This window comes from Urocampus carinirostris, chromosome 6 (genome assembly GCF_059441175.1).
Source record: "Urocampus carinirostris isolate Australia breed hairy pipefish chromosome 6, RoL_Ucar_1.0, whole genome shotgun sequence".
NCBI classification, from domain to species: Eukaryota; Metazoa; Chordata; class Actinopteri; order Syngnathiformes; family Syngnathidae; genus Urocampus; species Urocampus carinirostris.
In genome coordinates, this window is record NC_142354.1 from 6887595 (window position 1) to 6948542 (window position 60948).

The 60948-nt window shown below is 41.7% G+C and overlaps 2 protein-coding genes and 1 long non-coding RNA gene across 9 annotated transcripts in view; 2 read left to right on the top strand and 1 right to left on the bottom strand.

Annotated features, from left to right (window-relative positions):
* ccdc51 (coiled-coil domain containing 51) overlaps positions 1-4177 on the top strand; it is a 10597-nt gene extending 6420 nt beyond the window's left edge. For both annotated transcript variants that reach the window (XM_088337642.1, XM_088337643.1), the window contains exons 5-6: positions 346-717; positions 2417-4177. In XM_088337642.1, coding sequence (XP_088193768.1) covers positions 346-717; positions 2417-2866 — 822 coding nt within the window. In that variant the 3' untranslated portion in view covers positions 2867-4177. The remainder of the gene's footprint in view (positions 1-345; positions 718-2416) is intronic.
* Positions 4178-25126: 20949 nt separating this feature from the next.
* LOC148363675 (uncharacterized) lies at positions 25127-41286 on the bottom strand. 2 transcript variants are annotated; one of them, XR_015850682.1, is made up of 4 exons: positions 41056-41286; positions 30490-30609; positions 30328-30405; positions 25127-25991 (listed from the first exon to the last, which is right to left on the bottom strand). It is a non-coding gene; the product is annotated as an uncharacterized LOC148363675 (long non-coding RNA). The 2 variants fall into 2 exon arrangements; XR_015850681.1 differs by lacking the exon at positions 25127-25991 and having other exon boundaries at positions 30260-30405.
* osgn1 (oxidative stress induced growth inhibitor 1) lies at positions 41063-59497 on the top strand. Of its 5 annotated transcripts, none has more exons than XM_088337645.1 (7): positions 41063-41266; positions 48190-48258; positions 52579-52907; positions 52989-53080; positions 53442-53641; positions 54126-54466; positions 56833-59497. In XM_088337645.1, exons 1-7 carry the CDS (start codon positions 41110-41112, stop codon positions 57385-57387), a joined length of 1743 nt encoding a protein of 580 aa, XP_088193771.1. In that variant the 5' UTR covers positions 41063-41109; the 3' UTR covers positions 57388-59497. The 5 variants fall into 5 exon arrangements, with proteins under 5 accessions (XP_088193771.1, XP_088193773.1, XP_088193775.1 ...); XM_088337647.1 differs by having other exon boundaries at positions 41077-41235; XM_088337649.1 differs by lacking the exon at positions 41063-41266 and adding an exon at positions 41355-41371.
* Positions 59498-60948: the final 1451 nt, after the last annotated feature.

Below are 60948 nucleotides of genomic sequence, written 5' to 3' on the forward strand. Positions count from 1 at the left end.
ACCCACAGAAAAAACATTATGAAGAGGTAACTCCAAGATGCTGGCCTTCAAGGCAGAGTAGCAAAAAGATAAGCCATATCTGGGACTCGCCAACAAAAGAAAATGATTAATGTGGGCAAAACACAGACATTGGACAACAAAAGAGTGTTACTTTATTATAGAAAACACAAATTTGTCTGGGTGACCCCCAAACTCCTGAACCATGTTGCTGGAAAATAAATACTCATTGTATGTAAGTCCTTTCTGGTCCCGTATACTGAAGTGGACAGGCTGATTGTTATGTTGAAAGTTGGACCGACTGGGGGAGACATTTTCCAAAACAAGCTGTTGTGGATGATGTTGCAGGCAGAGGCGGCGTTCATGACATCGAGAGGCCTGGTACGCGAGGCCCATGGCAGCCTGGAGGCGGTCCAGGGTCGGCTGAAAGAAGCCCGGGCGCGCCTGGAGCGTGTGTCACGGGAAGAGCCCGCCTACCTAGAGTTGGCCACCCTGGAGCACCGCCTTCTGCTGGACGAGCGCCGCCTTCGTGTTGCTCACGGGCAAGCCGAGGCGGGCGAGCGTGAAAACTTTGCTGCTTTTTCAGCCGCTGTGCGCGAGAGCCATGAAAAAGAGCGCACGCGTGCCGAGCGCACCAAGAACTGGTCACTCATCGGGTCCGTGCTGGGGGCACTCATCGGGGTTATGGGCTCCACCTATGTCAACCGTGTGCGCCTGCAGGTGAGGATGCCGCGAGAAATGTTTGCTCTGTTGTTGCAATTTTTACTGCAATGCGTGCCGTGCACATTTTTCAAATGTTGGAGGAAATTTGAGTTCCCGGAGGGAAGAACAACACTCAGGCACAGGGAAAACATGCAAACTCCACACAGGGAGGTTAACTGCAATTGAACCCAGGACATCTGAACTGTGAAGCCGGCATGATATCCAGTCATCCTCTGCCCCATCAAATCAGCTCTTGTGCGTCACTGTTCTGAGGTCATGGGATCGACCTTTCTGTGTGGAGTTTGCATGTTCTCCCCGTGCTTGAGTGGGTTTCCTCCCACATTCTAAAAACATGCATTTTAGGTTCATTGGCCGGTCAAAATTGTCCCTAAGGTGTGAATGAGCAAGTGAGTTGGCTGTCTCTTTATGCCCTGCAACCGGCTGGAAACCAGTTCAGGGTGTCCCCTGCCCACTGCCTGAAGATGGCTGGGTTGGGCTCCAGGACGCCCACGACCCTGCTGAGGATAAGCCGTGCAGATAATAGATGTTAACAAATACTGGATGCCCTGTGATTAGCCTAACACTACTAATATGAATTATTTTAGTAAAATGATTGGATTAAATTAATGTAGAATACTCCCTTGGGTTGCGTTCTAAATAGGTCCTGCCATTTTCAAAACCTGCGAAGTAGAAACCTTTATTTATTTATCAAATACATTACATTGAAACCAAAAAACAAAACCAATTTTAAGACTCAAGCACTCTTAACAGAGACAAAATACTGTAATTTATAAAGGATATTTTTTATTTCACAAATCATTTCGGCCCTGTCAAATTATAATTTTTACAATAGTCTTTCCACTTGCACGACTGTATTAAGGACACCATCCACGTCACATGATACTTTGTAGTTATCAGGCGGACGTAATAGGAAACCGCATTTACTTACCGGTTGGCAACCCAACATTTTATAAGAGCCGTTTTTGACCCCCCAAAAAAGTCTGCAACTACAAAAAATTAAAAGCTTTTTATAAGCCTCAATAAGGTCCGGTCACACAGCCTTTTACGGGCGTATCACGGCCAGAAATTTCTGCCCGTGAAGCAGACGCTGTTGGACCCTTTGAGATTGCGATACAGACGCGATACAGCCGTGCTTTACACGCGGTAAGAAATTCACACGCAGTTGGCTGCGCGAAAAAGTTTTGCGCTGCTCAAAAATTTAGACCACGGGTAACCGCGGGCAGCACAGCGATGCAGCCGCGGTTACCCGCGATAAGAACGCGGAACAGTCGCCGGCCAATTTTGCACATTTTCCACCGCGGGCAACCACGGGCAAAAAAAAAAAAACGCTAAATTTTACCCGCGATACAGACGCGAAAGGCGAAGGAAACTGCATGCGGCAAGTCATTGTATGTTAAGGTGGAACTCTTGAGATGGAGTAAGAGAAAAATATTTTGTTTCCGTTTTCTGCAAAAGCAATGTTTTATAGATATTTTCTTTTTCTGTTAGTGTATTTTCTGTTAGCGATGTGACAGTTTTGTTTGATTTTTGGTGAGCTTTTTGTTTGGACAATGATGTCTGACGGGAGATGATTCTGGCGTTACAATATATTTTTCTTCCTTATCATTTCCCTCTTTTGTTTTTTGATGTGAAATGAAAAATCCTAAAAAAGAAGGTTATGCTCATAAACACTTGGTATGTGTGTGGTATTTTGTAGGAGCTCAAAAGTCTGTTGCTTGAGGCTCAGAAAGGTCCAGAAAACCTGCAGGAAGCCCTCCGAATCCAAGCCGGGAACCACCGATCACAGCAGGAGGAACTTGGGGCACTCATTGACAGCCTCAGGGTCTCCCTCCCAGGGGGCGCCATCACTGAGCGTAGCGGTCCTCCCTCTGTCGACCGTTCGACCGTCCTGGAGTCTATTTTACCTCAAGTATCGAAACTACAGCAAAGCCTGGGAGGGGTTCACAATGAGCTGTCCCACGTGAGGAACCTACTGGAAAGTGGCCCCCGGCGGGGCTCCGAGTGGGCGGCGGGATCCGCAGTGGAGACACAGGAGACCCTAGGCCTACAGCTTGGTCGCAGCACACTGTACAATGCCGCTTTCACATACACTGCTGCAGCCTTCACCGTCATAGCCTTGTATACGCTACTCAGAGGAGGAACTTAAAGGGTGTCAGCATTTCGATACGGCTACATCAGCTTCCATTTTGTATGAGTCGGGCAACGATTACCGTATGTTCCACACTATAGGGCGCACTGGATTTTAAGGCGCAGCCCCAAACATGAGTCTTTAGTGGTATTCTTTTTATATATAAGGCGCTCCACATTATAAGGCCCATACAATTAAAACCACAGTAAGGGTTAGGGTTGCAATAAAAATAAATAAGTACCATATTTTTGCATTAATTGATTAATTGGATTATACCGTGGATGCTGATCACAATTGTAAAAATTGGATGAAACAGAATCAAACCCGGATCCCCAGCAGAACATGTGCCGGATACTGACTAGACTATTAGCGATGCAGACAAAACATGCAAGCCTCGTTCTATGTCATCATCACACTATTTTTAGCACGGTGCTATGTTTGTTACTATTGAGCCGGGCTACCAGAATGTTGTCAGACATTACAACGGCCCTTGCTTCAGAAAAGGTTGGGTACCATTATAATACTGTACTGTATCGCCAACTCACAATGTCTTTACGAAGGGCTCATAAAATTTTGAACTGAATGAAGATAAGACACTGGGAAGTAATTCAGTCGACCTGAAATATAAATAAACTTGTTTGCAGCAATGTTTTTCATTTACAATGATTAGTTCGAGGTCAGATAAAGTGATTTTTAATCACTCTGTTTTCTTATTTCTGTAACATTTATGCCGCGATTAAAAATAGTGTGATGATGACATAAGCCCCATTGAATTTTCTCATGTCATTTCACTAGTGGCCTGGTGGTTAGGAATCGGTGGTTATACTGCAGTTGTCCGCCTCCACCATTGGCATGCAGATGTGGTCAGCGATAAATTTTAAGATATCAATGACTGCACAAAGATGATAATACTCCGGTATGTATTTCTATACATACAGGATTATAATGCCCACATTCAAATTTTGGACGTCAGTCTTGCCTGATAACATTATAAATGTGCAATTTAAGTTGATGTTTTTGAAAACACAACTTTGACCGTGGGAGACTAATATAAGGAGAAAATGTTAAATATAAGCATTTTCCCCTTTTTTATCTATATAGTTTGTCTTGATTTTTTTTCCTTTTCAAATGTATCCACTGATGGTTGGAACTGCTGATTTGCAATGATGTTGCACTGGGACCAATCCCCGACTAAATGAACACCGCGTGCTGCTTTACTTTTTGGTGAGCAGCAGAGGGCGCTAAAGATTATTAAAAAGTTTAAATCATGTCACAATGAAACCACAAATGATTAAAATTGTCCTGTAAAAGGGAAAATCCTGAAAATGATTCAGTTTTCCTTTTTTTTTTTGCTTGCAAATAAGCCACTTGTACAACTATCTGCCCCCCTCCAGAAAAGTTTAAAAGGGATGTTGTGTATTATTGACTCAGCTTTAATTTCTTAATAGAATATTGATTTTAAAAACACAAGTAAAAATACACGAACCATCATATAGACCTGCCTTTTTTAAATATCCGTAGGTCGAGAAATGTGTCTTAATTCTACATAACATGAGGCTCACCTAGAAGACGCTGACATGATTGTCCGTTCTCTTGTTGCTATAGGTACCCCCACAAACCAAAATCCTGGGCTAAAATTGTTGCAGTATGGTCACTTTAACTCCGTAGTTTTTATCCTTGTTATGTAGCACAACAAAGTGATCTATGGTGGTCAATTATTACCAGGGTTGGGTAGGGTTACTTTAACTTGATTACTTCCAATTACTTTTGGATTACTCCAATACCAAATATGCTAATAAAAGACAAAATAAACTAAGTATGAATAAAATTACTAAATTTTGTGCAGGCTTGGGGAGTACCGGAATACATGGAACGGCAAAAATAATGTTGGCAAGCTGTTTGGATTTATTTTCATTTTGTTTCTGTCCCTTTTTATATTAGTTTTGCCGGAGATCAAAGAGATCAAAGCCAGGAGAGAAAGCTTACCACGTGTTGTGAGTCATAATTTTATTTATATTTAGTTTCTTTTGTCTTTTATTAGCATATTTGGTATTGAAGTAATCCAAAAGTAATTGAAAGTAATCAAGTTAAAAAACCCTACCCAACCCTGATTATTACACAGTGTCCCTTTAAATCAGTTATGTGTCAAACAGTGGTGGGCTGGGTAAATTACACCTCGGACTTCAGTAGACTGGAGCAATCCAACCCTCAATAACTATTTTATGGCTATAAAACATTTACTGGAGCTACAGTTGCAACACATATTAAACAGCATCAATAATAACCTCATTAAATTGCAATGTTTTTGGGGCCACATTTTACTCACCTAAAATTTGTATTTGCACAAAATTCAGCCTCCTTTCTTTCTTCAAGATTTTAACTATTCTGTCGTAGAGATTATGTGCATTTCACTTCAATCAAGAAGTTGTTTTCTAACACCATCAAAGCTAATGCTGAAATCAAGCCTGTCCTTTCTTATTTCTGGCATAAATCTCTTTTCAATTTAGGGCTAAAAATGTCAGTTGGACAGAAGCAGTGGATACATAGTTTGTGGAACTGCTGACTTTTCAATACGCCTTCTACAAGGCCTCCGGTTAGATATCGAACCCTGGCAACAAGTAATAGCAGAAATGGGATTAGTTGAATGCTTCAATATGAAAGTGCACATCTGGAGGCAACACAACAAAGAGAAAAAGCAATGAAAGGATGCAGACAATTTGAAATTATTTAATAAGCATTCATGGAAGGTGACAAGGCAGGTGAGTGGTCAGCGCCACAGCTCTGAGGTCATGGGTTAAAATACAAATCCCTGCCTTTCTGTGTGGAGTTTGCATGTTCTCTACGTGCTTGCGTTGGTTTTTCTTCCGGACACTGCAGTTCCCTCCCACATTCCAAAAACATGCATGTCAGGCAAATTTTCCAAAGTGTGAATGAGTGAGTGGTTGTATGTCTCTGTGTGCATTGCAACTAGCTGGCAACCAGTTCAGGCTGTCCCCTGCCCACTGCCCGAAGATAACTGGGGTGGGTTTCAGTACCCCCGCAACTCTACTGAGGATAAGCGGTGCAAATGATGGATGAAGTATTCAAGCACAAAATATAATTACCATCACATGGGGAAAGGTGTCAAAGTTTAGTAAAAGCTAATGGGAGCAAAGTCCAAAATGAAACACGAGACTCCACAATTACATTGAAGACCCGGCTTTGGAACTTAACTATTATTTAAACCAGAGCTAAAAAAACGTCTCTGACACAGCCAACTTTGCCACCCGTAGTTAGAAGACAACGGCGAGTGTGTGTCTTTTTTCTTAGTATTTCCTAGTTTATTTAATAAAGTACTTTTTTCACCAGAGCATTTCAGGGTCTTTACAAGACCTTTTACATTTTTTTCTACTACGATATTGAACACTTCCATCATGTTTTAGTAAGCTGAGGCACATTCTTTCGTATTTGTTTCATCGTAGGTGGGAATAGCATAAAAACAAATTTGAAACGTCAAGAAACAATTTACCACTATAAATTATTTGCAGTGAGATTCAAGTTTCAATTCTGTTCACATGAAGCTGAAATTTAAAAAAACAAAAGCTCAACATTTGTATTGCTTTGTTTCTTTTCGGTAATTTTGAAGTATTATTTTAGTATGTCTCATCTCATCTCATCTCATTAGCTGCACCGCTTATCCTCAGTAGGGTGGCGGGGGTGCTGGAGCCCATCCCAGCAATCATCGGGCAGTGGGCAGAGGACACCCTGAACTGGTTGCCAGCCAATGGCAGGGCATATTTTAGTATGTGTCTGTGCATATGAGCACTGGTAAATCCTCTGCAGCAGCTGCGGAGTCTTTTCATAGCCCTAACATCATCCTGAGGCCTGAGCTGGATCGCTTACAGAAAGACTGACGAACCATACACATACCAGGGATCCACACCAGTTACTACTGGTTGATGTAGTTTCTAACAATTTGCTTTGTCCAACAAGATAGTTACTTATTAATTCATGTTAGCGTAACTCATGTGCAACACCAAACCAGGATCCCAGTAACAAAATACAAACGTCATAACGCAAGTAGATGCCATTTCCACTTTTGACATTATGACAGTGCTTCTGAATTTTTTGGGGGGTCACACTCTCCCCCTCGGAAGAAGAAAACCTCACGCGCTCTAAAAAACAAACTGAAGCGTCTTATTTGCATGATTTCTGTGTAATGTCCTTGACGCTTGACAGATACATCTATTTGGCTTCATGCTGTGTGCTGCCAACATTTTTAAACATAGAAAGTGCACCTGTATTTCCTCGTCCAATACAGTGGTCAACCACCACATGTTGGGGTTATTTAGCGAGTTTAAGTAAATAATTAGTTTCTGCTCAGTGACTCTTATGAGGACAAGCGGCTAGGAGATTAAAGTACCGTATTTTCCGCACTACAAAGCGCACCTAAAATCTGTTTTTTTTTTAAAGCTGACTATGCGCCTTATAATCCGGTGCGCCTTATATATGGATCAATATTGAGCCGCGACAGGTCTCGCAACTTACGGTAAGCAGCCACTGACTCAATTTTTTGCGTAGAAGAAGAAGTGCGCTGTGCATACTGGGAAATATTAAACAACGATTCTCTTTTATTTGTGCGTTTGTATAAAAACCCTGAAATGGCTCCTTTTAAGAGACACGCTTACAACGCAGAGTTTAAACTAAAGGCGATCAGTCACGCAGTAGAACACGGAAATAGAGCAGCAGCAAGAGAGTTTAACATTAATGAATCGATGGTGCGGAAGTGGAGGAAGCATGAGGATGAGCTGCGCCAAGTAAAGAAGATTAAACAAAGATTCCGTGGCAATAAAGCGAGATGGCCACAGTTAGAGGACACACATGAACAGTGGGTTGTTGAACAAAGAGCAGCAAGTAGAAGTGTCAGTACAATCACTATTCGAATGAAGGCAACAGCGCTGGCACGGGAACTTAACATAAAGAATTCAGAGGTGGTCCTTCTTGGTGCTTTCGGTTTATGAAAAAATGTAATCTCTCCATCCATACACGAACTACTGTTATCAGTCTCAACTGTGGTCCGAGCTTTCAAGAAGACGGGAATTGTCCCCGACCTGCCACATAACAACAGCGACACTGACTCGATTAATGACGACCTTGATGAGACGGAGCCGGACGTGTTGGATGGCACATTCACTGAGATGGTCAATTCGAACACTGCAGAAGAAGAATTCGAAGGATTCGTAGATGAGGAGCTGATAGAGTGAGCTTTATGTTTTTCTTTTGTGTGTTTACGTTTTACATTTTACAGTTATTATGTTATTGCTTTATTGTTATTGTTTTGCACTTGTTATTGTTTTTGCACATTACGAGTGTCACTACATTGCGATTGCACTAACGTTTACCATAACAGTATCAGACGTTTTTTTGCGTGTTGACTAAATGGAGGAAAAGTAAAATGTTATGCTTTGCTGTTGTTAAAAAGATGGTAAAGATGTGTCACGAAAATGCTCTACCTCATAGAAAATAATAAAACAGCTGTTTATTCATTTTGGGATGAATGGAGTTGTAGAAAGCTTGTTTGTTATCTATTAATAAATTTGACTGACCTATCTGACTGTTTTGTTGACATTCCCTTTAGCGCGGCACCATCTAATGGTTGCATAACGTAACTACAGCCTCTACTGTAGCGCCTTATAATGCGCCTTATGTATGGAAAAAGTTTTAAAATAGACCATTCATTGAAGGTGCGCCTTATAACACGGTGCGCCTTATAGTGCGGAAAATACGGTGCATCAAGCATAAAGTTCTTTAAAATGACGGTGTGTATAATTTAGCCACTAGATGTCGCTGTTTTGTGTCAACCAAAAACAAGTGTTAAAAAGAGCAAGGAAAAATACAAACGAAGACTCAAACGGACCAAACCGTTCTGTTATTCGTGTTTTTGCTCAACATTTTTTTGCTTTTTGTTTTCCATGTAGTCGTTGCAGAAATATGGCATACAACTATGTCAGCCCCCTCTAGGTGAGCCTCATGTTATGTAATTACCTAAAAAAAGAAGCATGTTCATGTAATAATTTATGTATTTTTACTCACATTTTCTTTAAATGAATAGTTTTGTTTCTAGTAGCAGGCACTAACTAATACACTCTGTCTCCTTGAGGCAACAACAAAGAGAAAAAGGAGACCAACAAGAATAAACATGCACAGGCATTGGATGCCCTGAATGGGTTTACATGGACAGGTATTTCTACTACAAAGGGACAAACCCAACCCTCTGAGTCGAATAATTAGCAGTTAAGATTAGAACATAATTGGATTAGTTGACTGGTTTCCTTAAAAACTACGGTTGTAGGGGCACCATTCACTGTGGTGTGTATTGGGCAATTACAGCTTGGTGGCATCCATCCCTCTCTCAGCCCCAAAAAATATTTCCGGCCGGTCTTGAACCAGGTAGCTCTGACATATTAGGTGATTGTGCAAATCACTGCACAACACACTCATGTTACAAAACCTGAAAATTGCCAATGATCTGGACTTTTTTGCTTATTATCACTTAAAACAATTTTGTAAGATCATTGAGTTTGTTTTTGTCTTATTATTTATTATTTCATATATCTTCTAACCGCTTACTCTCAAGGTCACAGGGGTCCTGGTGCCCATCCCTGTTGACGTCAGGCAGCAGACAGGGAACATCCTGGACTGATTGCCAGCCAAACACAGGGCACACACTGAAAGGCAACCGTTCACACATGCATTCACACCTAAATAAATTTTGATTCGTCAAAAGCCTGCCATGCATTTTTTTTTCAAATAGGGCTGGTAACCAGAGTGCACAAAAAAAAAACTACTCTGGCATAGCGGGCGAAAAGCCTTTGTCTAATGCGAGAGGCGGTTGTGTTACTAGGTATGGAACATCAAGCTAAATGTGTTTACTATTCTTCTACAGTCTAATTTAAAACCATGGACACAGATACAAAACCATGATCAAAAGCTAGGATTGTTGAGGGTAACATATTACAAAGGAACAGGTTCCTAGAACTTACTTTTCTCTGTAACGAGTACTACAATATACAGTACTGTATCGACCAGAACGGAATTAGGACCCAGATGCGTAACGTTAACCACAAGTTTATTGAGATAAAGAGGAAAGGCAGCGCCCGCGATCCGGTGCTCGCTGGACGCGCGAAGCAAACCGCTCACAGAATCGGAACGTGTGCCGAATGCGGAAGTGGATCTTCCGGAGCGGGAGATCGTGGTGTCAAATGGAAAAAACAGGTTGATAGCTGGGACAGGAGAGCAAAATGGGGTCGGGGTCAAAAAACAGGTCGTAGCCGGAGACAAACAGGGAAATCAGGAACGGACGGGTGAAAAACGTGTGCAAAAGGCGGGACCGACGGGAGTCAGAGTCAAAGTGCTTGCCTTGTAGAAACAGAGGTTCGCTGACGGACTGACAACAGGCGATTGAAAGGATTGAGCTTAAGTAGGAAGGGGATCCAGTCAGGAAGCCCGCAAAGGCTGGCCCCAAACAAGCGGGCACAGATGAAATTAATCCGTCATCATGACAAGTACTATATATATTATTAAAAAAATGTTGTTTCCCTAATATAGTTACTACATAGTGCATTCATGAGTTATTCTGCTGCTTGTTAAAATGCAACACATAAATTACAGTGTTCTTGTTGTCACATAAAACATTTAATTTGCAACACCTAAAGGACGGGCAGGTTTATATTTACCCACAAAGTAAAACCAAATACAGTTATGGTGGCGTCATGTACGAGAGCACAAAATTTCTCTTCATGGAGATGTTCTCCATACCATATTTAGTTGCATTTAGGCCAAACTACAAAATAAGATACGTAAATCAAGGGGTCAGCTTACATGCGCATATTTGGTTGTGTGTCACCAGTAGCAAAGGGTAAGCAGCACGTGTGGAGGGGGCATGACTTATTGAGGAACAACAAAACAAGTGAAAATCAATGGAGCAAACTGGGCACAAAATTTACGTTAAAGGCGTGCTGATTTTTGTTTTTTTTATATGTAAAATATTTTTTTGCAATATACCAATCCTGAAAAAAGAATACATCTTGGAGAGTACTTAGAAATAAAAAAGTAATCTTGGAGAGGTTTGAAGCCCAGAGACAAAATTAATTTGTAGTGGCTCTGCTAATTCTTCATTTGCAAGCTCTGAAGAATTGCACAAACCCAAAAATATGTTTTCACAATTCGGGGTACATGTTTCCTTCTATTTCTTATAGTGTGAGTCTATTTTAAAGCAGTGTTTAAAGCAATCAGATAAAAGACAGAAAGTGGTGCCAAAGGGTTAAAGCAGGGGTCGGGAACCTATGGCTCGCGAGCCATATATGGCTCTTTCTATGAGTACCTATGGCTCGGAGACCAATTTGATTGCATGCATAATTTCTCCATCTTGTTCAAAACCGAAATTGTCTATCCTATTCAAGTACACGTAAAGCCAAACCAAAGCTAATTGAGAAGGAAACACTTCGCAGTATATATAGGGCACGTTTTTCACTACAATTTACAGTCAAGGTGTCACACAAAAAAGGGGGAAAAAAACTCGTTTTGGCTGTACAACGCTAAAGAATCCTTTATTTAAAAGTTCACTATATAATCTGTGTTCAGTGTTCAAATACTTTATGATGAATCCACAGAACTGTAAATACGCCAAAACACCGGAAGAGAACTTAGTCATTTGATTGGGTGAGTGGGAGGGATGGGTGGAGCTATGCAAAAAGTACAAGCATTCCCTCCCATCTCTCGCCAAGTAAGCACATAAGGCTCCCTATTCTCAGAATGTTGTGACGTTTTTACAAAATAAATGCTTGCATCTGGTTTTGAAACCAATATGTATGAAAAAAGGGTCAAAAGGAGTTTAACCGATCTTGAGTAATTGCAAGAAAGAGACAAGTTTAAAGTGGTCTGTTTGTTGAATTTGGGACAGGGGTTCTGGCATTATTCTCTTTTCATAATTTTTATCAAATCATCAAAAATAAATGTGCTGAAGACTAAGCTTTTGTCTGGGGCGCGGGTTTAGCAATTTAGTAAATTTGTCTCATAATATATGGTGTGGCTCTTTCCCAAAATAAAATTAATATTTTTTGCTTTTATGGCTCTTTGAGTCAAAAAGGTTCCCGACCCCTGGGTTAAAGGATTCTTGAACCGTCAAGTCAAATCAACTCATGTTTATTTGAATAGCCCTTAATCACTAAGAGTCTCAAAGGGCTGCACAGACCACAGATTATTGTAAATCACAGACTATTATTATACCATCCCCTGATCTAAAACCTACATGAGGGCAAGGAAAAACTCCAAAACCTCAACATGAGGAAAATGAAGAAACCTTGAGAAGGGACTGCACATGAGGTAATCCCTCTTCTAGGATGACCAGGCTGCAATAGATGTTGCAATAACCGTAAATCCATTAAGTCAAGTCAAGTCAAGTCAAGTCATTTTTATTTGTATAGCCCTTAATCACAATAAGTCTCTAAGGGCTTCACAGATTAGTACACTATGTTACACAGACTATTTTTCAGCCGACAAGAAGAGTAGGTTATTATTCATATGCAATGGAGTAGAAGTGAGTTTTAAGTTTAGATTTAAACATTTCCACTGAGGTTGCAGATCGGATCTCAGGGGGAAGAGCATTCCACAGCACCGGTGCCCGGATGGAGAACGCTCTCGATCCAGCAGAACACTTCTTTGCTCTCGGGATCACCAGAAGACCAGCACTCTCAGATCGTAGGCTTCGGACCGGGACATAGGGGCAGATCAGATCTGAAAGATAAGAGGGAGCAAGTCCATGTATGATTTTGTACAATACTAAGAGAACCTTGAAGTCACATCTTTGGCTCACTGGGAGCCAGTGCAAGTTAGCCAAAATCGGTGTTATGTGATCGTACTTTTTTGTCCTAGTTAAAAGCCTCGCTGCGGCATTTTGTACTAGCTGAAGAGACTTGATTCTGGACTTCGGGAGACCGGAGAGTAGTGCATTACAGTAATCGAGACGGGATGTAACAACTGCATGAATTATAGTTTCCGCATCAGACTGAGACAGTATTGAACGGATTTTGGCAATGTTACGAAGATGGAAGAAAGCGGTTCTAGTAATTTTCTTTACATGCATCTCAAAGGTTAGATCAGGGTCAAATATGACACCTAAATTTTTAACTGAGTCACTCTGTGTGATGTGACATTTGTCAATGTTCACAGCAGTTTTTGAGAATAAGTCACGGCATTTAGATGGACCAATGACTAACATTTCGGTCTTTTCAGAGTTAAGACGCAAGAAATTGAGTGACATCCACTCTTTTATCTCAGTGAGGCAGGCCTCCAAATTCCACAGTTTAGTGTGGAAGATTCCTCCAACGGAAGATAGAGTTGAGTGTCGTCTGCGTAGCAGTGGAAGCTGATATTGTACTTGCGAATAATGTCACCTAATGGAAGCATGTAAATGTTGAAAAGAAGGGGGCCAAGCACTGAACCCTGCGGAACACCGCAGGTAACATTAAAGGGCTCAGATGTCATTTCACCATATTTAACACAGTGCGTCCTATCTGAGAGGTAGGATCTGAACCACGAGAGGACGGTTCCTGAGAGACCAATCCATTTTTCCAACCGTTCTAGTAGGATATTGTGGTGCACTGTGTCAAAAGCAGCACTAAGATCCAGCAGCAGCAAAAGTGATGAAGCGCCAGAATCCATTGACATTAGGAGATCATTTGTTACCTTGATCAGAACTGTCTCAGTAGAGTGGTTAGCCCTGAATCCTGATTGCATGGATTCAAAAAGGTTATTCTCGGATATGAAAGCATTCAGCTGCTGTGCCACTACTTTTTCGAGTACTTTAGAGAGGAAAGGTAGGTTTGACACAGGTCTGTAATTACTTAATATTTCTGGATCAAGGTTGGGTCGTTTCAGTGTGGGTTTAATAACGGCGGACTTAAAAGCTGCTGGAACTACACCTGAGGAGAGTGATATGTTTATAATATTAAGAACTGAAGGTCCAAGGACGCCAAAAAGACTTTTAATAAGTGAACCTGGGAGCGGGTCGAACTGGCAAGTTGTCGGTTTGGCCGCATTTACCACCTGTTTGAGATCATCAAGTGACAGTTCACTAAAACCGGCCATTTTCCCAAGGCAGCCACCCTGTCGTGCATCTGTAAATTTCAGTCCTTTAATATGTGTGGTATTAATAATTTCTTTAGCAATTTCTTCCTGTATGCATTGAATCTTCTTAGTAAAGAAGACCATTAAGTCCTGAGCAGAGTGTGTCGAACTATCTGCGATAGTCTGTTGCCTTGTAAGCGATGCTACAGTGTCAAAAAGGGCTTTGGGGTTGTTCTTTTGAGACGCAATCACCTTCGAAAGGTAGGCCGATTTTGCAGAGGCAAGGGCCGCTTTATACTTTAACAAGCTGTCACACCAGGTTTGATGGAAAACCTCAAGCTTGGTAGCGCGCCATTTTCTTTCCAATTTCCTGCATTCTTGTTTAAGGGTTCTAGTTTCATCAGTAAACCAAGGCGTGCGTCTTTTAGGACGTGATTTTAGTTTTATGGGCGCTATTGAATCCAGCACACTAGTCAGGGTGGTATTGAACTCATTCATGAGTGAGTCAATCGAGCCATTGTATGTAGGAAAGGACGCTACTGCTCCAGGAAGGAGTTCAAAGAGCTCAGAAACTGTGCCAGTGCTTATATTGCGTCCGCTAAATACTTCAGCTTTTTTAACACTACACTTAGCTAGCACCTCAAATGTAACTAAATAATGATCCGAGATAACGGTAGTACACGGTAACACCATAATGTTTGAGGTTAAAACTCCTCGAGTCAGAATCAAGTCTAGCGTGTTCCCATTTTTATGGGTTGGCAAATCAACCAGTTGATTAAAGCCAAATGCATCAATTAGAGACCTAAACGCAATAGTAAGTGAATTGAGTGGGGAGTTCATATGAATGTTAAAGTCTCCCATAATTATAATTTTGTCTGCATAGGTTACAAGTTCAGACAAAAGTTCAGCAAATTCGTCTAAGAAAGTTGTGTATGGCCCAGGTGCACGATAGATAGTTATTACATAAATTGACAATAGAGAGGACCGCATCACAAGAGCCTCAAACGCCTTGTAATTATTAGAGGTACGTGGATTAAATTTGAGCGATTTTTCAGAAATTAGCGCAACACCACCACCCCTTTTCAACGTGTGTGCTATATGGCTACTCTCGTAGTCTGGGGGAGAAGCATAATTTAGCGCTAAGTACTCATCCGGGCGTAACCAAGTTTCACACAGACCCATACAGTTAAGTTTATAATCACGAATAATGTTATCAACAAGTAAAGCTTTTGGAGCAAGCGATCTAATATTTAACAGACCAAATTTCAGCTTTGCTGAATCATTTGACTTAGCTGAACTCTTTGTAGTCTTTGTCGAAATCTTCAAAAGCTGCCGCTCTTGTGGCTTTTCGTGTGGGTTGTCCGGCGAGGGATGAATGGTGGAATTAGTTACATCCTCGCATCCTTCCTCGCGTCCATCTTGCTGCTTAGACTTCGCATGCTTCACACATCTGCCTGCACGGCAACCACGCTTCTGTTTTCTGTCCTTACAGCGCCGTTGTTGTCGTTTAAGCGGAATAGCCGTCCACAAGGATGCCGGGTCTCTTTGAAGTTCGCTCGGTATATCATAGGCGGTATAAAAAGTGCCCGAAAAGTCGAAATTTAGACGCCCACCCAACCGAACAAGTTCGTCCCTACTGTAAGTATTTTTGGCCACACATGTGTCCAAAAGTGAAAGCAAAAAAGACAAGAGAACGGCAATAAATAGAAGATTAGCTGAACAACGAGCCGCAAGCATGTATCCATGCGCCGCCATAACACACAATATTACAAGTAAATGTCTGCATGTATATTTATTCTTTAATACATATAGGAAAAGTCAGATTTAATTTTTTACTTACGTATCGCTTCGGTATTGGATCAAGACTTTGCATCCGCAGATAAAGAAACATCCAGTCATTCAGTCTTTTTTTCTTGTCCTAGCCCCGCCCCTTTTTGCAAATGGTAAAACCACATGGTTACACTTCCGGTCTAACTGCGTTAAAAAAGTACATTTTCTCACCGAGTCAACAAATTGAAAATGATGCATGATTAGGACCTACATTAAATGTTCACTTGTAGCGAGCAGAGACGGGAGTCGTAGGCGGAGTGTCAAACAAAGGTGCCAAAGGACGCTGCTTTAATAACATGTAAACTTGCGATAACCAAAACAAACACACCAGAGTGGCTAGAACCGGTCGAATTAAGAGTCCCCCTAGGAACTCGCTAACTAAACAATAGTTCCGTGGGTGAATTATGTACAACCCACTACACAAGCCCCCCCAGAATTCACCCATAGTCAAAGTCTCTGTGCCTGGTTGGGACGCTGACCCGGCCACTGCGGGTACAAGGAGTTGGAATAGCAGGGGGGTGAGAGCTTGTGGACTCAGTTGGAAAGCCCACAGTTGCTGGGGGCGGAGGGTCAGAGTGGGTACCCACGGGACCGAAGGGTCGTGCCGCAGGAGGACGGCCGCGCCGTGGGGCTTGGGCCAGTTCCAATGGCTTGGACATATCCATGTGGGCAGGCTTAACCCTGTCCACGGAGACAGTCTCTGGCCTACCACCGATGTCCACGACCATGGTCTTGTCGCCATGCTGCAGGACCTTAAACGGTCCATCATAAGGAGGGCGCAATGGTCCGCGGTGGGCATCGTGGCGAATGAAAACAAAACCAGCCGAGCGCAGGTTGGAGGGAACCCGTGAAACTGGCCTGCCGTGTCGCGATGTGGGGATAGGCACAAACGCTCCCGCAGTGCCCTGCAAGATGGACTTCTCCCTGGATGCAGCCCAGGGTGTCGTTGGGTCTGGGATGAAATCACCTGGCACCCGCAGCACTTGACCGTAAACCAACTCAGCTGAAGAGCACTGAAGGTCCTCTTTGGGAGCGGTCCTCAGTCCCAGCATGACCCAGGGTAGCTTATCGACCCAGTCCCCATCGGTCAGGCTGGCGCGCAAGGCCGCTTTCATCGAGCGGTGGAACCGCTCGCACAACCCGTTAGCCTGGGGGTGGTAGGCAGTGGTGCGGTGAAGTTTGACTCCAAGGCTCTCGGCAACCGTGTTCCACATCTCGGAGGTGAACTGTGCGCCCCTGTCAGATGAGAGATCTGCAGGGGGTCCAAAACGGGCGACCCAGGTTCCGATGAACGCCCGGGCCACATCGACAGCTGAGGAGGAAGTCAGCGGAACTGCTTCAGGCCAACGGGTCGTCCTGTCCACCATCGTCAGGAGGTAAGTGAAACCGTGTGAAGGGGGCAGTGGGCCCACCAGGTCAATGTTAACGTGGTCAAACTTCCGTTCGGGGATGGCAAATGGTACCAATGGGGCCTTGATGTGACGGTGCACTTTGGCGCGTTGACATGCCACGCATGAGTCGACCCAGTCCCGGACGTCCTTTCTCATCCCTTTCCACACAAACTTCTGGGCCACTAGCTTAATGGATGCTTTCCTGCCAGGATGAGACAGGCCATGTATTGCCTCAAAAACAGCCCGACGCCAGCCAGCAGGGACAAGCGGCCTAGGCCAACCCATGGAGACGTCACAACAAAGCTTGGCCCCTGAGTTTCCGACCGCAACCTCCTCCAGCCGCAAACCAGTGTCTGAGCTCTTGAGCGTTTGGATGCCGTTATCAGAAGCCTGGTCCACACTCATACTGGAATAATCAAGCCCCAATTGCACAGCGCTGATGGTTGCTCTGGACAGGCAATCCGCAACCACGTTGGACTTCCCAGCAATGTGCCTGATGTCAGTCGTGTATTCCGATATGAATGACAGCTGGCGCTGCTGGCGGGCAGACCATGGTTCGGACGTCTTGGACATGGAGAACGTAAGAGGCTTATGATCAACAAAGACGATGAACTCACGGCCCTCCAAGATGAAACGGAAGTGGCGAATCGCCAACCAGATGGCAAGTAGTTCTCTGTCGAATGCACTGTATTTACGTTCTCTGGGGACCAGCTGGCGACTAAAAAAGGCGAGTGGCTGCCAAGCATTGTCAACCCACTGCTCGAACACAGCACCCACTGCAAGGTCTGATGCGTCTGTAGTCAGTGCGACTGGGGCTCCGGGGGCTGGGTGAGCCAGCATGGCTGCCTGGCACAGCGCGGTTTTTGTGTCCTTGAATGCCTTGATCCTCTCAGCGGTCCATTCAACAGCTTGATTGGGTGACCTACCCTTGAGGGCTTCGTAGAGTGGGCGCATGACATCAGCGGCTCGGCGAATAAACCTATGGTAGAATGTCACCATGCCGAGAAACTCCCTGAGGCCCCGTGCTGTTGGCGGCTGAGGAAAGGTGGAGACGGCCTCTACCTTAGACGGCAGGGGGGAAGCCCCATCCTTGGTGATGAGATGCCCAAGGAAGTGGATGGAGGGTACGCCAAAAACACATTTCGCGGGATTTATAATCAGGCCATGCTGACTGAGCTTGGTGAAGAGGTCTCTGAGGTGCTCCAAGTGTTCCTCTTCTGAGGAGCTGGCAACCAGGACGTCGTCCAGGTAGACGAACACAAAAGGCATGTCCCTGAGCACTGAATCCATCAGCCTTTGGAAGGACTGAGCGGCATTTTTCAGTCCGAACGGCATCCTGAGAAATTCGAACAACCCAAATGGAGTTATCACGGCCGTCTTCGGTATATCTGAGGGATGCACTGGCAGTTGGTGGTATCCGCGCACGAGGTCCACCTTGGAAAAGAGAAGTTTGCCCGCCAGGTGTGCAGAGAAGTCTTGAATGTGCGGGACCGGGTAACGGTCGGGCGTGGTAGCCTCGTTAAGGCGGAGATAGTCCCCGCATGGGCGCCAGCCACCGCCTGGTTTCGGGACCATGTGTAATGGAGAGGCCCAGGGGCTGTCTGATCGGCGAATGATGCCGAGACGTTCCATGTTAGCAAATTCGGATTTAGCAACTGCCAGTCTGTCTGGATTGAGTCGTCGGGCCCTGGCATGAACCGGGGGCCCCTTGGTTTCAATGTGGTGCTCAACCCCATGTCTGGTCGTGGAGGCTGAGAAGGTGGGCTTCGCCAGACTGGGGAACTCGGCGAGGAGCCGGTGGTAAATATCACCGTCCAAGAGAGAGCTGGACAGACCCTCAAAAATCCCCTTGTCGCGGACACACGCGAGAGAGGAGAAATTCAATGCGTCAACGAGGCGGCCATTTTTCACATCGACGAGTAATCCATTGGCACACAGAAAATCTGCACCAAGAAGAGGAAAAGCAATATCTGCAGTGACAAAGTCCCATGTAAACTGCTGACCCCCAAAACACACGTCCACTGTCCGTGTCCCGTATGTGCGGATGGGGGTGTCATTGGCAGAAGTTAATGGAGGTCCATGTGTTCCCCCCCCCACATCGTCCACAGTGGCAGGGAGGACGCTCCTCTGGGCGCCGGTGTCACACAAGAACTTTTGGCCGGAGATGGCGTCCCGGATGAACAGTAGCCGGTTTCTTGCGCCTGCACTCACGGCCGCTACAGAGTGCAGGCCTCGAAGTTTCCCGTCGCGTTGGAGGTGCAAGGGGGACGGCACTTCTTGGCCCTGGGCCCAAAACGTGCATGGTAGTAACACAGACCTGACACATTCTGATCGTCGGTGGCCGCGCGTGCCTTGCTGGCTGGGGGCGTCGCACTTGATGGTGTGTAGGCGCGTGTAGGGGCCAGCACCTCATGTGTGTATCTATGCGTGGCCAGGAAAAACCGGTCCGCTTCCTCTGCCAGTGCACGCGGATCTGTAATGGTTGTATTTGCAAGCGCCGTCTGGACATGCGGCGGCATGTGACGCAGAAAAAGTTCAATGAAAAGAAAATTTGGCTCTTCGGTGCCAAGCAAGTTTAACATCATTTCCATGTGATCCGATGGCTTACTGTCTCCTAAGCCCTGAATAGCAAGGAGGCGTCGAGCACGCTCAGAACGCGACAGTTCAAAGATTCTGAGGAGATATGCCTTCAGTCCCTTATATTTATCCAGTTCAGGAGGGGATGTGATGAAACTCACCGCTCTGGCTGCAGTTGAGCTCCCCAGAGCAGACACCACGTGGTAATAGCGAGAGTCATCGTTAGTGATTCCGTGCAGGGCGAATCGAGCTTCTGCTTGTGCGAACCACGTTAGCGCTGATGACTCCCAGAACTCGGGGAGCTTGAGAACGGGCGCGTATGCCATGACGGTATGCTCAGTAGTATGCACAGCCTCGGAAACTTCCACGAGACTAATGTCGGGGTCACCAATGTAGCGAGCAGAGACGGGAGTCGTAGGCGGAGTGTCAAACAAAGGTGCCAAAGGACGCTGCTTTAATAACATGTAAACTTGCGATAACCAAAACAAACACACCAGAGTGGCTAGAACCGGCCGAATTAAGAGTCCCCCTAGGAACTCGCTAACTAAACAATAGTTCCGTGGGTGAATTATGTACAACCCACTACACACTCTCCATTTCGGGGGTATTACTAGTGATTTTGTTTATTCTTCCCGAAATCACTCATGGTGATTTAATGGATAGAGTAACAATTTATATCATACATTTCATAGATTTTTGCACAATCTTGAAGGAGCCATATGGAACTAAAGAGTTTTTCCTAAGTGATTTGGAATCTAGTATTAGTATTTTAAGACACATGCCGCTTCAATGCCAAGATCCGGCTCACCTCTAAAAATCAAGATAAATCTTTTCACCATAAAAAATCCATTAGTGACCAGATGATGAAGGTGCTGTTTCTGAGTTAAATCAGGAGACCTTCTTCTGTGACTGGTAACCATGAAAACCATTACTATCTGTTTCATGTGGGGGTGACACACCATAGGAAATGGTACCCCTATGACCCTAAGGGATTCGTGAACAGCGAACTGTGAAAGCAGAAAATAAGGAAGTGCTTGAGGATGTTAGGGCGAAAGCATCACATGATTTAGCAATCCAGGTCACTGTCTATGTTTGTATGGAAAAAAACAGTAGTCACGCGCTGTAGATAAGAACCGTACTACTTTGTTTACGACCCTTATAAATTCCCCGAAGGTTGTGTTTTTTGAAATTCTCCCAGTGCTGATGTTGTTCCTATGGAAAAGTTTTCCCTACAAGTTCAGGTATAGTCAATGCGGACATGTGATGTTAGCAACAGCCCCCACAGGAAGTTTCAGGGTTGGTACTTCAACTGAGTTCATAAACCTGTAGGGGGTTTGAAAAGATAAATATCAACCACACACAGGTGTTTCTGCACTAGTGTGGCCCTCTTAAAGTGCCTTATTGTCACCCCATGGAAAAGGTTTTGAATATGTAAACATCATTCTTATTTTATGAGAGCCCGTTTGAGAAGTAAATCATTCTCTCACTCATGAATAACAACACTGTCATACAGACAGTCATACCTATGCACAAACACTACTAAACTATCTCATACTTACTACAATACTCTCATACACACTACTAAACTTTCTTACACATACTAACATACTCTCACACACACACTATAGTACTCTCTCACACATATTACTTCACTCTCATACACACACGACTATACTTTCTCTTACACATATAGCTCTACTGTCTAACACAAAGTACTATGCTATCGCACAAATACTACTATTGTATCTCACATTCACTACTATACTCTCTAGCATATACTACTATAGTAGGGGGAACTCCAGTTTGCTCTTACATATAATGTCATACTCGCACAAATGCACAACTATACTCTCGTCCAGACTCAAGCATACTCATGCACAAGCACTACTACACTCTCTTAAACATACAGGACTGTCTCAGAAAATTAGAATATTGTGATAAAGTTCTTTATTTTCTGTAATGCAATTAAAAAAACAAAAACGTCATACATTCTGGATTCATTACACATCAACTGAACTATTTCAAGCCTTTTATTATTTGAATATTGCTGATTTTGGCTTACAGCTGAAAAAAACTCAAAAATCCTATCTCAAAATATTAGAATACTTCCTCAGACCAAGTAAAAAAATAATTTTATAACAGCAAAACTAAATCAAACATTTGAAAATGTCCATTGATGCACTCAGTACTTGGTTGGGAATCCTTTTGCACGGATTACTGCATCAATCCAGCGTGGCATGGAGGCAATCAGCCTGTGGCATTGCTGAGGTGTTATTGATGCCCAGGATGCTTCGATAGCGGCCTTCAGCTCATTTGCATTTGTAGGTCTGGTGTCTTTCATCTTCTTCTTAACTATACCCCACAAATTCTCGATGGGGTTCAGGTCAGGGGAATTAGCAGGCCAATCAAGGACAGTGATGCCATGGTCAGTGCACCAGTTACTGGTGGTTTTGGCACTGTGGGCAGGTGCCAGATCATGCTGGAAAATGAAATCCTCATCTCCATAGAGCTTTTCAGCAGATGGAAGCATGTAGTGCTCTAAAATCTCTTGGTACACAGTTGCATTTACTCTGGACTTGATGAAACACAGTGGACCAACACCAGCAGCTGACATGGCTCCCCAAACCATTGCTGACTGTGGGAACTTCACACTGGATTTCAAGCAACTTGGATTTTGCTCCTCTCCAGCCTTTCTCCAGACTCTGGCGCCTTGACTTCCAAATGAAATGCAAAACTTGCTTTCGTCTGAAAAGAGGACTTTGGACCACTCTGCAACTGTCCAGTGCTTCTTCTCCATAGCCCAAGTCAGACGCTTCTTCCGTTGTCTTGAGTTCAGAAGTGGCTTGACCATGGGAATACGGCTATTGTAGCCCATTTCCCGGACACGTCTGTGAACTGTGGCTTTTGATACCTGGACTCCAGCTTCAGCCCACTGTCTTTGAAGCTCCCCCAAATTCTGGAAGCGGCTCTTCTTCACAATTTTGTTAAGGCTGCGGTCATCTCTCTTGGTTGTGCAGCGTTTCCGGCCACATTTTTCCCTTCCAACAGACTTTTTGTGGATATGCTTTGAAACTGCACTCTGTGAACAGCCTGCTCTTTGAGAAATTTCTTTTTGTGTCTTACCCTCCTGATGGAGGGTATCAATGATGGTCCTCTGGTCAGCAGTCAGATCAGCAGTCTTCCCCATACTTGTGATTTAGTTTACTGAACCAAGCTGAGTGTTTTTAAGGCTCAGGAAACCCTCGCAAGGTGTTTCGAGTTAATTAGATGATTCAGGTGATTAGTTGAATAGCCTACTTGTATACTTTTTCATGATATTCTAATATTTTGAAATAGGATTTTTGAGTTTTCTTAAGCTGTAAGCCAAATTCAGCAATATTAAAATAATAAAAGGCTTGAAATAGTTCAGTTGATGTGTAATGAATCCAGAACGTATGACATTTTTGTTTTTTTAATTGCATTACAGAAAACTTTATCACAATATTCTAATTTTCTGAGACAGTCCTGTAGATAGATAGATAGATAGATAGATAGATAGATAGATAGATAGATAGAAAGATAGATAAATAGATGAATGAATAGATAGATAAATAGATAGATAGATACTTTATTCATCCCCGTAGGGAAATACATGCTACTGTACTCTTATACACACTACTATACTCTCTCACACACTACTATACTCTCATATACCCACTACTATACTCTCTCAAACAGGCACTATACTATCATACACACAATTTTATACTCTCTCACACATATTTTATACTATCACACACACAGTACTATGCTGTCACACACATACTACTATACTATATTACATATACTGTACTCCTATACTCTCTCACACATACTACTATACTGAGAGAAAACTCAGTCTGACCCCAAACTGTACAACATATACACATTGATCAGTGTGCATCGCCATGGTTACCGAAAGCACAAAAAGTAAAACAACACTTAAAGGCATGGGGATCATTAAACTAGGTGCAAAAAAATAGAAAAAAATAAAGGGGTGAGGAGTTCAAATATGTAGTCTTGTTTTGGCATGCAAAAAATGCTAGAATAGTATTCTTACTTTATTTGATTGACAATTGAGTGGGGCAGGGCTTCAGTGCATTCAGAAGACTAGAAAGGACTAGAAAAGACTAGAAAAGACTAGACTAGACGAGACTAGAATAGAATAGAATAGAATAGAATAGAATAGAATAGAATAGAATAGAATAGAAAATCATGTAGCAACACAATTAACTGAGTAAGGGATTAGTTTGTGTGATAGTGTGTCTTTGTGTGTGTATGTATGTTTGTGCATGATTGTGTAACTGTGTCCATTTTTGCTAACATAGATTTACAGGATCAAAGACGTGAGTGCGTTTAGACACTTTTGTGTGAGTGTATTTGTGTCTATGTTTGAGCAGAGCTAGCAATTGAAGGGGTGAAACACATGTGTCAAATTCATGGCTTGCGGGCCCATTTGGCCCTCCACATTGTTTTATGTGGCCTGCAAGACAATGCTGAAAGAAGAACAAGAGAAAAATGAGCTGCGCTGTGTCGAATAATGACTTGCAGTTTTAAATATGTCCACCTGATGTCGCCTAAGCTTGGCGCCACTCTCACCTAATGTAGCTGTATTAATTAACGAGAAAATATTCTGAAAACGCATGCTACTTCTTTCTTACTGATTATAGTTAGACTTCAGTACTTAAATGGCTATATTCAAACAAGTCGGTATGCAACCCAAAAATGTAGGTAATTTTTGCTTTGAAATTTGGCATAAAAATCTGAATTTGTACAAACCTAAACACATCTAACCACAGCGGAACGTGTGACTGAGTAAAATGAGTGGCTATCTTGGCATCTCGCTTAGCACCGTTTCGACAGAGATCGTCAGTCTGACAACACGTGTTGAGAATTCATTGTGATTTAGTGTGTTTTATTGCCTTTTCAATGGGTCCTGAAAGAAATCAATGATACACGGAAGGAAAAGAGAAAAGTGAGAACAACGATCAAGTTGAAGAAAAAAATTATTGGGAAATACGAGAATGGTTAATGAGTGTCTGCCACTGATCAAAGCTATAGTAAATGTTTTTTATTGTTATATATTTTTTCCTTTAATAAATTGCATTATGCACACATGTAAATACTTATTGTTGATTCAGTACAGGTTTTATTCATAATTGGGGTATTTATGGTGGTTTAGGTACATGATTCATTAAGATTTGGGGTATTTTGTAACGCATGGGAACGTATACAAATAAAAACTATTACTTCTTATCGTAAAAGGTTTTTGTTACGCAAACAATTTGGTGTTCAAACATTCATTCTGAAGGGATAATAGTGGAGAACTGAGGTATTACAGTGATGTGAAGGGATACCAGTTTTATATGGATTTAAAAAAAATACTATTGTTATTGTATTACTAGTATGTTGCCACGGTGTGGCATGCTGGGAGCACAGACGAGGACATAAAAAACATACATAATGTAATCAACACAGTCCAGATTATCATTGGCTGCTCTCTGTTCTGTCTGGAGGACAAGGCCGGCCTGCGATACCGCAGCAGAGCCATCAACATTTTAAATGTTACTAAAATACTTTTCATTGCATCAATGTTACGATGCACTTTTTGCATTGCACTGTTGTTTCAACTTAGGCCAGTCTCTAACTACTGCATTGTAAATATGTTTTACTCTTTATCCAGCCTTGATAAAAGAGAAGGTGGGAGTGGAGTACGCTATAGTCTACATGCTACACCGATCCCTCTCTCACCTGGACAGGGGCAGGGGTGCTGTGAGGATTACTATTTTGGACTTCTCCAGTGCCTTCAACACCATACAACCTCTGCTACTTAGTGGTTAACTGACAGAGATGGGAGATGGCTCACACCTTGTAGCAAGGATTACGGACTACCTGACAGGCAGACCCCAGTATGTGAGACGGGGGGGTTGAACATCTGACACTGTGGTCAGAAGCAGGAGCGCCGCAGGGGACCGTGATCTCTCCGGTCCTGTTCACCCTGTATATGTCGAACTTTCAGTACAACTCTGAGCCCTGCCACGTGCAGAAGTTTGCCGACGACACTGCTATCGTGGGATGTATCAGAAGTGGGCAGGAGGAGGAGTACAGGAAATGGATCCAGGACTTTGTCCAATGGAACGACGCTAACCACCTGCACCTGAACACCACCAAGACCAGGGAGTTGGGGGTGGACTTCAGGAGGCCTAGACCTCACCCGGAACCTGTAACCATCAAAGGAGAATGTGTAGAGTTTGTCCAGACCAACAAATACCTGGGTTTGCAGCTGGACAATAAACTGGACTGGACTGCCAACACAGAAGCTCTGTGCAGGAAAGAACAAAGCTGACTGTACTTTCTCAGAAGGCTGGCGTCTTTCAACATCTGCAAAAAGCTCATGCAGATGTTTTTTCAAACTGTTGTGGCAAGCGCCCTCTTCTATGCGGCAGTGTGTTGGGGAAGCAGCACTAAGAAGAAGGATCTCTCTTGTCTTAATAAACTGGTGAGGAAGGCGGGCTCTGTTGTTGGCAAAGAGCTGGACAGCCTGACTACTGCAGCTGAACAAGCTGCTGTCAATCATGGACAATTCATTACATCAACTACACAGCATCATCTCCAGACAGAAGAGCAGCTTCAACGACAGACTGCTGTCACAGTTTTGTTCCACGGACAGACTCAGGAGATCTTTTCTTCCTCATGCCATAAGGCTCTTTAACTCCACCCAGGAGACTAAATGCCCACATTGAACCCGAACCCCACATTTGCATATTTTACCCTATTTTTATTACAGTGTCTATATTTGGAACATTATTTAAATGCTCTTTATTCTACACATTATATTGGGTATTTTTGTATTCTATATCTTTTATTTTATTTATACAACACAAATATACTGCTGGAAATGCAAATTTCCCTTCCAGGGATGAATTAAGTATCTATCTTTCTATCTATCTATCTAAAGTCTTTATTATGTGTTTACCCTGGACTGCCGCCATGTCTACTCAATGCAGGATACAATCTTTCACAAGGTTGTGATCAATAACAATAAAGAAAATTCAATTTATTTCAATTCAATAGTTACTAAGTTTCGAGGTTGTAAAAATATAGGCAATTTATGGATTAATTTCATTTATATCACCTCATCAACATTTTAGTGTACTGGTACTTTGTTTGCAACGAAGATTTACCTTCCATGTAGTGGAGAAGGGTGATATTAAAACTTAACAAGTTAGTCACCTGCAAATATGCATAAGCACAGCAGCTGAAAATTCAATCAGAGCATCAAGTTGTGTCATATGTGCAAAGTGGAGCAAATCATAAATCGAGATTTGAGTGTTCTTTCTCACGATCGTGGTAAAACCGCCGCCCTCAGATTTCATGCTGCATAGTTCGCGCTTGCATGTCAAATGTGTCTGAAAAAAGACTCCACTGGACAGTGTTCAATCTTTCCAAGAGAAAGTATCTCAGTAGAGCATGACCCAGAAACATTCTGCCCAATTGTTTTTTTTCAGGCTAAAGTTGAAAGGGGAGTCGCTTAGCAACAATGTTAGTGGAATGTGTTTGGGTAGTATCTAAGCTGTTGACATGTGGCACCTAAACAAGATGTACCTGTCACCCACCAAGAATATCCAAAGGATTTTTGTCTTTCTCCAATTCCGTTGGTCACCTAGCTTTTTTATCCATTTTAAAAAGACCTGCTCATGTCACATTTGGAGGATGCTGGGCAAACTTCACTCATGCACGTTTTTACTTAATATTGGCTGAGAGCTTTTCTGAGATAAACAAGTCTGAAAAAGTTGAGAACACTTAGCCCCTAAGTCAGTTAGGCTAAACAACATGCAGCATGAAATATGTTTGGTACGCCAATAAGAAGCTTGAGGGCCTGTGCTGTAAAGGTGGGCTGTTATTTTGCTTTCAACTGTCACGTAAAAGACTCAATTTGGCATTTTCATGAGAGATTCATGAAATTGTTCTAAAAAATCCTAAACCCATTTTCTGAACTGCTTATCTTTACTATGTTCACAGGGGTGCTGGAGCCCATTTCAGCCATCTTCGGGCAGTGGGCGCCCTGAACTGGATGCCAGCCAGTCATCGGGCACATGTAGACAATCATTCACACACACACACACTCATACCTAGGTTCAATTTGGACTCGCCAATTAACCTGTACATCTTTGGAACGTGAGAAAAAAACTACAGTTCTTGGAGCGAACTCGCACAGGCACATGGTGAAAGTGCAAACAAAGTGCAGGGAGGCCGTGACTGGAATTGAACCCTGGAGCTCTGCACCATGGGGCTGACACGCTAAGCATTCTGCCGCCCTGCCGCACCGCTGGAAAAGGTTTCTCCTTGATGCCAATTCTCCCTATAACTAGTATCACAAAAGGTTTAAACAACCATGCTGTCAAAATGCAAAATGGCAGTTTAGGGTTTCTTTATTCCTAGTCATCATTCAAAAGCATATGTGTCATATATGGCCAGCTTCCAAAGCAAGGGTGCGGTTTTGAGCGCATGATGCCTCCCTCCCGCATGCATAAAGTAAGTGTAAGAGTTTGATATATTTCCTGTTCTGGATTAAACAAGTCTATTGCTTATTAGTATAGTTTTTCATGATATTCTAATATTTTGTGATGGGATCTTTGAGTTGTTAAAATAATCAGCATTTAAAACAAAACAAAAACTTGCAATACTTCAGTACATTTCTAATAAATTCAGAATGTAAGACTATTGTGTTGTTTTAATTGCGTTACAGAAAAAGAACGTTATCACAATACTCTAGTTCTATATATATTATATATTTTATATATATATTTACAGATTCCTTAACTGCCTGGGTTGTCAGGGCACCAATGAGGACACATTTTGGACAGCTTTTTTGCGCTTATATGTGTTCATAGTCGGGGAGTTTTGATAAACAAAGTATTTTTATTTAAATTTTATGGCCGTGTCTACCATGGGTAAGCCCCAAAAAGCGCGAAGTATAAATGGACGAACAGATAAAGTTATCAATCGTTTTGGTTTGTAATTTCTTTTGGAGGGTGGGGGTTATAAAATATGGAGAAGAGATAGACAGATGTTCAGAAATGTGCCACACCTATTAAACTTCAATTACGTAACAGGTCTAATTACTACTGCCCCTCCAAGTAATTGGCAAATATTTTTAAGTCAGGTAAAGTCATGTTTATTTGTATAGCCCTTAATCACAAAGAGTCTCAAAGGGCTGCATGGACCACAGATTATTGCAAACTACAGACTATCATTACACCATCCCCTGATCTAAATCCTACATGAGGGCAGGAAATACTCAAAAACCTCAACATGAGGAAAATGAAGAAACCTTGAGAAGGGACTCCACATGAGGTACCGGTAATCCCCCTTCCAGGATGACCAGGTTTGCAACGGATGTTGCAATAACAAATAATACAGATATATTGTCAACATAAAATATAGGTTATTCATATGCTATAGAGTAGAAATGTGTTTTGAGCTTAGATTGAAACATTTCCACTGAGGTTGCAGATCGAATTTCAGGGGGTAGAGCATTCCACAGCACCGGGGCCCGAATGGAGAACGCTCTCGAACCTGCGGATCTCTTCTTGGCTTTTAGTCAACCAGTTGTTGTTGTTTTTCTCTTAAGTTACAGTCATCAAAATTTGGAAGAATACAAGATAATAACTCTTTAGTTATTAACTTCAAACTGTCAGATGGAATTTTGCCAATAGGTAAAAGATTTCAACACATGATAAAGAGTGACAGAAGTGTGTGAGGGCATGTCTGTGTGCACGTGTCCATGTTTTTTGGAAGGGGTTTGGGTGGCGAAATGACAAACTGTAAGTCAGAGAAACTCTGAACTAATTTGTTTTAAACCTCGTGAATGTTTGGCATTAGTAAACGATGACATCATAATTTCCATCAAGTCACTAAGGTTCTTATATAAGAAGATTATTTGTATAAGGTCTTAAGCCATATTGTTGGAGGAAGTGGCATTAGGGTGGCGAGGCTGGTGGGGGGACGACTTAAATGCTGTTGAACTCATTTGTTAGTCCAAATGCCAGGATATAATGGTGGAAACAAAACCGGGATCATTTTTGACCATTTTAGTAATTTCATAAAAATAAATGCCCTAGAGATTTTGAGAAAATTATTTCACATGCGTCAGATTTACTTAAAGATAATTTAGTTGAATCTTTTCAAATAGTTGGGTCCACACCAATATCGCAAGGACAATTGTCTCAAATCAAACAAGAACATTTCCTTTTTTCGCATTATATTGATGGTCAATTAGCCTTTTGTGAATGATATAAACCAGTTTCCTCTGTACAGTAATCCTTTGTTTTTCGCAGGGGTTGTGTTCCAAAAATGTTCCACAATAGTCAAAACCCGCGAAGTAGAAACATTTATTTATTATTTAGCTATCAGTAGCATATAATATATGCGCCTGTAACAAAATAACATCTCTCGATCTGCAAAAAACAGAGAATTGCAGTTGAATGAAGGGTCTTTATTGTCATTAATACTCATTATCCAAAAGCACAACAAAATTGGAGGGCTTCTCCTTACCCGGTAAGAAAGAAGTGTAGAGAGCGGCCAGCTACCTGCATGCTAGCATCAGGGATCCTCGGTTTGAGCCAGGTCTCCCTGAAGATTAAAATGCAAGAGTCACGGACATTGCGGTTTCCCACTAGTTGTAGATACAGGTCATCCATTTCACAGTTAATGAACCTGGCGTTGCTGAGATACAGGCCCAACAGGGGTGGCTTGTTACATAGCCGGAGCAGTAGGCTGGACTTGCAGCATCACAAGTGCTTCCTCTCCTGATGCCGCCTCAGTCTCTTCCCAGACCTGATCACAATACACGGAGCACACGGTAGTGATCAGCATTTCTATGCACACTTTTGACTTCCCTCAGAGTCTAATTTAACAAATGAATTTATTTTCAATGTAACGAGATGCTAAAATTCTAGCTGTACCATTCCTCCACAGTTCTTTTGAGTGGGTGAACACATTGACTTGTGCGCCTATCAGCTGACAGCATGTACTAGCCTATCACAGTTGTGCGCAAAGTCAGTCATGCCCACCAACCACACACACACAGCCCACTGCCCCTGCGATAGCATTTGGGACATTTGCTGTGTGTTGTCTGCTGCAGAACCGTATGCACGTTGAAAATCCACAAAGTATTGAAAACAAGAAAAAGTACACCGCGATACAGCGAGGGCTTACTGCATTTCTGTTGAACAAAGGGGGACTTGTCCTGGAGATTAAGACAATGGGTGATTATGAATATTTTCAAATTTCATCTTTGCATGCATTTGCAAAGCCCTGCATTGGCCAAATGTCTTGCTTAGTCAAAAGGGTTAAATCATTGAACAAGTTTGACTTCAACCCTGAGGTAAGTAATGAAATGGATTGGTAAAGGCTTCCCTTGGACTTCAATCCTGACCGACCCTTCATCTGGTGTGTCTAAAGTCCTACGCTCAAAAAATGTAGGTCAATAGTTCAGAGCACCCAATGAAGCTCAGAGCACTGCATAAAACCATTAAAACAAAGCCGCAAAGCTAACGTGGCTGTCCGTATATTTATCAATATTGGTGATTCAAGATCACAAAATCAGTGATAAATACATAGTTATTTGTAGGAATGCACCAAAATGAAAATTTGGGGATGAAACAGAAATCTGAAAATGTGTAAATAAATTACGAAAAAAGTCAAATTAAAACATTTATTTTGCAACGACTTGATGAAAAGGCATAATGATAAAATATATAACTGGCATCTTTCTATCTGCTAAATTTAGACACTTTTTATAAATTATCATTAAAAATACTTTTTGTCTTTTGAGAACATTCCTGTGGGACCCAAAAGGCATACTTTAGTCTTTAATTTATCATTTTAATTTATAACAATGTAATAAACATTGTTTGTAACAAGATTAGACATGACACTCTAGGATGAATGTCAGGATAACTGGGAAAAAATATTTACAAGTTTATACTTGAAGTTGTAAGTGCCGTTTCTTATGTAATTATAGTGCAATGAGAGATAGTGTGTCATAACAAAAGCACAATGTCAAGTAGTGCAACTAATAAAGAAAAAATGTGATCTATAATGCAATACAGTGGGACCTCGCTACTTCGCGGTTCGACGTTCGCGGCTTCAGAGCTTCGCGGCCTGTAATCGTTTTTTGAAGGGGCGTCGCTACTTTGCAGATTTTCACTTTTTGCGGGAATCCCCATCGGCCGACGACCCTAGCACGGCGCGCCGTTCTCGTTTCCCGGCAGCTTCCGCTTCACCGCCCCCCCCTAACCCCACAGGTCCCCCCAGCTACCCCTTTCCCCCGCGGCCGCCCTTCCGTCGGCCGGAGACATCGAGGGCCGTGTAGCGCCATGTAGAGCCATCGCGGCCCGGGCGGAAGACGCTGGGCGCCGGCCTCCGTGCCGAGCGCCCGACCCGCTCGGCTTGTTGCAGTGTCGTATAAACCCTGTCGTGAATTTGTCTCCGATCGTCCCGGGCGGACGAAAAATCGCCCGGCTGTACGACTCTTAGCGGTGGATCACTCGAGCCGAGTGCGTCAATGAAGAACGCAGCTAGCTGCGAGAACTAATGTGATTTGCTGCCTCGATTGGCTGGCAACCAGTTCAGGGTGTCCCCTGCCCACTGCCCGGAGATGGCTGGGATGGGCTCCAGCCCCCCCGCGACCCTAATAGGATAAGCGGTGCAGATAATGAGATGAGATGAGATTTTTTTGTCTGTTTGGTTTTTTTGAAGGGGCGTCGCTACTTCGCAGATTTTCACTTTTTGCGGGTGGTTTTGCTTCCCATTAACCAGGTCTAAAAAATAATAATTTAAAAACAAAAAATAATATATATATATTAACCGCGATAACTGAGGTCCCACTGTTAACACAAACAGGTTCATTCTAATGAGTACTTTAAACAAAGTGTCAGGTTAAGATGAAAAATATATAGCTTGCAGCTGCTGTAGTGAAAAGTCCATCCCTCTGTCATTACCAGAACGGAAACGGGACCCAATTGCGTTACGTTTCTCACAAGTTTTATTGAAGGAAACAGGAAGGGCTGCACCCACGATCCTGTGTTCGCTGGATGCGGGAAGCAAGTCGCTCTCGTACTCGGATAGTGGTCCGAACAAGGAAGTGGATCTTCCGTAGCGAGCGATGGCGGTGTCAGAGACTGAAAAACAGGTCGGTAGCCGGGACAGGGAGAGCGAAAACGTGGTCTGGGTTGGAAACGAGTCGTAAACCAGAACGGGAGAGTAAACGTAGTCGGGGACAAAAGAGGTCGTAAGCCGGGACGGGAGAGCAAATGTGGTCAGAATCAAAAGAAGTCTAGCCGGAGACAGACGGGAGCAAAAACGGGACAGGTGGGAGTCAGGGTCGAAAAAGGCTTGCCTAGTATACACTGAGGTTCGCAGACAGACTGACAACAGGGGATTGACAGGACTGGATTTAAATAGTGACAGGGAGCCAATCACAATACGCGGTGGTCGGCGCCTAATGAGCGAGCACAGGTGAGTCACATCAGGAATCATGACATCCTCCATCTTTTTGGGGCATTTTAGCTTTAAATGAACAGGACAGTGAATAGTGAGAAGAAAAAGTGGAAGAGGAAATTTCAGGTTTGGTAGTCAGTGCAGTCTAATGAAACAAAAAAGTCACTATAGCATATTCGCCATAGTAAAATAATAATAAGAGTAAAATAAATTCTCCTTGCACGTAGCTTAGCGCAAGTCAATCGACTTAAGGGACGAATGAATTGAATGTCTTTGACAAAATGTCTTGTAGGTAAAAGCGTGGCAGAGCCCTCGTTTTGATCTCCATCGCTTCCATTCTCGTTCAAACTCTACAAACGCTCCGCAATGCGAAACAAATGTTTGTCCTAGTTTCGACCATGGTAATGTTATTGGATTTCCTATCGGTTAACGTGGTAGTGCAAGACATACACAGAACATTCTGTACATTCATTTCTACATATTTCACTAGGATCATTATTATTATCATCTAAACTAAAGCTTTCTTTGCAGTACAGACATCTGCATCCCATTACCTTGGCCTGGATTACCACATGTTATGCATTGACATAAAAACTATTGGCAATGGTTTGGGAGAAAGTGCAGCTTGCATAACATTTGAAGTGGATTATTGGCACCATCCCTCGAAAATAACTTTGAAAACTGCAGGCCTGACTCCTAAATCATCGGCTCATATGAAACTCGTTCAAAAAGTCAACTGGAACTGGGACAGGACTGAGGCAAAATCTGAACAAACTGTTATTGAACTACAAGTTGTCCATGTTGATTTATAATTGTATTATTGGTTGATGACCATTTATTGAGGTTTCTGCAATTGTTGGAAATAAAAGTAGACCAAAACACTAACTTCAACAAAAGGCACAATTTCAGGTGGACGATTCCTTAAAACTCGGTGAAAGACCTCAAGTACTAATAGTTAATCAAACAGTACATACGTATATTCGTTTGAAGTGACTCTGTTCCTCGCAGTGTACAGCGTCAACTCAAGTCATCTTTGTGTTTTTTGGGCTCAGTTCATCTCTTTTGTCATTTAAATAAACTAAATAAGTGTACTAACAACACATACCGGACCTAAATGAAACTAAAGCCATGATTTTGGGATAAGCGGCACAGGGAATGAATATATATATATATATATATATATATATATATATATATATATAGATATATATATATATATATATATATATATATATATATATATATATATATATATATATAGATATATATATATATCTATATCTATATATATATATATATAGATATATATATATCCATACATACACACAATAATTGCCTTTGCTGCCATTGATAACAACGTTTTGAACGATAATATACAGAACTATGATAAAACAAGATTAGATGTGGCCCTTCAGCAAAAATATACTGTAAATGTAGAAGAGAAATACAGCCCTGATTAAGGTAACCAACGATCTTCTACTGGCAATGGACTCCCGGGGCTTTATCACTCTTGCTGCTGCTGCTGGACCCTGGTGCTGGCTTTGACACTGTGGACCATAATATCTTATTAGAATGGTTGGAAAAATGGATTGGTCTCTCAGGAACCGTCCTCTTATGGTTCTGATCCTACCTCTCAGTTAGGACGCACTGTGTTAAATATGGTTAAATGACATCTGAGTTTAGTGTTACCTGTGGGGTTCAGCAGGGTACAGTACTTGGCCCCCTTCTTTTCAGCATTTACATGCTTCCGTTAGATGATATAATTCGCAAGTGTAATATCAGTTTCCATTGCTACGCAGATGACACTCAACTATATCTTCCGATGGAGGAATTTGCCACACTAAACTGTGGAAATTTGGAGGCCCGCCTCACTGAGATAAAAGAATGGATGTCACCAAACTTCTTGCGCCTTAACTCTGAAAAGACCGAAATGTTTGTTACTGGTCCATATAAATGCCGTGACTTGTTTTTAAAAACTGCTCTGAACATTGACAAAAATTTAGGTGTCATATTTGACCCCGATCTGTCCTTTCAAACACGCGTTAAGAATATTACTAGAACAGATTGTTTCCATCTTCGCAACATTGCTAAAATTCGACCTATGCTGTCTCAGTCGGATACGGAGATTATAATTCATGCGTTTGTTACCTCCCGTCTCAATTACTGTAATGCACTACATGGCGGCGCATGGATACATGCTTGCGGCTCGTTGCTCTCCAGCTAATCTATTTATTGCCGTTCTCTTGTCTTTTTTGCTTTCACTTTTGGACACATGTGTGGCCAAAAATACTTACAGTAGGGACGAACTTATTCGGTTGGGTGGGCGTCTAAATTTCGACTTTTCGGGCACTTTTTATACCGCCTATGATATACCGAGCGAACTTCAAAGAGACCCGGCATCCTTGTGGACGGCTATCCCGTTTAATAAACGACGACAACGGCGCCGTAAGGACAGAAAACAGAAGCGTGGTTGCCGTGCAGGTAGATGTGTGAAGCGTGCGAAGTCTAAGCAGCAAGATGGACGCGAGGAAGGACGCGAGGATGTAACTAAATCCACCATTCATCCCTCGTTGGACAACCCACACGAAAAGCCACAAGAGCGGCAGCTTTTGAAGATTTCGACAAAGACTACAAAGAGTTTAGCTAAGTCAAATGATTCAGCAAAGCTGAAATTTGGTCTGTTAAATATTAGATCGCTTGCTCCAAAAGCTTTACTTGTTGATAACATTATTCGTGATTATAAACTTAACTGTATGGGTCTGTGTGAAACTTGGTTACGCCCGGATGAGTACTTAGCGCTAAATTATGCTTCTCCCCCAGACTACGAGAGTAGCCATATAGCACGCACGTTGAAAAGGGGTGGTGGTGTTGCGCTAATTTCTGAAAAATCGCTCAAATTTAATCCACGTACCTCTAATAATTCAAGGCGTTTGAGGCTCTTGTGATGCGGTCCTTTCTATTGTCAATTTATGTAATAACTATCTATCGTGCACCTGGGCCATACACAACTTTCTTAGACTAATTTGCTGAACTTTTGTCTGAACTAGTAACCTATGCAGACAAAATTATAATTATGGGAGACTTTAACATTCATATGAACTCCCCACTCAATTCACTTACTATTGCGTTTAGGTCTCTAATTGATGCATTTGGCTTTAATCAACTGGTTGATTTGCCAACCCATAAAAATGGGAACACGCTAGACTTGATTCTGACTCGAGGAGTTTTAACCTCAAACATTATGGTGTTACCGTGTACTACCGTTATCTCGGATCATTATTTAGTTACATTTGAGGTGCTAGCTAAGTGTAGTGTTAAAAAAGCTGAAGTATTTAGCGGACGCAATATAAGAACTGGCACAGTTTCTGAGCTCTTTGAACTCCTTCCTGGAGCAGTTGCGTCCTTCCTACATACAATGGCTCGATTGACTCACTCATGAATGAGTGAATGAGTTCAATACCACCCTGACTAGTGTGCTGGATTCAATAGCGCCCATAAAACTAAAATCACGTCCTAAAAGACGCACGCCTTGGTTTACTGATGAAACTAGAACCCTTAAACAAGAATGCAGGAAATTGGAAAGAAAATGGCGCGCTACCAAGCTTGAGGTTTTCCAACAAACCTGGTGTGACAGCTTGTTAAAGTATAAAGCGGCCCTTGCCTCTGCAAAATCGGCCTACCTTTCGAAGGTGATTGCGTCTCAAAAGAACAACCCCAAAGCCCTTTTTGACACTGTAGCATCGCTTACAAGGCAACAGACTATCGCAGATAGTTCGACACACTCTGCTCAGGACTTAATGGTCTTCTTTACTAAGAAGATTCAATGCATACAGGAAGAAATTGCTAAAGAAATTATTAATACCACACATATTAAAGGACTGAAATTTACAGATGCACGACAGGGTGGCTGCCTTGGGAAAATGGCCGGTTTTAGTGAACTGTCACTTGATGATCTCAAACAGGTGGTAAATGCGGCCAAACCGACAACTTGCCAGTTCGACCCGCTCCCAGGTTCACTTATTAAAAGTCTTTTTGGCGTCCTTGGACCTTCAGTTCTAAATATTATAAACATATCACTCTCCTCAGGTGTAGTTCCAGCAGCTTTTAAGTCCGCCGTTATTAAACCCACACTGAAACGACCCAACCTTGATCCAGAAATATTAAGTAATTACAGACCTGTGTCAAACCTACCTTTCCTCTCTAAAGTACTCGAAAAAGTAGTGGCACAGCAGCTGAATGCTTTCATATCCGAGAATAACCTTTTTGAATCCATGCAATCAGGATTCAGGGCTAACCACTCTACTGAGACAGTTCTGATCAAGGTAACAAATGATCTCCTAATGTCAATGGATTCTGGCGCTTCATCACTTTTGCTGCTGCTAGATCTTAGTGCTGCTTTTGACACAGTGCACCACAATATCCTACTAGAACGGTTGGAAAAATGGATTGGTCTCTCAGGAACCGTCCTCTCGTGGTTCAGATCCTACCTCTCAGATAGGACGCACTGTGTTAAATATGGTGAAATGACATCTGAGCCCTTTAATGTTACCTGCGGTGTTCCGCAGGGTTCAGTGCTTGGCCCCCTTCTTTTCAACATTTACATGCTTCCATTAGGTGACATTATTCGCAAGTACAATATCAGCTTCCACTGCTACGCAGACGACACTCAACTCTATCTTCCGTTGGAGGAATCTTCCACACTAAACTGTGGAAATTTGGAGGCCTGCCTCACTGAGATAAAAGAGTGGATGTCACTCAATTTCTTGAGTCTTAACTCTGAAAAGACCGAAATGTTAGTCATTGGTCCATCTTAATGCCGTGACTTATTCTCAAAAACTGCTGTGAACATTGACAAATGTCACATCACACAGAGTGACTCAGTTAAAAATGTAGGTGTCATATTTGACCCTGATCTAACCTTTGAGATGCATGTAAAGAAAATTACTAGAACCGCTTTCTTCCATCTTCGTAACATTGCCAAAATCCGTTCAATACTGTCTCAGTCTGATGCGGAAACTATAATTCATGCAGTTGTTACATCCCGTCTCGATTACTGTAATGCACTACTCTCCGGTCTCCCGAAGTCCAGAATCAAGTCTCTTCAGCTAGTAAAAAATGCCGCAGCGAGGCTTTTAACTAGGACAAAAAAGTACGATCACATAACACCGATTTTGGCTAACTTGCACTGGCTCCCAGTTAGCCAAAGATGTGACTTCAAGGTTCTCTTAGTATTGTACAAAATCATACATGGACTTGCTCCCTCTTATCTTTCAGATCTGATCTGCCCCTATGTCCCGGTCCGAAGCCTACGATCTGAGAGTGCCGGTCTTCTGGTGATCCCGAGAGCAAAGAAGTGTTCTGCTGGTTCGAGAGCGTTCTCCATCCGGGCACCGGTGCTGTGGAATGCTCTTCCCCCTGAGATCCGATCTGCAACCTCAGTGGAAATGTTTAAATCTAAACTTAAAACTCACTTCTACTCCATTGCATATGAATAATAACCTACTCTTCTTGTCGGCTGAGAAATAGTCTGTGTAACATAGTGTACTAATCTGTGAAGCCCTTAGAGACTTATTGTGATTAAGGGCTATACAAATAAAAATGACTTGACTTGACTTGACTGGTCTCCCAAAGTCCAAAATCAAGAGCCTTCAGCTGGTACAAAATGCTGCAGTGAGGCTTTTAACTAAGACAAGAAAGTTTGATTACATTACCCCGATTTTAGCTAACTTGCATTGGCTCCCTGTTAACTTAAGATGTGATTTTAAGGTTCTGTTGGTAGTATACAAAATCATGCATGGACTTTTTCCCTCATATCTTTCAGATTTAATTTCGCCTTGTGTTCCGGCCTTCACTCTGAAAATCCTGGTCTACTAGTGATCCCAAGAGCCAAGAAAAGATCCGCAGGTTCGAGAGTGTTCTCCATCCGGGCCCCGGTGCTGTGGAATGCGCTTCCCCCTGATATTCGATCTGCAACCTCAGTGGAACTGTTTAAATCTAGGCTTGAAAAAGAATTCTATTCTATAACATATGAATAACCTATATTTAATGTTGACGATATCTGTGTATTATTTGTTATTAAAACATCCATTGCAGCCTGGTCATCCTGGAAGAGCATTACCTCATGTGCAGTCCCTTTTGAAGGTTTCTTCATTTTCCTCATGTTGAGGTTTTTGAGTTTTTCCTTCCTTCATGTAGGTTTTAGATCAGGGGATGGTGTATCAAATCTGTGGTTTGCAATAATCTGTGGTCTGTGTAGCCATATGAGACTCTTTGTGATTAAGGGCTATACAAATAAACATGACATGACATGACATGACAAATACAGCTGTCATGTCCTGCGTGGTTGTCATGGCGCCCAGCTGGCCCCGCCCCTTGACACAGGCTGAGACGCATTGGACTGATTGCTTTAGGAGTACTTAAACATCCTTTTGGGACTGCCCTTTGCCAGACCATTGCTTTACCTTGTTGAAGACCTGTTCATGCCTGTTTGAGCTGAGTAATGCCTAGTTTGTAATTATGATTGCCGTCAAACCTGTTTTGTTTTGTCTTTGGTCCGTTTGTGTGTTGGACAACTTTTATTTCTTAATTAAAGTGACAGATCGTCTACGCATATGAGTTCCGACTTTCTGCTTCCCGGTCCGTTTCCTTACAACAGCATTGAAAGATCAAAGAGAATGTTAGTATTACATGGCAAATATTTACAAGGTAGTGCTTTGAAACTTGTAAGTGCATCAGAACATTAGTGCAATAAAAAATATGCAATGACATTAGCAGCAATATATTTCTAAAATAATAATCGAGAAATAAATTGTGAATAAACATCTTCTTAGATTTAGTTAGCTTTTTTCCACCTTATTGTGTGCTTGTTTGGAAAGATGATGGCCCTGGGGAGGAAACTGTCTATATCAGGGGTGTCAAACAGGCAGCCCGCAGGCCGAATCAGGCCCGCTAAGGGATTAAATCCGGCCCGCGAGGCAACGCTCAGGGAAGCGCAAGATAAAAATGAGCTGCAAGTTGACATTTGTCCACTTGATTTTGCTTAAGCCAGGTGCCTCTCACAAATGCTGTACTTGTATTTCTCTTTCTCTCTCTCTCTCTCTCTCTCTCTCTCTTTCTCTTTTTCTCTCTCTCTCACACTCTCTCTCCCACCCTCTCTCTTTCTGTCTCTCTCACTCTCTTTTACCTTTGTTTACTCTCTCTTCATTTCCCCTTCTCTCTTTCTCTTCTTCTCTTTTTTCTCCTCCTCTCTTTCTATTTCTCTTTGGATTTTGTTCTTTCTTTCTCTCTTTCTTTTCCCCTTTCTCACTATTCCTCTTTTTATCTCTTTTGTTTCTCTCTCTCTCTCCCTCCCTCACACACACTCTCTCTCTCTCTTTCTCTCTTTCTTTTTCTCTCTTTCTCTCTCTTTCTTTGTCCTACCCTCTCTTTCTCTTATTTCTTTCTCTCTTTTTTCTTTCTCTCTTATCTACTAGTCCGGTCCCCGAGGGAAAGTTTGTTCTATCGTGTGGCCCCCGAGTTAAAATGAGTTTGACACCCCTGGTCTAGAGACTGTTAGTCTTGTTAGGGCACCTGTAGCGTCTGACAGGTCAAATAAGTGGTGGACAGGGTGAAAAGAGTCCTTTATCATGTTGTTGGCTTTATGGCGGTTTATATATACAGTATACAATAAAAATATGTACAGTATACTGTTAATTTGCGGTTTCCCAGTGTGATGGTGTCTCTTTTAATTTACAATCTTTGTTCACAGCAGTGGGTGAGGAGGCGGGGCGCAGCACTAACCTCGTCGTTGATTGGCTGGTAACACAAGAGCGTACGGCGCTATATAATGTGTAGATGCACAGTGTCCAGCGGCCACCTTCACGCCGCTCGTCCACGTCTGAGAAAGATCAGCAACGAGACGGAAAACGAGCGAGTCACCAGGCAGGAAGCAAAAGGTTGAAAAACGTCGCTTTTTGTGAAGTAAGAGCAAGTGCGAGACCGAGAAATACCGGTTAGTAGAGCGTTATAACGGCTGACACGGGTTTCGTAAAATGCGCATGCGCAAGGAACGTCACAATGGCGTTACTCTTTGAAGTCTTCTGCGCATGCGTGAGGCGTGAGTGAGCGTTTTGTAAAATGTCTTTACCATTCTGTGTCAAACTTACAAAACAAATGTTTTTTTTTATTTGGGTAACATAATCGAATAGTACCAAGCATAGTGTTTTACAACAGAAGTGTGTCAATTTTTATTGAAAAAACAAAACAAAAACGCCGAGTACTCCTGTCGTCATCATAATGGTTATGCAATATGGGTCACCATGACACTGCACGGATTTTTTTTTAATTTTTTATTGAAAAATAATGCATACACACTTCTATAGAAAAAATACATTGCAATGTTGCGTATAATTATAATAAATTATACAACAAAACAAATATAATATTAAATAAACATGCCAGGGGGAAAAACAGTTTCTTTAAAGTAATTCACAGGATCTACCCCCCACAATGCATATTGTAAAGAGGTTATAAAAATATATTGATTCACATGTATTTTTTGTTCTGCTGTCCCTGAAACTTTGATACTTTTATTTTGGCATTTTTTTAATTTTATCGCTGATAAGATTGACAATGAGGTTGCTTTCTATTCTGAAAGATATTGTGCTTGGATTATTTGACCCTAAAAATTTTAAATCAAAGCCAAAAGAAACCCTTTTTGGCAATCTCATTTTCATTTTAGCTCAATTTTACATTCATAAGTGCATATTCACAGACGGAAAAAAATATTTGATCATATTTCAATGTGAAATAAAACAATATATTCTGTTCATCAAGCTTCACCCTAACCAAAAGGGCATTACAACTTCTCATATTTGTTGACACTGCACTGAATCTGCCCAATATTAGTGAATCAGCAATATTCACATTAAAGCTAGTTTGACTTTGTTTTTTGCCTAAAATTAATTTATATAATCACGTTTAAATGCCCTATAAAGTAAATGTGATTCACACAAGTATGATTAAAGGCAAATGTCCCATAAATGTCAAAATGCGGTGTCTTGTACTGATGTGATGCAAGATTTTTTTTTTTAAAACGTATGTGTGCCTCTCATTTGGGTAAACTATAACATGATGGTCAACTGATTAGTCCATCATACAGTTAGTGCCTCAGTCAGTCATCTACCTGGTTACCCAGTAGTTGATAAGACATTTATCTACTAAAGTACCTTTTAGCAATGCAATCAATCAGGCTGGTTGGCTTTCTGTATTAGTTACTGTAGCCAGTTCATTTTGTCAATTACTCCCGTACTGTAGTTGATTATTTGATTTTTTTTTTCCATATTCCTGTAGTTTTCTGTAGATGGGCGAGTATTGATACCACCTATCAGTTACCAGCCTGTTTTGGTGGTGGTAGCCAATACCAATGAGCTGCCTGACGCTCGCCATTTCTGGAACCTAAAAATTTGAAAAAAATGGTGAATTTCTATTAAATAAATGCAATATCAAATAATTAGAATTGTTATTATTGTAATTGATAACAAAGTAGTGAATATTGTTCAGAAAGATAAGACACGACCCTCGAAGATTTACATAGTAAAAGAGAAAACTAAGAGGAAAGAGAATGTTAGGGTAATAGGGCAAATATTTACAAGGTAGTGCAGTTAAGGGATCCAACCGACCAACAAAGTGCTTGTAGACTTAAGTGCATCAGAACATGAGTGCGATGAAAACGTAGTGCAATGACATTTGGCAGCAACATAATATCAAAATAAATCCATAACTATGATCTGAACACTCATTTTCTTAACATGGGCAACTCGTATATTTTTCAGTCTTGTTTGCTTGTTTATTTTGTTGGGATTTTGAAGTATTTTTTTAAAACAGCGGTCATTTTGGTTAAGGGGGGGAAGTTTGGTGTTTTGATGGTATCGTAAGGTTGTATCAGTGACTCCTCAAGATTTGAGTTTTAGTCTAATAAAAGGTGGTATCAAACAACCTCACTTTTCCCAGTTATTCATTCAACGAGTCATTCAAATCAGTTATTCGGTCGATTGTTTACTATGCTCCATATTATTTGGTATGTATTGTGAAATCTTAATAAGTAGGACAAGACAAAATCCTAGGCATTTTAAACTGTTCAATCTGAATTTTGGAATATAATTTTGGATATGATTGATTTTCTGATTGTGGCTGTGGCTCCACCCAGAAAGGTTTAATGTATTGTTGGACATTGTTTAATTGGTCAACCTATGTGCCATTATTCAGTTAGTGGTAATTATTTTTTTATCCATTAATTGTTTGGTGGATTCTGTATTCACTTAGTAGGGCCGTTAGTAAGTAAATTTATCAGTCGGTCCCTACTGCTCAGTAAAGTAACTAATTTACAATATATGGTATGTCTATGAGTCAATCCCCTGTTGTAGTTATTTATTCAATGACCTTGTTAGTCAGTAGGTCCATTAATCAACAAATAGGTCAGCAAGTCAAATATCTATTGGAAAGTTTATCTCTAAGATTTTAAAGTGCAAAACTTAGGATTACAGGTTCAGCCGATCTCAGGATGGCATTATTTAGTTCATTTGGCTAAGAGTCAGCCCCTGCATGACCGAATAATCCAGTTTTTAGTTATTAGGTCATGCAGTTGAAGTTAAGTTAAAGTCAGTCAACCAACAAAAAAAATCCCCTTAGGGGTACGCAAGGCATAAAGGTCAGAAGCTCTTAAGATAACATGTGAACCAGTCACAAGGACAAGTTCTAATATAACAGTGGCAATAAGAAAATAATGGATGGTTGAGTGGTTTGGTTTTAATGTCATTAGAAGATCAGAGATTCTCAAAGGGAGGGGGAAAAGTGAGTGGTCAAAGAAGGTCATAAAACTTGAATATTCTGAGACATTCAGAAGGAAAAACACCTATGTGTGTACATACAAACTTTGCCACCAACCGTGTTAAATGGCTTAATTGGCAGATAATTCCATCATGGTACTCTGCCTGTCTGGATGGCAGGTGGCCAGTCAGCTCTCGCATGGAACACAAAGATTTTAGTTCCTTAATGCCGTATTAGCACACTATTGATCTACAATGTTGTTGGTTTGTTAAACAAGTTGGGAAAACATGGCTCAATCTGTCGGGAAGTGCAGACTGGGAAATTTTAAGAAGTTGGAGCGCTTTGCTTAGAAACACTTTTTTTATGAATGTAGACACTAGGGATGCACTGAAATAAAAATTTCACGTTTGCCATTAAATGTGTTAACTAGTTCATTTAAACAGTTGAGGGAATGCAGTTTTAGACTTTAACCAACTCACCACGCTATACAAACTCAACTCTGTCCTCCAGAGGCCAGAAAGAGCATTTGGAAATTTATGGTAAATTGGATTAAATCATCCAATGGGCCAGATGTTTGACGCGCCTGCTTTGGCCAATGTCCGGCTAGCGGGTAACATAAACATGAAAACAAAAGAAACACACAAACTTTTGAGAAAATGTCATGTTGGTAAATGATTGGCAAGAGCGCCTGTTGTGAGAGTGTTAAAAAGCTGCCAAAATGCTGCATTGCCTAACTTAAAAAAAGGAAGGCACACATTTCTAACCGCATGATGAAACACGATGCATGTGGACCAGAAACAATCATTTGGCAAAATGTTGCTCTTTTCTGTCCTTCATTTCTACCGAGAGAGCACTTAATCAAACTCTGTATTCATGAAATCTTCTCCCAAAAAATGTTAATTTAATTTTAGCATGAAGAATAAAAAGGTTTTAGTTGATTATGGTTACATCTTAAATCCCAGAAAACCAACTCATTTAAAAAGGCCATATCTAACATAAAAGGCAAACTGGATGGAATGAATATGTTATGGAATGTTCCACATCTCCTCCCAACCAGTGTAAAGTGTCTTTTGTTTTCCCTGGCCTGCGAGGTCGTTTCCACGGAGAGGCCGGGACGCGCTGCGACGGTTTTGAGTGCGGTCCAAGTAGAACTAGGTTATATAAGCTGACAAGAAGCAGCGGCAGCTTGTTGGATAGCAGCCAATATGAAATACTTTAGGCAGACCCTCTGGCTTTCAGGCCTCACTTTGGCTCTGGGCCACACACTTATGCAACTGCAAGGCTATTTCCCATTGTATCGCCCCGCCCCTCCACCCCCCTGCCCTCCTTACCTCCATAATCGCTTGTTTTATTTAAAAAAAAAATTGCTAAATGGGCTTTTAGTTCATGGTCATCAATCTTCTGGTTGGGTCATGATCACCTGACCCACCTAATGCCATTTGTGTGCGTGCATGTTGGTATTCATATTTGTTACCTTTTTAGAACAATTTTTCAGACTTTACTATTATTGTGGGGACCAGTAGCCCATATTAGGACATATTAGTATTCGCCTTTCGTCATTGCACACCAGCGTAGACTACAGACAGGACCTGTAAATATGTGTGTATTCTTTTTTTTTACCTTTTTTAGAGCCATATTTAGGAATTTTTTGAAGAGTATAACAATGATGTCAAAGGATACGTTTACTGTCTGGAAGGTAACAGAAAGACCTTGATGATGTTATGGGGAAATGTGTGAATATGTCATGTTAGATTTAATGTGGTTAAAATTTACGGAGTAGATTTCAGGGTAAATCTAATTAATGGTCAAATTAAAAAAAAAAATCAGACGTATGTAGTTTGAAATTAAAGATCAAGAAAGACGTAACGCAAAAATAGTTTATTTTCATCCCGCGCCTTGAGTGGGTTATGCTTTTATTAACTAGTACCAGAAAAGAGGATACTAAATAAATTAGAAGAAGATCTTAGTGTCATAGATTAAAAAAAATATATTACGCTTAACTCTGATGGACTCCGAAAAAGTCGGAAAGCCATCTATGACAACAAAGGACAGAACAAAGCCCAGTAGATGAAAGCCGCAATGCATATTGTACGATGTGATACTCAAAACTTCAGAACAAAAGTGATTCAAGATCTAGTATCAGTATTGTCAAACGCTGCTGCCTGTGAATGCTGAGGTCCTGCTCATCTCTGAAGATGGGCTGACGCCTTACACTGAAACACCATGGTGACCAGTAGATGAAGGCGCTGTATCCAATTGGATCAGGAGGCTTTTTCTCTGATTGGTAACCATGGAAACCATTACTGTTGCAAGCGGGAGTGCCAACTCCTACCCCAAAAACGCCCTCAAGGCTGCACTTGCCCTAGACACACCACAGGAAGGGGTGTACCAACGACCCTGGCGGTTAAGGGATCCGTGAACCGAACTATCATTGTGGGGACCAGTAGTCCTTATTAGGACATTCTGGTAGTTGCTTTTTGTCATTTAACGCCAGCGTAGAAGTCAGACGTAGTGAATATCATAGCAATTGTTAACAAGACATTGCTTGAAAAAACAAATCTATACTTTTCAACAAAACTTTTGTTATAACTCCACTCAGTGTGATTCACAAGGGACGGAAAACTATTTATTGAAACAAGGGATTAAATTTTTTTTGCTAATTGAATGTAACTTTATTTAAATGAATTATCAAATTATTTTTTTTCATCTATTTATTTCTAACCCTTTAACGCACCCTGGTGGTTTAGGGATCTGTGAATGGGGCTAGACAAATAAATGTGACGTGACCAAACCAGAGTTTTAGGGTCAAAGGTTGTTTTAGAGTTAAGATTTCAGTTAGTTTGGTTGGCGTTAAGATAAAGGTGAGAGTTAGGCAATCAGTTTTGATATTTAAAGTTGGGGTAAGTAGTTTGGAAATGCGTTATGACAATGTCTCAACATCGATAGAGAAACGTAACCGTGTGTAAGCGTGTTTTTTTTTGTTTTGCTTCCTCTTGGCCTAGTCGCAATCTGGATTTTTGCTTTTTATCCTGTTGAGCTGGTCTGGTTTTGCTTGACCTTGTCTGGCAAGTCAGTGTGACTTAGCAAATTACTACACCTACATTTCCCAGCATGCACTGCTTGCAAGGTAGAGTTTGAGATTGATTCAGTACAATGTTACTCTCATGCAGGGGTGGCTGAAAGTGTTGTTTTTCAGGACACATTCAAATACATACATATTCAATTTTTGACATTTAAATGCTTTTTTTAAAAAGTTGTATATTTGTTGCTATTCAATTATTATTTATTCTGCTACTTGCAACAGATATTTAAACAGTCAAAATTTCTGTCATTTTTGTTGCATAATCATATTTCTAAATATTGGTTAAAATTGTTTATTTCAAAACGACTATATTTAAGGATTCACATCCAAGAATGTACAAAACTGTAATACAGTTAAATACTATTACTGATTTGGACTTTGGCTAGTAAAATATGTGAATGATTGTTTTCCGTAATAAAGGCAAAAGTTTAATTTTGATTTAAAAATCAAGATAGGGGTACGATCAAGGAAGATTATAGAAATTTGAAAGTGCTTTTGCTGAGAGGTTTCAGGATTTTTTTGGGACATTAAATCTATCTCGATAAACCCCTTCAATAATGACTTCTTTAATTTCAATTGAGTTGTTAGATTTTTTAGCATTTATGGTTTTAAGGTTTGTTTTTCTTTAACAAAAAAATGTGGTAAAATGAAAATGTGTAAATTAAGTGTCTACATGATAAATTGTTCAAATTGGCTCTGCAATGTCATGTACAGGTATGGATTTATATATCATGTAACACTGTAATTATGTTACGTAAGAATTGACTGTCACAATGTTTGTAATGTTGGGCGGGTTTTGGCGTATGCACACAAGTTTGTACAGCGCCTTGCTTTACGGGTGTCATTTTGCCATGTTTAAAATTTGCAGCAGGTGTCATGAGCTCCCTTAAGTAACCTCAGGTGGGAATGTTTGCATGGGACATGCCAAACTTCGTAACCAGGATTACATAAGCGATGGTAATGATATTGTGACAAAATAGACACGAAACTTCACAAGTCTTTTGTGTTTGTTCTTTTTTCTTCAGTCGGCAACATGGAACGGTTTCATGACAAGGAAATTGTATCCGGAGAGATTCTGCCTGTTGTGATCATAGGTAAGTCAAAACAAAACACATGCATTTGTTTATTAAAATACACCAGTGGTAATGAATTTTGAGAGAGAAAACTGACATTTGCCTAATAAACATAAAAACACATGCACACAACACACAAATATGCAAAATAAAGATTTAATGTGAGGGAAAATACACAACAGTTTCGAAATCCAATGTAATCGACTAGCCACTGAAAACATTCAGCTGCTACACCAATGCAAACTACACAACTATTAACTCATTTAATGCCATAACATATTCATACGTTTTCAGAAGCATTGTTTTTTTGTTTTTTTAACTATAATGAAAGGCTAGGCGCAGCTCATCAGTAAGTATCAAACCTCTGGGAATGACTTCAGTGTTGAATCAACATTAGATGGTTGGAGTGGCTTTGAACAGGTCTTTGTCAAAACAACAAGGAAGCCGCCACCTCCTGGTGTTGCCTTCTGTATCCAGCCATTGAAGTGTGGAGGCAACCCCATATGGGCAGTATGTGTTGTGAAGCAGTGTGGTGAAAGAAGTGACCATATGGATAAGTACAGACAGTTAACACCTCCACAAAGCTTTTTTTAAATTTACGTTTAAATAACGTTTTATTATTTTCTCTGAGGTAAAGCAATTTTGTGACACATCTTTAACATCTTTGAACAACAGCAAGGCATAACATTTTAGTTTTCCTCCACTTAGTCAACACGCAAAAAAACGTCTGATACTGTTATGGTAAATTAAACGTTAGTGCAATCGCAATATAGTGACACTCGTAATGTGCAAAAACAACAAGTGCAAAACAATAACAGTAAAGCAATAACATAATAACTGTAAAATGTAAAACGTTGTAGTGGGTTTTACATAATTCACCCATGGAACCATTGTTCAGTTAGCAAGTTCCTTGGGGGACTCTTAATTCTGCCGGCTCGAGCCACTCTCGTGTTTTGGTTTGTTTTGTAAGTATCGATTGCAAGTTTAAATGTCATTAAAGCAGCTTTCGTTGGCACCTTTGTTTGACACTTCGCCTACGACTCCCGTCTCTGCCCGCTACAACGTAAACACACACCAAGTAGGACCACCTCTGAATTCTTTAATGTTAAGTTCCCAGCGCTTTTGCCTCATTCGAATAGTTATTGTACTGACACTTATACTTGCTGCTCTTTGTTCAACAACCCACTGTTCAAGTGTGTCCTCTAACTGTGGCCATCTCGCTTTTATTGCCACGGAAACTTTGTTTATTCCTCCTTACTTGGCCATTGATTCATTAATGTTGAACTCTCTCGCTGCTGCTCTATTCCCGTGTTCTACTGCGTGACTGATCGCCTTGAGTTTAAACTTTGCGTTGTAAGCGTGTCTCTTAATATGAGCCATTTCAGGGTCTTTATACAAACGCACAAATAAAAGAGAATCGTTGTTTAATATTTCCCAGTATGCACAGCGCACTTCTTCTACGCAAAAAATGGAGTCGGTGGCTGCTTACCGTAAGTTGTGAAACCTTGTAATTCAATATTGATCCATATATAAGGCGCACTGGATTATAAGGCGCATAGTCAGCTTTAAAAAAAAAAAGATCAGATTTTATGTGCGGCGCAGTGGTTAGCGCATGTGCAGCACAGTTCATGTCATGGGAACCTCCTGCGTGGGTTCAAATCCAGCTCCAGACTTCCTGTGCGGAGTTTGTATGTTCTCCCCGTGCTTGCGTGGGTCTCCTCCGGGCACTCAGGTTTCCTCCCACATTCAGGTGAATTGGCCGGTCTAAATTGTCCCTAGGTGTGAATGAGCGAGTGAGTTGTCTGTCCCCGTGTGCCCTGCGATTGGCTGGCAACCAGTTCAGGGTGTCCCCTGCCCACTCCCCGGAGATGGCTGGGATGGGCTCCAGCCCCCCTGCGACCCTAACGAGGATAAGCGGTACAGCTGATGAGATGAGATGAGATATTTACAAAGAAAGACAGTACATTGAGAGAGTTTTCAAAGCTTTAATAATAATAATATAACTTTCATTCTAAACCGTGCCTTTGGGAGGTAGCCTCACGCTACTAAAAAGACGCTCGCCTACCTGCCAATTAGTCTGTTAAGGAAATAAAAACCGTAATCGTAAGTATAATGGTGGACCGTCCGCTTCTTACTTCTTGGTAAAGACAACTAAGTTGTCTTTTTCAATATCGGAAAGAAATTTTGTCTTGATGATATCGTTCCACGCTCCCTTACTTCAACACTCCCCAGTAATATGCACGTTTGCTTCTGACATAGTGGCTGCGTCATGAGTCTTATTTTGTGCAATTTGCACGATGAGGGTATGTTTACGCTCATAAGTTGTGATCTATCTCGGCACATATATTCCACCGGTCTAAATCTTACCTCTCACACTTGAGCGCCGCTGGTGGCCCGTTAGAAAAATTACATAAATTGGCCGCTTCTCTGAATAAGCCGCAAGGTTGAAGATTTGGGGAAAAAAGTAGCGGCTTATAGTCCGGAATTTACAGTAGTCTCTTCACCATTGTTGTGGCAAAGAGGGATGACATTTCGTGCATGTATGCGGGAACATGATTGCAATGGTAACCGAAATAGTGTGTTGACATCACTGGAGACATGGGCGCTGAAAAGTTCATTCATTAGTTCAGTTTTATTTTATTAAAAAAATATTTTGCAAGCCAATTTCCCATCTGTTTATGGAAGACATAGTTTAAATATTGGAGGTATTACAAATGCACCCCCAAAAAACACTGAAGTGAAAGTTCTGCTTAAAATGCTGAGTATTTAAGAAACTTATCAATGTTTAACTATTATTTGCTAAAAATAGTAAAAACATACTTGTTTTTCTAATGAAAGATGACGGTTCAAGCTTTCTTTTGATATGTCCTTTGCCACGGGGCAGCAACCTGCGGCTCAAGACCCGCATGGAGCGGTTTAGCACACGGGCGTGGCTCCCTTGCACTTTTCCAAAAATGTTTACAAATTCTTTTCATTGTACATCAGTTCCTGAAACAGTGAGCTTAGTTTTAACACATTTTAAAGGAGAGAAGCTCCACTCTCATGCAACCTGTGTGCAGGAAAGGATCAACAGGAACTTTTTTGCCAGCCCAATGACGTGTTAGGCATCTGTTAGGGGGGTAGTTTTATAATGGGGTCTGCTTTTTTATTTTTCCTTTTCTTTTTTAGGCTATAAAAATGACTTTACCTCTGTTTCTTTTTTTCCCTCAAGCTTAATTTTTTTCTAGCATTTTTCCTCTTTTATTTTTCCCCTGGCTTTTTCCTTCCTTTTTTTCCCATTTTCCTATATTCATTTGATTATTACAGCCTTTTACCTATTCATTATTGTTGTTTCTACTTTTACCCTTTTTTTGAATTAATTTTATTTTTTCTTCTATTGCAACTTTTTTTCATAATTTTCTTTTGTTCCTTTTTTGGTCCCCCAAATGTAATTCTGTGCATGATTTTACATAATATTTTTAATACATGGATAAAAGCAATAAAAACAATCTAAAGAGGTTATTGGGAGCCAAAAAGGCTGGCTCTCTTTAGTAAGCCAAGCCAAAAGCGCCGCCTCTCGAGAAAGAGACTGAATTCCCATCACTACAAGTTTATTGAAGTGAGAGGAGCTACCCGGTAAATGCAGTTAACTGATAAATTCTGCAAACACATAGCACAACACACATCCGGGGGGACACAGATGATGGGCAAAATGTGCTAGATGAGTGAATTAACAGTCCCTTTTATGCATTTCTTTTCCTTTCCTGGCTTTTTGGGCTCCACCTAGAACATTTTTGCCTTCCATCGCAACTGACTTGTATCATTCGCGCTATTCTGTTTTAATTTTACCGCTACAAAAAAGAGTGGTAGTGGGCCAAAACCAACTTCAAAGCAGGGAGGGGCGAATTTCCGAGGATGGTAAAATTCACCTCAACTGTTTCGCTGAATGTGGCCAAATAGCTGACTACAGAATGAATGCAAAAGTATGTTAAGATTGACAGCTACATGTTAAAAGTTATTTTCTCATCCAGCCAGCCAACTCCAACTCGAGCTTGACATAAAACAGACTTTCAGGAAATCTCCCGTTGTTCCAGATTAGCCAATCCGGCATTGTGTACTCATGAAAAGAGCCAAATATGGCTCGCGAGCCATAGGTTCCCGAGCCTTGTGAAGATGAAAGAGTTAGGAGTAGGATTTGAGTATGGGTTAGAGTGATTTTAGTAGTTAATGCAGTGCCAATTATGTTCTGCTTTGACACAAAACGGTGTTGACTAAAGAGCCAGAAAGACAAAACGTTGTTTGTGTTAAGTAAACCTGATCTTTTGCCTTGAAACCCTGCACTCTTCTTATGCTGTTTCCTAGGAAACGGCCCTTCAGGGATCTGCCTGTCATACCTGCTGTCGGGCTACACCCCCTACGTGTCAACAGGTGTAGCACACCCTAACCCTCTGCTGCACAGCAAGCTGGCGGAGCAGGCCGGCCTTTCTCTCCTAGAGCAAGACTTGGAATACCTGTGTGAAGGTCTTCAGGGGCGCTCGTCCAATCCAGTGGCTGTTCTCTTCGACTCGTTGCTGCTTCCGGACAGCGATTTCGGCATGGACCACAAGTCCCCGTTGGAGTGGCGCTTCGAGCCCGAGAGAGCTGTGCCGCACATGGTGCTGGGCAAAGGGCCCCCAGGAGGAGCCTGGCATGTACGGAACCCCGCACACTTGTCATTTGACCTCATCGCTTAGGCTTCACGGCTATAATCTGATCTGTGTGTATGTTTTCAGGCCATGGAGGGCTCCATGCTAACCCTAAGCCTAGCTAACTGGATGGAGCTGCCTGGACTCAAATTGAAGGAATGGTTGAAAGACAAAAGAAGGTGAGTTATGTTGTAATACTGACTTGTGATAGTTTTGGGGAAAAGAATCACACAAATGACCTTTTCGAGGAAGTATTGAAACGCTTAACAGTTTTTTTTCTAAAATAAATCCGGGACTATGTTAGGGCACTCCAATGGACTACATGTGCAAGATTACAGTTGTAAGCCACAACCAGAACAAAAAAAAAAGGTAGACAAACAAATCAATATCATAACAATTACACTATCCACATAAAATCAGGAAACATTCGAAGGTACAGCTGATTCCAGGACTTGAGCTAGAACATGGCCACAACAAATCGAAACAAAAATCCCGACCTCAAAGCAGAATGTTACCTCATTTTTTGTTTGCTTCCTCCAGAAACCTGCGCAAAGACCGCGCCACACCAGCCGAGATCGCCTCCTACTACCAGCACTACGTTACGCAAATGTCCCTGGAACACAACTTTGCCTGCGGGGCCACCGTCACCTCAGTCACCAGGGGCCAGGCTGACCATCTCAACTCCAATGGCTACTGGAAGGTCAAGGGATTTCAGTGTCGAGAGGTGGAAGACCCCAAAGGTAGGGACGATTATCCTGGGGGTGCCTTATAGTCAGGAAACTACGGTAATTTTCTGATGTTCGGTCGAAAATGTTTTTTAAAACAAGCAAAAGTACCTATAATCCAAAGATTGGATCAGTGTTTTTCAACCTTTTTTTTGATCCAAGGTACTTTTTTCATTAGAAAATCTCGAGGAACGCTGTCTGTTTTCAATGTTTAAAAATTAAATAATTTGTAATTTTATTTTTAAAGGTTAAACTGACAATATAAAGTTTTTCTTATACATATTAATCATTTTGGTTCTTAATTTTGCTTCATTATATGATTTTTTTTTAGCCTATTTTTCAAGCTTAACTATAGTTTTAACTTTATTTTACAGAAAAATAAATAACACCTTTCATGAAAACAAGAGCATAGCCCCAGAATGTTTTGTTTTTAACTTTAACAATTGTAATCTGTTAAGCTCATCACTTACTTATCTCATGAGCTTCTTTCCTCCTGCAGACGATTCCCAAGTGGAGCAGGTGCCCTTCTCCCTTCTGGCTCGCAATGTGGTCCTTGCGACCGGAACTCACGACGTACCGGCCCGCCTGGGCGTGGAGGGCGAGTCGCTCCCCTATGTATGTCATTCCTTCTGGGAGCTGGAGGCCGCCATCACCCGTGGCGAACTGGACGAGTCCTCGGATCCGGTTCTGGTGGTCGGCGCTGGATTGACTGCCGCAGATGCCGTGCTGGCCGCCAAACACCTAAACACGCCCGTGTACCATGCCTTTCGCCGCGCCGTCACTGACCCAGAGCTCATCTTTAATCAGCTTCCCAAGATGCTTTACCCGGAATATCATAAGGTCAGAGGATTTGTACACAATCTATACAAACACAGGAGAATAGTACAATAGGGTAACACACAGAGAAGCTTTTTTATTTTCACACTTTATCTGAAAAGTAATTTCTTAGTTATCACGCTTGATGAGGACCAGAACCCTTGAACGGTCAGACTTATCTCAAGATGACGTCCTTACCGACTGAGAGTATGCAACTGTAACAAAATCTTATCTATCTATCTATCTATCTATCTATCTATCTATATCTCTATCTATCTATCTACCTTGGTCATATCCCTCAAGAGGGGTGACCGACAGCAAGACACACACATACAAATACAAAGAAAATAAAAGGGAAATAAATAGCAAAAAGAAACCACACAAAAATGTTTGGACCATGGCCAACCCAATTGCCCAAACACCCAAACAAGTTAGGCACCTCTGCACCCAAGTTGGTCATGCTTTCATCCCTCCAGATGAAAAGGGACACCAGAAAGCGGCCATGTCACTCGGGTCAGGGTGATGCACTCTTCTGTTCAACAGCAGGGCCCGACAGCTTTTACTGGTTTACCCCTGCCGCATCATATGGGTGCCCAGCCCATCCTTAAGAACGCGTCCACAATCCCACTATCCTTTCACAACACCTCTCCACTCCTTTCTATCACCAACAAGAGCTCTAGCTTCCGTTATACTTAGACCTCTTTCTTGCAGTGCACTCATAACACCATCCCTCCACGTCAATCGCTGCCTTCCTCTTGGTCTCCTTCCACTGACTTCTGCTCTGTAGATCCTCTTCAACATTCGCTCCTCATCCATCCTCTCCATGTGTCCAAACCAACCTGGTACTCTCTTATAAACACGCTTGCTCAGTTCCACGACTGTAACAAAATAACACCTATAAATCTTCAAAAAAAAGGAGAACCCAGAATTGCAGTTGAATTAATGTTTTTTATTTTCTTTATACAATAGTTCATGGGTACTATACATGGGTGCATCAGTTGAGCTAGAGATGAGAAACCTCCAAAACATGCAGTATATGCGTCTCTTGAGGACCAGGTTGGCCACGTCTCCAATAGTACCACAAAATATGAGGGTTTCTACTTTTCGTGGAAGAAAGCGATTTAGAGAGCAGCTCTCTAGTTGCACGCTCACATTGGCTAACCTTGAATTGAGCCAGTCCCAAATCGAGCGGTTTCCCACGAGTTGTAGCTCCATGTCATCCGTTTCATGGGTAATGGACCTGGCGTTGGTGAGATACAGTCTCCACACAGGTTGCTTATGGGGGTTGTATTGTAGCTACAGCAGTAAGGCCCTACATGTATTTCCTTCTCTCCCGCTGCTGCCTCCTTCCCTTCCAGGACCGATAACAATCCACAGAGCACCTGCTTGTTTCCTTTACACTCTTTCCTCAGAGTCTGATTTAATTGATACATTAATTTTAAATGTAACGAGCCGCTAAAAGCTAGCTGTTACTGTGCTTGACAGTTAATTTCATGGACACATCGATTTGTCCGCCCGCCCTGATATGTCACACCAGCCTATCACAGTAGCACACAGTCACTCCCATGTGACCCAACACAAATACAACCTGCCCCTCGTGATAAAGCATTTGTGTGATGTCTGCTCAGAACACAATGCACAATACTTTTATCAATGACAATAAAGTTAATTCAGTTTAAAATCCGCAAAGCAGTAAACTAGTGATTAACGGAGCGCGAAGTAGCGGGGGATTACTGTACTTCCACTTCAAACAAATATTTTTTTAACTGCATAATTTGATCAATTTTTTGGTGTATGTCAAGGGCTGAGTTTCTAAAAATAAAACCTACACAAAAAGATTTGCCTACACATGTACACGTATCCATTTTCTAACAATAGTACATTGCTCCCTCTTTATACAAGTACCTCTACACATGAAAATTTCGATGCACATGTTTGTTTTTTTTAACAAAACTCTACCTTGCTTTAAATAGGAAAATCCAGTTCACTTTAGGTCCCCAAGACTACCACAAGAGACCGCTCAACTTTTGTGAGCGCTCACTGCCATCAGCTTGCTGCAGTTTGAACATGCGTCTTTTGCCATCAGGCACTTGATCCCACCCCCTTGGTTATACTTGCTGCATTCCGCAGCAAGTTTACTCTGATCGCATCCCTCAAATCGCATTTTATAGTATCTCTTTTATTGTTACTTTTTTGTGAGCTTAGCCATGAGTTCCGAAAAAAGGAAACGGTAGGGTGTCTGAAAAAAGAATGATGACAATTAAAAGAAAGCAAGGAATAATAAATCAGTGCGGTGTTTGTGTGATTGTGTCCGACAAACGCATCTATGGCAAGTTATTTCCAGCGGCCACAACCTTTTCTGATTGCAAATTCTCCACCTTTGTTTGCAGGTTCACCAAATGATGATGCAGCAGCAACACCAACTCGCATCCCCTCTGGACTCTTCCCCCCCACCTCCCAACTTGTCCTCCCCTTCCCTGTCGTACAGCGGCTACCTCAGCTACCCCCGCCACCGCGTCATTTCCTTCCGACCGGACCGCAAATGCGTCCTGCAGTCTGACTCGGGCCAGCGGACCGTGGTGCAAGTATCCAAAGCGCTGGTGCTGATAGGCGCCAACCCCAACTTGTCCTTCCTGCCTGAGCAAGGCCGTCCACTAGGGGTGTACCCGGACGAGGTGGTCACTTGTCGCAGGAACCCGATTGACGTGGACCCCTTCACCAACCGCGTGGTGGCAGCTGACGGGCCCGGCATGTATGCTATGGGCCCGCTAATGGGGGAGAATTTTGTGCGCTTCCTAAAGGGCGGCGCTCTGGCCATAGCAAGTGACATCGCCAAGGGACAGAGGGGTGTTGACAATGAAGGGTCATTGACTTCCTCAGTTGAACTGGACAACAAGTGGAGGGAAAGGCAAGCTGCCACTCACACCATTGCAGAGGTTGCGTGACCTTAGCAGCTAAAAGGTGAAGGCAATTTGGCCTTCTTTATTGTGCAATTTGACTTCAAAAGCTTTTTTCTCGTTCTCTGTAGCGGTAGTTCTCAAACTAGGTCCTAACGTGGTCCATTAACCATAGCTTGGACCTCGTCAATGAAATAGTTGCACTAATTCACAATTCAAACTCCCGAATTTACTTCAGTTTTGTAATGGCACCAAAGCACAGGCTGAAATGAACTAGGTTTTACAATAATCCAGTGGTCGGCACCCTTTTCTCTACCACGTACCGGTTTAATGTCTGACATTGCAATTAAATAAACCCAAATCCATTGTTTAATCACTAGACTGCTATGGATCTAGATTACATAGGAAAAGGCATTGGAATTTATGTCATCGTTACACTTTTTCGTCACGGTACAACATTGTTGAATACGTGGGGCCATGATTAAAATCATTTATTGACAATAATATTTATAAACCATACCAATAGCAAACACAATTTACAACGTAAATTTTTACCGTCCGTAGAAAATAATGTGATGGTGAGATAAAATCTAATGCCTTTTTCTAAGTCCTCTGCATCCCTAGTGGTCTAGCGGTTAGGATTTGGTGATGCACGCCAATGCGAACTGGGTTCGAACCCTGTAGCATGCATACATTATCTGCACCGCTTATCCTCAGTAGGGTCCCAGGGGTGCTGGAGCCAATTCCAGCCATCTTCAGGCGGTGGTCAGGGGACACCCTGAACTGGCTGGTAACCAGTTCAGGGCACACAGAGACAGACAACTCACTCGCTCATTCACATCTAAGGACAATTAATTTTACATGCTATGTTTTTGGAATGTGGGAGGAAACCAAAGTGCCTGGAGGAAACCCACGCAAGCACGGGTATAATATGCAAACTCAGCACAGGAAGGCTCGTAGCTGGATTTGAACCCATGACCTCAGAACTGTGCAGCGGACGTGCTAACCACTCATCTTTGTTGCATCCATTGTTGGGCAAACATTGTCAGCGATATTTTTCGATTGCTTGATCATTGCTCAAACACTCTGATATTGTACATAAAACCCATGTATAATACGCACCCAAACTTGAGTTCTTTGTTTTGGCTAAAATCTTTCCCATAATGCTCCATAACAATTATGAGTAAAAATAGTGTTATGATGGAATAAAAATGAAATGCATTTTTCTTTGCCACAGACAATCCTAATGGCCTAGTGGTTAAGATTAGGACTGAACTGGCTGGCATCCAATGGTGAGCATATCAGGTCAGCATTTTTTGTTGGCTGATTAATCGTAGCTCAACTACAGTGATGTACTTCAGTAAAACAGAATGAGAAAAGTAAGATAGGTGCAGTAAAAAAATGATTTAGTTTTTTTCGAACTCAGTTTGGCTGTTGCTATCACATATTTATTAGTGAAAATATTTAATTTCACACTTAAGGACACTTCAAAACTACGCACTCCACTTCTGGTAAATACAGTATGAGGAAAAAGCCTAAGGCATATGTTTTTTCGTTCTATGCGGGCCGGTGGATGCCGACCACTGCAATAATTGATTACAAGTACTACACTGAAATGGATCGATTCTTTTTATATTTCGTAAAATTGTTCTTGTATTAATATACAGTCAATTTCTCTTCACTTTGTTTGCAGCTTAAGTTGTTTTACCTTGAGGCCTCACAGAGCAGTTGTATGTATTGCATTTCACTACTAAGGAAAATGTACAAGGAAATTCAAAGTTGTCTAATGCATCTTTTTAAAGATTTTTGTAACATTTGTTTCCAAGGGGGACAAGGGCATTATTGAACAACATATTTTAATTGGCAAAGTTTACTGGTGGTTGGGTCATAACCTATCAAATTACACCAACTATATTGTCATCCACATATGTGTTTTACTTCTTCACCTTTATGTGTTTGGATTTACAAAAATCTGCCATTTGTTTTGTGTTTGCCTTCTTGGTCTTGCTTGGCTTACTGTAAACAAGTTCAAATGCAAAGGAAAACATGATGAACCTAACAAGTTGCTTCTTTCCTTGTGCTTGAGATGTTTTTACTGCATATGAATAAACATGTTTATTTCCAATCAAATTGAAAATTAAAGGCAATTATGAGCAAACATGCTCTGAATTGATCTTTTTGTGGGGGGTTTTGCCATTGAGAAATAAAGAACTGATTTTGCTTGCATTTATGTGGGTATGTAAATTACCAAATGTAATAGTTTACTCAACTAACTTGACAATAAATGACTAAGAATTCAATGCATATATCAACATTCCCTTCGATTGTACAGTATAGTATAAAAGTCCTTGTTCGGGTGGGTTTATTTTTTTCTCTTGGAATGCTTACAATGACGATTCACGTCCAGTAGAGGACGCAACCAATATAGCAACACAGCGTTGACATGTGAACGCCATTTGGAAAACGTGCCACACAAGAAACGGGAGTCCTCCTCAGCCCATGCCAAGTTAAAGTGCATAACCAAAATACACATTTGAAAAAACTAATTAATACTCCCACAAGACTAAACTGTATACTCACAAAGGACGACTTTAGGGAAACACTGGTTTGAACGACCGAACAAGGATGAAAAATCAATATATTGGCGTCACAGCTGTCTTTAAAGGAATGTTATGTATTATTTAGCACCGCTTAGCGGTGAAAAAAATTCATTCATTTAATGGTAAGAGGTCTGCATTTATATGTAACCGCGGTGTACCCGTCCCACCAAGGATCCACATTCGGGTTGGACTTGATGATGAGGCTTTTATTTCAGTTACCGCAATAAGGGACACAACATACACACCCCATGTGATTAACACCTCTGCGGGCTTCCAACATCGTAAGCAGCACGTTGGAGACTGCTCTAAGCATATCAAATACTTTTCTTTTCAGTTTACATTCAATACTGCTCGGAAAATCGACCATTAAGTCAAGTCAAGTCATCTTTATTTGTATAGCCCTAAATCACGAAGAGTCTCAAAGGGCTTCACAGATTATTACACTATATTACACAGACTATTTTTCAGCCGACGAGAAGAGTAGGTTATTCATATGCTATGGAGTAGAAGTGAGTTTTAAGTTTAGATTTAAACATTTCCACTGAGGTTGCAGATCGGATCTCAGGGGGAAGAGCATTCCACAGTACCGGTGCCCGGATGGAGAATGCTCTCGAACCAGCAGAACACTTCTTTGCTCTCGGGATCACCAGAAGACCGGCACTCTCAGATCGTAGGCTTCGGACCGGGACATAGGGGCAAATCAGATCTGAAAGATAAGAGGGAGCAAGTCCATGTATGATTTTGTACAATACTAAGAGAACCTTGAAGTCACATCTATGGCTAACTGGGAGCCAATGCAGGTTAGCCAAAATCGGTGTTATGTGATCGTACTTTTTTGTCCTAGTAAAAAGCCTCGCTGCTGCATTTTGTACCAGCTGAAGAGACTTGATTCTAGACTTCGGGAGACCAGAGAGTAGTGCATTACAGTAATCGAGACGGGAGGTAACAAATGCATGAATTATAATTTCCGCATCAGACTGAGACAGTATGGAACTGATTTTAGCAATGT

Bases quoted from the DNA above. Each gene is read 5' to 3' on its own strand.
- osgn1 (XM_088337645.1), top strand. From the start codon at position 41,110: ATGCACAGTGTCCAGCGGCCACCTTCACGCCGCTCGTCCACGTCTGAG. The intron at 48,259-52,578 runs GTAAGTCAAAAC...GCTGTTTCCTAG, and splicing joins TCTGCCTGTTGTGATCATAG to GAAACGGCCCTTCAGGGATC. The intron at 53,642-54,125 runs GTAGGGACGATT...TTCCTCCTGCAG, and splicing joins AGAGGTGGAAGACCCCAAAG to ACGATTCCCAAGTGGAGCAG.